Source organism: Mytilus trossulus, chromosome 4 (genome assembly GCF_036588685.1).
Source record: "Mytilus trossulus isolate FHL-02 chromosome 4, PNRI_Mtr1.1.1.hap1, whole genome shotgun sequence".
NCBI classification, from domain to species: domain Eukaryota; kingdom Metazoa; phylum Mollusca; class Bivalvia; order Mytilida; family Mytilidae; genus Mytilus; species Mytilus trossulus.
In genome coordinates this window covers 4,714,342-4,775,289 of record NC_086376.1, presented here as the reverse complement: position 1 = coordinate 4,775,289, position 60,948 = coordinate 4,714,342, and the positions used below count along the sequence as shown (strand labels likewise).

Genomic DNA, 60,948 nt, shown 5'->3' with positions numbered 1-60,948 from the left:
TTGATAAAACAATCGTTATGATGTCTCTTATCGTTTAATGTTTTGGTCCAATTCCATATCATTGACAATGGGAAATTTTGTTCTATGCATATTTCAAGTGCATATTGTAATTTACTGTGCTGCACAGCGTCAATCCAAGGAAACCAAATGTTTAAGATATTCTCTGCATTTTACCTTATCTTCTGCACCATGACCACTTTCTCAACTTGTTTCTACTTCTGTGTTGTTGTTACTTTTTACCTCGACATATAAGACCTATAAGACTGTAAAGTTAACCGCTGTATTGTGACAATGGAAGTATATGTGTATGTTCAAGACTGATTAATTAATTCAGGTCGTGGCGGCAAGTTTATTTTACCGATGAAGGAAGCTGGAGTGCCCGGTGAGTACCGTCACGCTTCGTCGGGAAAACTGACAATCAAAGACAAATTAGATTGGAGTAGAACGCACTTGTCATTTGTGCGACCGGAACATGACCTTAAAACAACAGTATTGACAAGCTAGTTATACAGACGTCAAACTAGTTAGACAATTAGGCTACCGCGACCCCTGTTAGGAACTGAGGACCAAAAATACTTATTAACGAATCTGTTATTTTAAGTAAACTTTCGTGGAAGATTATGTTTCAAATATGAAAAATCATGATGCACCTAATAACATTTCTCTCAAAAATTTATAGTTTTAATATCGAACAAGTTTCAAACCTCCGGACCTTCTAGGCCTGCATGGCTTCAATTTTGGATTCATTACATCATTAGTTTTTTTGAGATAAAAACCATGCTAATTCATTCTGCATGTAAACAGCTGATGTTTTTTTTGTTGCTTATATACCATCAAAATCAATGCTTTTTTATTATGGATATAACTTTAGGCAATTATTTCAGTTTTTGTTCAAAACCTTAATTTAAATTTATATCTTATATTATCCCATATGTGACCCGCCCACATTTTATTATAAAAGATGAAATAACATCAAAGAAACTGTTAAATGCAGTTCAAATGTCCTAAAACTGCAAACATTCATTCAACTCTGATTTGACAATCCCGTTTCGAACGTATAAATATAAATTGATATATATATAAAAAAAAAAGCATTGTTATCAAATAAGGCAGAAAAAAGTCCATATGGTATTTTAGTTCTTTAATTGAAAAGGAGACTTAATCTCAATGTAAATGGAATAAATAAGGAACATAAAGATACGTAACAACGATCACAGATTCTCAAACGAACGTACTGACATCTGACAACAATCACAGTTTCTCATAGAACTTAGTGACACATAATTACAAATGTAGTTTCTCAAACGAAAATGCTGACACATGAGAACAATCACAGTTTCTTTACAAAAAAACAACGCAATGACACATAATAACGATCACAGTTACTCCATAGAACGGACTGAAACATAATAACGGTATCAGTTTCTCAAAAGAACGTGCTGTGTAAAAATCATAACAATCACAGTTACTTCGAAGAACGTAGTGACAAATCATCATTTTGGTTACGTCAAACAAGGTAGTGGCACATTATAACTATCACAGCTATCCCAAAGACCGTTGTAACAAATGATCGTTCAGTTACTCCATAGAACGTTGTAACAAATCATAACGATCACATTTACTTCGAAGAACGTAGTGACAAATCATAACGATCACAGTTACTTCGACGAACGTAGTGGCACATCATAACATCACAGTTACTTCGAAGAACGTAGCGTTTATTGATACCGATCACAGTTATTTCAAAGAGCGTAGTGACAAATGATCGTTCAGTTACTTTAGAGAACAAAACGATTAATCATAACGATCACAGTTGTCTCTATCGAATATACTGACACATAATAACGATCACAGATACTCTTTTCTCAAGCTCATTGTTTCAGGGTTCGGTCTCATTGTCTGGATCAAGCGTTAGTCTGAACATCGCATTCACAACCATGTTCTGTAAAATATACAACACTTATGTCTTGACGGACACCAAACTGAAACTCGATTTTATAAATAGCCATTCATATTGAACATAGATATTATCACAGACTAGGATTCGCACCCGCATTCATTCATTTACGAAATATGCCATTAATTCTAATATAAAGCATGTTTCATCCAAACTCTTTGTAGCTGTCAAGTTTATATTTCTCTGTTGTGACAATCATTTTGGGAAATATTGTATAACCGCCATAGATTTTTGCTGAAAATATAAACAGCACGTGTAAATAATTTGTATGCAATAGAACGACAAAAATAATACAATTTGATAAATTAAGAGAAGAACAAATAACGATATAAAAAAGAATCTTCAATGATTAAATATACATAAATTCGACATCAACTGACTTGTTTCGGTGTTGATGTTAAAATTTTAGAAGCTTGCTTCCTTTAAAAAAAGATGCAGTTTCTTTGCTCGATATATTGACTGATTTATCTGGTTTGCATTTAACAGTGTTTTAAACCTACAATATTGTAAATTTAATGTAGCTACATACATCTAATACAAAAGATGACGTCGAAAACACTTAATTTTCCAGAAGATGTAGTCTACCACGAAGAATATACAACTCTTGCGTAGGGGAAAGAGTGAATATGTTTTACTATAAAAACAATACAAATAAACTTTTCCTGTTACAGATCAAGAATCTCCTATGGAAGAAACTTATTTTCCCGCGCTTTTTAAGAGTCAAACACAGCATTAGATACAAAAAAAAAACCATATCTGTCAAATAAATACCGTCACTCACATTTAAATTGTTTAAAGTGTGAACCTTTATTTCTGTGATGACCTTTTCTTCTTCTCTGTTTTCGCCTTCGTCGTAAAATTCGTTTTAAATGTCGTTTACACCCTTTACAGCCGTGTCGTTTTTCTGAAAGTAGAATTATTTGTTTAGCAAAGTTTTTGTTAGCTGATGATTTTCACCCAAACGTTAATTGAAGTTGCAGTGCTTTAAGGAAAACTGTGAACTGCTAAGATGATCTTCATCGTGAATACAACAATTAGGAGATGTGGTATGATTGCCAACGAATGAAAAAAACACGATACCAAATGCACAGGCATGTACATGTACAACTATAGATAACCGTACAGCCTTCAACAATAATCAACGCCAGTACCACACATTCAGAAAAAAAGGCCCCCAGATGACAAATGAAAAATAAGAAAACAAGAAAACTAACAGCCTAATTCAAGTAAAAATGAGTGAAAAAAAAAAAAAAAAAAAAAAATATGTTACACAGCAACAAACGAACATCCGAATATGTATGTTAAAGACAACGACAGCAATTTGCAATGCCACTGTTGAAATTGTTTTGAAGTGATTTCTAACATGGTGGAGAATTGCTTTACTTTTAGAACCTGATCTGACTAGTTTAGTTTTTTTCATTAATTCTCTTGCACAGTACATTTCTAATTTTTAAACCTGCAAGATGTATAGGGCGGGAAAGACATTTCGCGCTTATGTTTGATCAAATGTTTAGTCAAAACAAAGCAATAACTTTAGTACAGCACATAAACTAGCTTGCATGCATGTAAGACTGAACAGAATCGGGGCTTTTTATAGCTGACTATGCGGTATGGGCTTAGCTCATTGTGGAAGGACGTACGGTGACCTATAGTTGTCTGTGTCATTTTGGTCTTTTGTGGATAGTTATCTCATTGGCAATCATACCACATCTTCTTTTTTTATATTGGAATACTTATAAACAATCTAAAATAACTTGAAAGATCAGAAATATATCATAACGTTGCACCTGCAGAAATATAAAATCCGAGATAAATTAACGAAAGGAAAAAAAAAAAAGGAAAAAAGGAGATAACCACTAAATGATGATTAAGGGTCAAAATTCGTTAAACAACGTTGAATGTTTTGGATATGTCTGAAGATTACATAATATTGAATTGGTTTATAACAATTGTTTATATTGATGCAATTGTTTGTGGCGATGAAGTTTGTTTTGTTTTATTTATGATCGTTGGTTAATAAGATAATTATATCATATGTAAAAGTAGTTCAATTTGAATGTTTATTTGTCTTTGGTAAAATCACGTTGGTGAACTTGACTTCCTGCATGGACAGGAACAACGTTAGTACTTTTAAAAGGGTGTGCTTTCTCTCAAATACTTGGTATTCATCAATACTAGAAATAATTGTTTCTAAAGGAAATGACAAAAATATATATACAATTTAGTAAGTATATATATACTGAGGTCGTGATGGGTGGTATGTATACTTATAACTTGGCATTAATTTATTTAAAATCCAATTATATCAATGTGAACTCTTGTCTTTAAGTGTTAGAAAATAAACATTAAATGTGTTTGTATTACTACACACACGTACACCACTTGACATAATAATCATGTTTCTCTCTACTTTATGTGTATGATATTCTTACATGCTTGCAGTTATGGTGTATTTATTCTTCAGATAACTTTTCTTATGTGTTCTAACTTTTCTTTTTCTCGTCTGTTCTGTATATCATCAAAGTTATTATTTGTTATCCTTAGCGTACATTTCGTTTGAGACTCTTCTGATTCACTCGAACGAAAAAAAATTGCAAAACACTAAATCTGAACTATTTGCTCTTATTATAAATTGTTTCCAGTCAGTTTGTATTACTCATAATTATGGGGTTGTCAACACGGTAAATGTTGTATTTTTTCCCATTCTAAATCTCAAAATGAGATTATTGGGCTATACATGACAGTTTTTGAAAGAGGAATCATTGAATTTCAAGTAAAGAATGTAACTTTCAAATTGGCTACGGTTCGATCAAACTAATATATGGATTTTGTATCCCGTATAGCTGTATCTTGGTCCATCCCGCACTCCCCATTACGGAATATGACAGCTATAAATAAAAAAAAAACATGAGACACTGTATTAGTTTTTGTGAAACTCATGCAAACGAAGTCGTATTAAATTATAAGCCTGTTACCTTTACTCGTGTAAACCCATAGTAAGAACAAGTTAGACTTACTATGACAACGACCACTGTATTTAGTTTGTATAAGTACTCTCATTTCACACGACTTTCTCCTCATAGTACAGTAATTTTTATATGATATTCCGTCCGTACCACATACGGGCACTACAGATAATGGTGAACACTGGGGTCTACAGTTTGTACATATAGGTTGTTTGGTTACTGGATTAACTAGACACTCCATGAAATATGGACATCTTATAGAAGGACATGTTGCATTTGCTGAAAAAGAACAACATTTGTACTGTTATGAAATGAAATAAGTTTCATATGGAAAACAATATTATGTATATTTATTTAACTGGAACAAATATTTAATTTAGTGTATTCGTTTCTAAGTAAATAAAGTGTATTTGTTAAAACAGGAACAGATATTCGATGGCGTTGTTAATGACACAGTTTGCAGGGGATCATCTGAATAGACTTGTTTGGCTTTTCATTCGTTACTTTTTTTACAACATATATTAGGTCAATGAATGATGTTCTCGTTTGAGTTAACAATTTTCTTGTTTGGGCCTTTTACAGTTTTATATACGGTATTGGTTTTAATCATTGTTGAAGTCGTATGATGACTCATGGCTGATAATGAAATACTCGTACACATTCGTCATTAGGTCTCTGTTGAATAATTGTCTTCTTGGCCACCATACCACATCTTTTTATGTTTTATTATAGCATTGTATCAACACAGACGCACGCAGAACCAATATATTAAATAGTCCACGCTGAATGCAATCAACAAATAAAGCACTGATCACAATTAGAATACACCAGGGAAGAGTTGAGAATATGGTTACAGAATGAAATACTGAGGAATCATTATTACAATTAATCTTTATGGAAATGATGTCCCCTTGCAAAACCTCGTCTGACTGTTAAGCGACCAATCAAGAACGACACATACTAGTTATAATTATTGCATTCATTTCGTACAGGGTTCTGGTATCCAAAGTTCCAAGACAGCGAGGATATTATGTCGTTTTATAGTGAGTTGAGACACAAACACATCGTATCGGTCGACCAATGCTAGAAGATGCACATTAAACTTATTTAGTGCCGATTTTAGTCGTTCTTCTCAACTCTGTGGGACTTTTCAAATATAAGGAGCACAGACATGTTAATTAAGTCCGTATACAGTGTGAACATACATGAGAGTTAACGTACATGTATCAACTGAGACGTGTATACACCATATGGTGGAAAAGTATGCATGTTATTCAGTTTGAAATGCGAATTTTACAATTGGAAAGTTGAAATGATCACGATTGTCATATGTTCTAGTTAAAAAGTCGTCCATCTGTGTCTGTCGTATTCTTTACAACATGTTTTTTTTTTATACATAGAAGAGTGACGACAGACACAAAAGAGACATTCAGACTCACAAGTCGCTACGAACATATATTGACAACACCATGGCAAAAAAAGAAACAACCCAAAATCCCCAACTATTTGCCAAACACAACGTAGATAACTAAATAATTAGCAACGCAAACCTTAAAAAAAACAGGTGATCTCATGTGCACCGGAATTATAAGCAGATCCTGCTGATATTATGAATGCATTCACTGAAATGAGTTACGGAAATTCTCTTCACGCTGTGCCAAAGTAAAAGAGATTTGATATAACCAGACACGGGACTAATACGATTATGTCCGAGCGTTAGTAGCGGACTTCTAGACCGAACAATATATATATATAACTATTACCTTTGCATGGACCTGGATATGCTATTTGTATTGGATTTCCAGTTCTACAGAACTCCGCCCGTAGATGACAGCCATTATCATATGTCTGTTTGTCATTACCACATACGGGTTCTTTGTGTGCTAATGAGCAATCAATGCTGCATATAATACAGTGAGGCAGACCATTCTGATCTTCAACACAAAAACGTCCTGACGGACATTTGACGAATTTACACGAATCTAAAATGAAAATCCAGAATAAAGATTGGAGGTATACATTTTGCGGAATATCTGTCTTTTTCAAAGAGTTAATTACGTACAATGAATTTCTGTATAAGTTATTTTGTTTTACAATATGTACAATGACAATTTTGAGAGAAACAATAATGAGTCTAGAAGAAAAAAGCCATTGCGAGCATTACAACTGAATATATACGTTATATGGTGAACTTTTTTCTGTATGTGTACTTTACTATTAAACGTTTGTGTGATTTGATTTGATAAGATATTTAGATGTTCGGATCCATCTACATGTATTTGCAATATGTGATATTTTTTTTCGTTAAGTGTTTTATAACAGTCTTTTCGTTACACATACGTAATTAAGCCGATGAGTGTCTAGTTTTTTGTGTCTCTTTTGTTTGCTATTTATCGTCGGTTAATATTCCATATCTCATTCAATCAGAATAACGCGAGCGGGAGAGTCGAACTAGGATAGGTACGGGAATGAATTATAATGGGTTAAAACTCATTTGTATTCATAGCCAACACAAAAGTGATATGACGGATTGGGGCATTTAATATGTTTCAAATCCAACCGGAATCGACAAATGTACTTCTAATCATTGGATATGCATACAAGGTACCCTAACTAGTGTCGGCATTGCTGCAATATGCAAATTCAGCATGCCTGTTTAAAGTGACCTTCACCTACCTTTGCACTTTCCATAATAATCAACTTTAATATCTGTATTATATCGACAGTTGTGTCTTAAAAGATGACAGCGACTTTTGTATTTTGTCATATCAGTCCCACATACGGGTCCTTTACTTCTTTCAATACTACTACATTTTGGTTTGCATACACATTTTGGAATTCCTTTCTTCATCCGACACTTCTTCTCTTTTGGACATATCACGTCTTTACAGCTGTCTAGGAAAATACATATTTGTCAAAGTCTCTTTTTAAAAATAACATAATATACAAAAATAATCACTTGCCAGTGCGTTCCCGTTTTCAGAGGTGTTTGGTTCATAAACATTCATCACTGCATGTAATATTTATATTCACCATTGATTTTGGTTGTTTTGTATTATTGAATCATGTCGGAACAAATCAACTTTAATTCAAATTTAATCAAAATACGAGGGACAGTGATTTTTCAAGTATCGATGAATCAAAAGAACATTAATATATCTACAAAACAACGAAGACCAACTTCAAGGTAGATTCAAAAAGAATTGTATGGTCTTGGAACAAATATTCGAGTTGAGGTATGTATTTGTATCAATTGTTGTAGCGTATTAATACATCCGGTCCAGTCTAAATAAACTCATTACAGATACCGGGACTAAATTTAGTGTATACGCCAGACGCGCGTTTCGTCTACAAAAGACTCATCAGTGACGCTCGAATCCAAAAAAGCTAAAAAGGCCAAATTAGGTTTAACCTACATGTACGCGCCCTCGCTCTCCAGACGACTATATTTCTATATATAGTCTTAAAAGTTCAAAAGATATATAACTAAGAAAAAGTGAACATATGATACTGATTATAGAAAAGAATATTTATTAGATTCAGAACATGGTCGAGTGTAGTTAATGCATCTTCTATGCAGATGGCCAAAGCAAGAAAACACAATTTAATTACAATATTTATGTTCTTTTACATGTGCGGAGATGTTACAGTGTCTGAGATTCACGTGTCTTCCAGTTAAGATATTATTACTGCAGAAATAAAAACGTCTATTAGCTAAACTAATATTTTTGAGGGTTTTTAATCAATGACATATTTGCGAAATATTCACCAACTCCTTTTGTCTCCTTTTGTTATAGTGTAATTTTTGTCCATTTATTTTGTTATGGCGCAGTGTATATCCCTTTTGTTGTAAAGCAAGTGATTTGTTTAAAACTTTTGGTCATTTCTCATTTCTTTACTATATAAAAATAAGAAGCTGTGGTATAACTGACAATGAGACAACACGGCCTTCAACAATGAGCAAAACCCATACCGCATAGCAAGTTACAAGAGGCCAAAAAATGACAAATAATAAAACTATTCAACCGAGAAAACTAACGGCATGATTTATGTATAAAACAATGAACGGAATACCAACATTATGATATACAGATACGAAAATCACTGAATTACAGGCTCCTGACTTTCTTAAATTTCTTGATTCATGAAATACTCAAATTTATTACTTTACACGACTGCTTCTCATAGGAAATATAAAAGTATACATGGCACTGCAATTAAAACATTATAAAATAAATCTATTTTGGAATCAGCTTATTTATAAATCAATATTTTGTTTATTGATGGATTGTTGGAAGATTAACGTCCATCAAATATTTGAATAACGCTGACGCTGCTTGGATAAAAACACTCATTACACACTACTATTGTATATACTTTTTAGACGAAACTTTGTACTCACTATGACATTTCCTACATACTGGTGCCCCTTTTGTTGATAGATACTCCCAGAAAAAGATAAGACCTGAGGAGGGAGCAGATTGTGGTGACCACCCAACACTAGGTTCGGTTTGAAAAGAACAGCACTGTTCCTTTGTAACGTTGATCATTAACATCTTTCTACAATTACCCGTTTTAGATATTGACTGCCAACATATTCCTCCTGAAAAAAAGAAAAGCAATATTTTTTTCTCGAAAACATTAAACTGCAATTAATCGTTTTTTATTGACTTCCATTATGATGAATAAAGACATACATTATCAGAAAATTTCGTGTTTTTATAAAGAAATTTGCCACTTTACAAAACTATTTAAATCAAAACTTTGCAAAATTCTTCTGTTCCCACTTGCATTATGCATCTTCTATGTAGCAAAAAAATCAAAATCCTTTTTTGTGTAGACAGTGAGTGACACATTACGACAGATGTGTCTATTCATTTTATACCCCATTAAGTTGAAAAGTACATGGAAGGATGTTTCATTGAAGACCTGTTGGTGACCTTCTGCTGTTGTTTTTTTCTATGGTCGGGTTGTTGTCTCTTTGACACATTCCCCATTTCCATTTTCAATTTTATTCAGACAATTGTGTACCATGAAATAAGCCTTTTGACAGTATACAGTTTTTAGAGTCATTCATCCACTTGTTTACACAGCAACCATTTCTTAGGAAAACCATTTTGGTATATTTAGGACGTGAACAATTAACAATATTTTTTTATTTATTGTGTCTGTTTAGTTAACGAATCAATGTAAATATAACGGAATTTGATGAGACTGTTATCAAAGTGAGAGGGTTAGCGCTATAAAACCAGGTTTAACCCACCAGTTCCTACATTTGAAAATGCCTGTACCAAGTGTGATTTTACCTTTTTCAGTAGTTAGGTTCTGATGAGTTATTATTTCGAGATGAAAGGCAGAAAAATCAGACTACCACTGAAAAAAAGATGATGATGTTTTATAGAGACAGTACAACCAACATACCCTGTAAGAGTTGAACTTGTTTGTTAAAGCACCGATAGATTGAACTTGCCCTGCATTACATGTAACAGTATTCGTCCATACCTATTTTTAACACATTAAGTTGTCTCGCAGGCCTCCTTTTTTAAATGTGGTGTTCGCCCGGAGAACCGGTTTGGTCACAACAATAAATTTCAAGTTTACTTACAGTTTACACAGTAAGTATATGTTAAGTATATACATGTATATTCTCTTGTTTATGACTTTATTCATTATAGGTTGAAAAATACAGGCAAAGTTTAGATGTTTATGAAGTGTCTTATATTTTGACTTTAGTTGAACCTTAATGCCAATTCTGCCATACCAATAGAAAATAAGATCACAAATTCAAAATGTAATAAAATGACAATATAATTTTAAGTAAAGCAAATCAGTTCCCTGAAATAACCGATGCAAAGATGTGACAACAGTATAATATAACTGTCGCCTACTTAGTATTTTGTCAATAACCTTACTCAGTACTCAGCTAAAAATAAAATAAAGCCAGGTAAAGGAACAACCGGAGGCAGGAGTAGTGTTTGCTCTGTTATGAGCATGTTCAATTATGGTACCCTTTTAATCTAGAATTAAAATCAAACTTCTATAGTAAGTACAAATGTACATAAGCATGTCTGTCGAGATATTTTGTCGGTGAATATAATGAACAATTATTGATTTCGAAACCCTTGATCTATATAAGTCTTTAAATAACGATTTAGCTGTCATTGAAATTATATTCGCTTTTGAAAATATTCGTTTTATTAAAGGTAACCAGTAGAAAATATAAACTCTATAATAGTAGAGATCTAACGGAATGAAAATTCCAAGTACAGCAAGAGAAAATTGTTCAGTAAAATATAGAATGGAAATTAAAAATTCCGAAACTTATATTTTTTTGACATTTTCATCATGATGAATGTTTACATTGTGTATTAATTGTAAGAGATTCGATTAAGAAGAGCTTGCTACATATTTCGTAGGAAAGTTATGACAAAAAAAACTTTATTTCATTTAAATTTTCGTACAACTAATTGAAATAGAAAGAGAGAGTATTCCTATTTACTCCAACAGTAAGCCTGGTTTCAATGTCCATTCTAAGACTGGTGCATCAGCAAGCATTGAGCTAGGACCCCAGGCACCTCCAACACAGTATAGAAATACTAACCCCTAAATTTTACCCTTTTATTTCAAATTTAAAAATCGGTCATTACTCTAAAATATTGGTAAATATGATTGGAATAGACTTATTAATTCTGAAATATCATAGTAATCGAAAAGCAAGTAAATTGTTGCATTTCTGCAGCCTTATGTCAAAAGTGTTCCACCATTCTGAAATTCCCCTATTGTTTCACATTAAAACTAATTTTCTTAAAACATTGTCAAAAACTTATTCGAGGTCCGATTTTGGTGAAATTGTTAAGTTAATCTTTTTACAGTGAATTGACACGTCGTTTACGGTTACATATTGACATATTGAAATGAGGTGTACATTTTCTCTTTAAAGGCATATTAATTTTTTTCGTGCAGAACTTATATTTGTCCTATATGAATCCTGTTTAACTTAAAATGAATCCAACATGAAAGTGTTTAAAATTTGTTGTGTTTTAATACACTGATATACACAGACTATAATGTTCATGGTCTATATATGGTGCCTGTCATGCTATATATATTTATATATTCAGTATTGTCTTTGTCTCTAGTCGTCCATATAAAGATAAAAAGATGTGGCAGACAGTTATCAGTTCAAATAAAGTTGAAGTAAGTAATTAAAGGCAACCTTATGGTTCTCAGCAACGAGGAAAACCTTACCGTAAAGTCGGCTATAAAAGGCCACGAAATCTAAACTTCAAAACAATTCAATAGAGAAAACTAACGGCCTTATTTATAACAAAACAATTTTCGAAAAATAATAAGTATGGCAAACAGACATGAACGTTACCATAATTATGTATATTTCTTCCGTATTTTTTTATTTGTCCCAAGTCTTTAGATTCGTCATGGAAGTCCAAAGGAATGATTCACATTTCGATCAGGTATGTTTGATTTCTTTGGTTATAGATAAGCATCTATATCTTGTTTAGAATCTACTCATTTAATTAAATTTCGAAACACATGTGACGTAAATTAATAAGAATAAACCAAAAAATAGTAAATCGTGCAAGATCCACCGCTATCTTTAGATTATTTTATTTTGTCCGGAAATCTTTGAATGCACTAGCTTACAAATATATAACATCTTTTCGATCTATTTATGTTTTAATCTGAAAATTATTTTGATATTAAAAACTCATCTGTTGTTTGCGGTTAAACCGCGATTACACATAAAAAAAACCCAGAAGATTAGTAGTTAATGAAGGTATAGTGGGTGTCTTTCATTTCTGAATACTTTAATCTTTTTCGATAGTTTTCTCCTTTTCTTTAAATTTTTTTTTCATTTCTTCTCTATTCTCTCCAATTTTCCTCAATTCATATTTTTTTCACTCTATTTTCTCTATTTTTTTTTATTTTTTTTCCCATATTATTCTCCAATTCCGTAAAAGACCATCCAGACCCTCGCTAAGTCTAAATAGCCCGTATTATTGTCTCACTTAATCATAAATTATATCCCCCACACCCAATAAGATCAATGATAAACACGGATAAAGAGATGTATACTATGATAAGTCTTTTATTAATCGTTATTAATAACTTGGTCTCATAGACAATATCTTACCGAACTCAAATAACTTGCCGTATATCATCATGTATATAACTGCACTTTCTGTAGATATGATGTCATAAGATAATATTTCTCAAAATAATAAAACATACAATGTGATATAAACTTCAAATTTTTGTTTAGATAGATTAGAATAGAATGAGTAATTGATTTATTTTTAATTCTTAAATTTTTATTTAATTTTTCGTAGGAGGAGATATCCCGTCATTGACGTAATTATTAATGCGTAATATTTTTTTTCCAAAACCTTTGCCATTTTCATATATAATTAAACATTGAATTGGTTTGACTTTAAGTTCTAAATTGGATATTAAGATATTATTGTGTAAAATGAGAACGGTTCTTATCGGGGATCATATAAAGGCATTATCTGCATTACATGCAAAAAAAATGACTTCGTTCACGCTACCATCGGTGACCCCTGATTGTCAGTTTGACATCGCCAGACTTACTAAATACAATCTGTATTCATATCTGACGGTAATCATAAAATGATTAATAGCTGCACATTTTAATGCATTTGTTCGGTGCATCGACCTCTTGTCTAGAATATCTCGGGTGAGACAGTGAATACCCGTATTAATTTAAACACACGACTTCAAGTAGGTTAGGTGTGGGCCTGATACTAACTTACTGTAAAATATTTACATGCCACAGAGACTGGCACAGCCGGTGTTATTTTAACACTGTAATCACATTGCATCATACCCTTTTATGATAAATACCGGAAATTCGTAGGTGAATTTAAACAACAATTTTGTTGAATTTCATAACTTTGAGATGAGTAGATTTTGTGGTTGCTTCTTAAATTTTACAAAAATAAACAAAATTTGAGTTTAACAAAGACATTTAAAAACGGAAATTACGACATTTCAATTGTTCATGAGCAATGCAATTGTTATGGGCTATCATAACTGTTTAGCTGTTTGCGTCAAGAATAATTTCAGTAGATAGTCTTGCAGCTCTTTTTATAGGTCAATCCTAAATTCATTTTTCTGGTCACTTTATAGGTCAATCCTTAGAAAGCTTTGCTGGTCACTTATTTTTTTTTTCATTAAAGGTCAATTCTTGATGTAGAAGTTAGACCCAATTGTTTAGGAGCGTCCATTATCCAGTCCAAATGCTGCTCGATAATCCACGTCGCAGAACCTATATCTACAAGATTTATTGTTAATTTATTATCGTAGAGAATATATAAAACATTCCCACTTGACCTTTAGCAAACAACAATTACTTGCTTTATTGGTCCCCATGATGTCCATATAAAGAAGCACACAGTTGAATATTCTTAAAGTCAATTATGTTTTCGGGTTATTCAAAAAGGGAGCAAATTTTTGCTGCAACAAGAAATACGTTGGAGGCCTGGACAAACGGTTGTACATAAACTAAATTTACTAATAATTTTAGAGGTTAATTTTCGTATTCGAATCTTTGTGTTTTGCAAACATGCACAACGGTGGACTGACCTTTTCAGGAAGGACAGCGCTGGTAGAATTCTTTCATATGAGAAACTGGGTCAAATTTATAAAGTTTCCCCGGGTTCCAATTTGGGTTCGTTCTATGCTTGATCTTTATTTGTTTTTCTGAAAACAAATTCCCTTGCTGTATTTCTAAGAATGAGTGATACAGTGAATTTTGTAAATATAAACACTTTCTCAAGATTAAGTTATTAATAAAAAAATCATCATTCATTCAAAATCAAAACAAATTTCTCTTCATTATCTATATCTTATATTTTTTTCAGTTTCACCAGACAAATTAATATTCTCTCACTTAATGATAACTGTATGGTTCTTTGAAATGTGTAATGCGAAACACCTTTACAAGATAAAGGAATTAATAAAAAATAATCGGTAATTAAAAAGTAAATCAATTCATTATCCACTACAATTAAAAACAAATTTCTCTTATTTATCTCTGTCTTAATTTTTTGCAGGTTCATGCAGCAAGCTAGTTTATGGTTTCAAACCTATACCAATTGTATCCCCGTCTTTTGGGTGCACAAGAATGTCAGACGGTGGGAAAACGGGAGAGTAGAGAACACTTGAAAAGTAACTACTCTTCAGATGACGACAAAAAAAGACAGTAATAGTTTATTTTACTTCGGTAACCATTATGATCAATATATTTAAAAAAAAAAAAATTATATAGATTTTTAAGCGTTGATTTATATCGATCAATTTTTTATGGTAATTTTTCCGTGAAATTCTCTGGTCTATCTTTGTACACAGTTGTACATATACGGAGTATTGGTGTGAGTCACTGTGTTCTTGTGGCATATACAACTATTAATGCAAATCGAATATTTGATTGAAACAAGGATTTGTACAGTAAATTATTATACAAATCCTTGAGTGAGGTAGGCCAGTAAACAAACGAAAAGCAACTTATGAAAATTCCGACGCAAATCTCATATAACCTGCTTATCTCCTTTCGTTTTTACATGTAGATGACAATGATATAAACATATAATATAAAATCTACGTTTTATGTCCTCAATTCATTTCATTATTTCTATTTTATACAAAAACCTTCTCTTGTGCATGAGCTTGTACATGCGGAATACGTGGTAGACGTTTTTAAAAAGAGTCTCATCTTAAAGGTTGAATCGCTTTTCCAACTTTTTTTATAGTCGATTCTTATGCGTATGGATTCAAGACTGAAATAAAATGGTGGATGACCCCTTTCCTCTGTTTCATCTTTGAACTACATCAATGACTATTTTATTAGAAAGTGTCTTATTTATATCAAATATGATATTTATAAATTAATTAATATTCATTTTTGACAACGAACAAATGTGTAAAGCTGACATTTCCTATTGAAAAGATAAATTATTACTATAAATATATATCACAAAAACCTTGAGCGTGTACAATGTTAACGGGAAGTGTGTACTGTAAATTGTCAGGTCAGTCAAGCATTACCGCTAATGTCCTTTAAAAAGTTTGACTAACAATAGTTTTTTGTTTTTGTTTTGACATATATCTTACGTATTGAAATAGCTGCAAAGTACTTTATACTAAGATATGGAATACCTGATATTAAGTAAGCAGGGCAATTGTCTTTTTGTTACATATCAATTATAAAATATACACGATTTTACAAGTAAATACGTCGAAAAAGCAATTGTAATCTTAAAGATTGATAAATATTCAGTTACAAATATTACAATCGTATTCAGTTAAGAATTGAATTAAAACAACTCAAGTTAGGGCAAAAGAGAATAAATTCAATAATAGTCTGTCCAATTAAGATATGGTGTATTTTTCAAAGTTAAGATTTAAATACATCATCAAGGAATTGAATGTATTTTTTTTCCATTAATTTATACGAAACGAAAGCAAGTGACCATCACATTTTGCATGAAGCGTTTCTTGCTTAAATATGATTGTCACCTGCCTGGTTTATAACTGTATATAGCAGTCTCTCATAGTTCTTTTAAGAATGACACATGCATTCTAAATTTTTATATTGTGTACTTGATATCATATTGTGTTTGTACTTGTATGTATGTGGTGGTACTTTAATAAATTATTGCCGAATCTTGAATCTTCATTACGTATAAGTTTTTAAAAAAATACAACATTCAATTAGGATATTTACAAACTTTCGAAATAACAAACATTTAAATATGCTTTTCATATTTTCAATCTGAAAGTAAAACTTCAAACACGAAGTTCGACATAAATTGTACAGCGGGATGAAATATACCGTTCGACGTGAAATCGATTAATATGTCTAGAAGATGAAATTGACATACGAAAGATGTCGATTTCAATGTGGATAGCTCGTTAAACATTTCAACGATTATCGCACATGCATGTAGATCTATATGATATATCATCGGATACTAATTTTTATCACATATTTTGTACTGATATGTACGTTTGTGCATGGCAAATAATAGGCGGAAGTCAAGGTTGGTTATCAGCCCTCGAAATCCATATCAAGCCCCCGAGTTTAACTTCCGGTAACCTGTCAATCAAAGACTATTTGTAAACAAGTTGGTGAAAAATATGTGATAAATAGATTATTACATGTCATTTTTCATATGGTCCGTGGTATCAGCCCACGACCCATATCAAGCCCTCTGGCTTGATATGGGAGTCTAGGGCTGATACCAGGGCCATATGAAAAATGCCATGTAATATGGCCCTGGTATCAGCCCTAGACTCCCATATCAAGCCAGAGGGCTTTAGCCCGAGGGCTTGATATGGGTCGTGGGCTGATACCAGGGACCATATGAAAAATGGCATGTAATAATCTATTTATCACATATTTTTAAGCAAGAGAAAACAAATTGCTTACATCAAATTATGTTTGATATTTCATCCAAAATCATAAAGATTTTTAACGAAAATAAAATAAAAAATGTATCACTGTGAGTTAAAAAAAGTTCGTATCACAGTAGGTAAACAACGTTTTGTGAAAAGTTTCAGAAATAGTTAACAATAAATATATTAATTCTAAGAATTGCAAATATTAAACGACTTTCCTACTGTTTTCTTCTACAGCAGATTCGTAACTTTCTAAATTTCTTTTCATCATGTTCATTGTGTTCAACTTGTTTACAAATAGTCTTTGATTGACAGTTTACCGGAAGTTAAACTCGGGGGCTTGATATGGATTTCGAGGGCTGATATCGATATCGGCCCTGAGGGCTGATAACCAACTTTGACTTCCGGCTATTATTGGCCATGCAAAAACTTACATATCAGTACAAAATATGTGATAATCTATAAGTAATCAATTATTGATATGTCGAGATATATTAAAAAAAACATATGCATTTTAAAAAAACCATAAGCGTTTGCATGATGTTCACAAAAGTGGGGATGAACGAGGACGGCGAACGCGCGCGAAGCTCATATAGTTCTGTAATCATATGGCATGGTCCTCTTTTATACAAAATGGAATGTTTTTATACGAATTTATAGCATATGAGGGAATACAAATATTCGTCTTACAGACAAGAAAAATCAGCATTTGGATGAATTGCACACCTTGACTGTCAAAATAGTTAATTAAAGAATTGACAATACATTTACTGAAATTACCTTGGCACACGGAATACCCCCCCCCCCGTTTTGTTTTAATGTAGATTTTTTTTAAATTTTTAATGAAATGGACATCCCATGCTTGTAAATAATGTCAGGTACTGTAGCTTGTCAAGATTGATTTCCAAATAAGTATTAAACAAAACATATTTTTTTGAACCTGTAAAAATCAGTGAATTATTTTATTTAATATCATTGTGCAATTTCGTTCACATAAAATAAAACGTCTCCTTTCGGTAAAGGTAATGAGGTTGAACGATAAGAAATGCTTAAACGAATGTCGTAACTGTTACACAGACAAATTGAACGTCTAATGAATTTTTTTTAAATGTATTAAGATCAATAGCGTCTCATAAACAATGATTTACTCAGACAATAATTACATAGTTAAACAAATGACATCTGTTTTCTTCATGTGAGGTTAATTTGCCACCTTACCGTGAAAACAACATTTGTATAAAAAAAGGAAATATTTTAATCGTACAAAAAATGCTTACTTCAAGCTGTTTTCGTATTTAATTTATTGTCTTTTTTCACACATAAACAAATCTGTACAAGTATGTCGAAGTTTATATATTTCAGTTTTTATATAGACGATATTTACATCACATTTTAGAAAAAACAAATTTTTGTTCAATAAGATAAAATACAACTATATACAAATGACATTATTTCCTACATACAACGCTTTTTTGTTTTGTTTTTATTTTCGCATATTCTCTTTGACAGTAAAGCAGCTTATGACCACAAAATGCGGATGGCAATCAAAATCTATTCCACAATAATTCTTAAAACAAATAAAAAAATCACCAAAACAACCATTTTAACAGAAGAATGCTACTTTACTTTTTTCTTGTATTCAAACAGTGCATGTTGGTCAATAAAATCAGCTTATGCAAATTCTATCTCTCAAATCAAATACTTAATAAACACAGGAATGGAATCCTTTCAATATGTCTGTATTACAAGTCAACAGACGAACACCAGTATCTGTTTTTCTGAGATACTATATCGTTCAATATTAAATTACCCAAAATATGATTTAAAGAGAACCTCTAGATTATTTTTCATCACACAAAACAACCCCAAAAACAGAAAATAAAACAGATATTAAAAATCTGACCTCTTTAGTTCAAAGCAACTGCTATACTTAAGCTTCTATGTATTTATATTTGTAAACTGCGTTACTTTTCCTGATGTTGACAATAAGTTCTGTTTTTTTGTGAATCGCCACTCTTTCTTGCGTACTTATTATGTGTTTATCCCTGTGTTGATTGATGTTTTTTCATGGTAATCTAATAGAGCTCAAGGATATTACTATTTACTTAATTAACATGTCTACGATGGTTTTTCGTCGGAATATCTGAACCTTTTCGACATTTTCGGTTTCGGTTTTATAGTTTTGTATAGTCGTACATGTACCATACGTTCACATTATGTTGAAAGCGATTCTCTGATTCAAAAGAAAAGGTGTTATAAAGTTCATGTTTGACTGTCTTGAATTTTATCATATTTGACAAAAATCTTATTTGCATCAGATTGGCAAGCTTTTCTAAGAGTTTGACATAATTTAAATTTTAGCAGAAGTATGGTATGATGTTCCGAATTCCTAATTGTTTGGTCTTTCAATTTTCTTATCGTCTTTAACCATCTTGAAATATTTCTTACTGAACGTTCAGCAAACCAACAATCATTTAATTTTCTTTTCTTTATCTCGAACGAACCTGTAAAAATGACTTTTTTTTAGACAAATGTCGTGTGGACAAAATTGTTAGCTATTTGCTGTATCTTTTATTTTTATTTGCATTGCACTAGATAAAACGCATTTACCAAATAGATACTTAAGCTCCTTTGGACATGATAAAGATCTTCACCGTTAAATCAAAACGTTTTCAATTGTCGGTCCCAGACTTTTGATAGTTATTGTCATAAAATGCGTCTTTAAATGACATTATTCTGTTAGGAAATCGCAACTGATAAACTCATTCTCTTGTCTGATCATAAAACGGTTATCGATATTGAAGTGGTTAACTTTTTTCTGAATGACGGGAAAACAATTACGCAAAGTAGACAAACTATTTTAACAAACAATTGCTTTTGAACGCTTAACCCGTCCTTCATCCTAGACGCCAAGGTCAGGTTACCACGTGACTTAGGGTGCAAATGCATGCTGGGATCGATGGACATCAATAAACACTTAAATCTACTTGAGACAGAAACTTTTGAAAAACAATTACAATTCTTCTATTGTAATTAAATAACAGTTGAATAAACAGACGTCTGCTTGGAAAATAAGATCGAAAGTGTGTCTTTGAATAGCAATTTATTTATCTGTGAATGCATGAATCCGTCTCGAGAAGTAATTGGTCTGCAAAACAAATTTCCAACATCAGCACTTTAAGCATGCATTTAATGGGTTTTTATGGAATTAATGACGTTAAGCTACAGACAATGTACACTCACAGGTCTGAAGAAAGTTTAAAAAGACGGTTATTCATTCAATAAAGCTATAAATATATTATATAAGCTTAATTCTCTAGTAAACAGCTTATGCAATGGGTATAAGAGCTCGAGCTAATGACATTAAAGTTGTTGACTTTTGGTGCATTTTTGCTTGAATTGAATTTGTTTTATTCAAAGTCTACAGTACGTGACGCTCACCGCATTCAGAATAAATAAAATACGTGATGAACTACAAACTTATATTTGAAAGACAAAAATTCATGGAGTTGCAAATGCAAGTCACTAAACATTAGCTTGAAATAATCACAAATAAAAACATTTTCTTATATGATCTTGTGCAAAGAATTTCGCATGATTCCTTTCTTGCTACTGATTAGCAGGTTTAGACGCGTATACATTATAATGGGTTATGATATCCCGTTTGGTATATATACTAGCAAAATTGGTATATAAATCTACTGTCCAAAACAAAAATATATTCACGGGAGAAGACTACAGACAGGAAATGATTGTATAAAACAGCTTGTGGTTAGCAACTTTTTCAATACCATGTGTTTCTTCATGAGTCTGATCTGTTGAAAGATTCTGTATTTCCAGAGGGAAAAATCTAGTAACGTATTTGTCTTCGTAACCAACGCTAACTAAAGTTTGTTATAATGTTCTCATCAAATGTATACCATTTAGGGGGTTTAATACCTTAAATAGATTAACACAACACATTTTAGTAATTGATTCCAACCTCTGTTTAGAGCAGTTTTTTTTAAACCAGTGGCTAAGGAACATGTTAATTATTGTCTTGCATGTATTTAAGTGATATAAATATACATACAATTGATTGTTTCTGAGACATCGCGGAACTTATTCATATTTTGTGTTTAAAGTACTATAAATGAGAAATAGATACTAATTTTTAGATAACATAGAAAAACAACACATCATATGCAAAATGTTTTCACTTTTTTAATCGATGCATAACTAACCGAAGTTTATGTTTAAAGCAACCGTTAATTTGATACCCTGAGGTACAAAAGAATCCCGATGATGATAGGGAATTATAATTAAATATGGCTACTTTTGGTCTTCTTCCGACCGATAGAAGAACCCTTTAGTTTAAATATATTTATTTATAGTGGATTGAGAAATAAGTTATTGAAACTTATATTAAAATCCCTTTCCACTTTGCGGGTGCCAGTTCTGCTTTGTAGAGGCATTAGCCTGCTCTTTTTCGAAATCTAACAGGGTGTCTTTTACGTGCAAGAGATATGGATCTCTCTTAACACGGGTCGGCCATTTATCGTCCCCTTCCGACGGACTTTCATCATTGTCAAAGTTAGTCGTCCGTATTCGTTTGGCTGTGCGGGATGTAAAAGTACAGAGCCACGTCCGGTCAAAATGGAGACGGTAAATCTGATTCCTCGTGTAAAGATAGTGCCACGCACTATGTACGTTAATACTCCTTGCAACAATTCTTTAAGGTTTATGTGGGTGGCCTGTTGGAAGGTAAAATTACAACCCCTATCCATTACACACTCGTTTGCTAGTGGCAGTCAACATTTCCCATACTTTTATCACGGTCGGTTTCTATTACAGAACTTTTTATTGTATTTATGTTAATTTGTTCTGGTCCTAAACATACAAGAAATATTTGCCATTGTACTTTAGGCAATCAATCTGTACAAAATGCATATCTACAGACTGAGAGAATATTACTGACTTCTTTGATGGATTTCTCAATATTCAACAGCCTGTTAGACATGTAAAGTAGGAACAAAAAATATCAAAGAGAGGTGCACGCTTTACGGGATTACAACGTGGTACACCATTACATTTATGTTTTGGCTAAGAGTCATACAGATTCGCCCACAAACAATACAAATGTTAATTGCACTTTGAGATTAACATTCAAAAGCTCTTTGGCGTGCGCTGCAATCAATAAAGGGCGGAAGAAAACATGGGATACATGTAATAACTACTTGGCAGGTTTCTCTCAAGGTGACATATTTCTAAGTGCAATTATACTAACAAATGGGACAATAAAGTTCACTGAACACACTACTGCGGATATGATTTATGATTTTAAAACGGTGAAATAAAAGAAAAACAAAAGAATTCGAATTTATATATAATTTATGAAAAATTGGATGTTCCCACAAAGACTGCTGCTAACCAAACGATCTGTCAAAAAGGAATACTAGTATTTACTGCCACTATAAACTAAAATTAAACTCGTAATTCCGATTGTCGTATATTCTCGAATGACCACCAAAACAAATGAATAACCTTTTATAGAGAGATTTTCATTAACTATTCTTATTCTTAAAGGTAACCGGACAATTTCAGAAACACGAACAGCCTACCAATTACTTGTTATCTGTATATCATACAAGTTTCATCTAACCTCTCTCTAAACCAAACTGAGTAAAGTCCAACCTCGAACAACACCATAACAAAGGAATAACCTCTACGGTTGTCACATGTGGAGTAGAACCCTTCTGAAGAACCCAAGATCACTTCCAGGTTTGGACAGGGTTCTTGTGTTTTGAGTATTTTGTTTTGTATGTTGTGTTTTGTGTACTTTGATCTTTCGTCCCTCTTTTGATAGTTGTGTGCCTGCTGGTATTTTTCTTTTTAGCCATGACGTTCTCAGTTTATTTTCGATTTATGACTTTGAATGTCACTTTGGGCGGCTTCTTTCGTCTCTCCTCCGGTCACTGCATCAATTCAATTCAATTAATTAAATATACTAAAACAGGTATAAAAATGAACAAAGATAGGTGTGAGACAAATGTAAATATGAAAGCTGCCCTCAAGCAGTGTTGCCCTCAGATTGATTTGACTGCTTAAATAATTCTTAGAAAGTTCCTTTGGTTGAATAAAAAGCCCTATTGACGTATAAAAATTTATAGAGTGTTATTTTAATTTTTGCAACAACTCTTTTGTATGGTCCGTAGATGGTCTGTTGCAATTCAAACTTTCTGTCATTTCCAATATACTCACTTTTTGGGAGAAACAATACAAATAACCAACCTTTTTTTTCTAATCAGCCCACATGGTTTCACCTTCCGACAGATTTAATAGTTATTTGTTCTCGTTCTAAACATGGCAATGGATGAAATACTAGTAACTGGACGTTCAGCAAATAAAATTAAAATAAAACATTTCCGAATTTTGGGCCAAATTATGTCTCAATCGCATTCTGTCCTCAGCCATTTTGAAATCACCATAGACAAAATAATGTAATTTTTCATTAAACGTCTGCAACCGTATGAGTTAAAAATTAATAAAGGAAAAGCAATGATTTATAAGCAGTTAAGTTACAAAATCCTTCCTATAACATTTTACTGCATTGTACGAACAAAAGGACTCAAACGGTGATTCGTAAAGAAACATTGATTGATCGTTAGTGCTTCACGCCATTTTTATCACTTTTGGCTTTTTTTGTCGAAGGAGGACGCCGGTTATCAAAGTAAACAACAAATGCAATGAGAAGGAACTGCTAAAGGGGCTTAAAGTGATATCAGAACCTAATTTTGGAATACCACAGGAAAAAGAGTTGCATGTTGCAAGTGATCTTAAGGTGCCGAAAGCTTGGCAATATTTTTAAACGAGGCATCGAATAAAACATATCCATTCTGTCCGGAAGTTGTTGATTACTTTTACGTCACGCACAAAAAAACGGGTGCACCAATCTGTCAAGAGTACTGCCGTTCGGAAGAAGACCTAATAGGACCATACATATACACCCCCCCCCCCCCCCAAATGACCGTTGTGAAACTTATTGTATTAAGCAATCCGCAACCATTCAGACATTAATACTAAACTGCCAAATGCTAATCTCGTCGACTCAAAAACTTTATGAAATATTTAGTTTGATTGCACATGGTATTAAATTTGATCTATCAAAATCTATGAAATTGACGTATGTAAATCCTTATTTCAACGATTAAAAGATAGATTGAAATCTAATTATTCGTTAATCATTTTTATATTAAAATGTGCAGGATTGGTATTGAAGTACACGTTCTTGTCTGTTTATGCAAATAGTATAAATTAGACCTCCGTGCAATAAATAACGCAAAAAATAAAGGTCGTCTTAAAAACAAAATGTTTGACTCATTTTTAAAGAAATTAACATTATACAGTTAGACTCATTGAATGGACAATACCACATTAACAATGGTTCTTTCCCCTAATAATATCATGCAAAAGAGTTAGAAAAACTAAATTATAAACATGACAAACAGTAAAATTCCTTTCAGTTTCGACACTTTGTTAGATTACTAGTGTATAACATTCACTTTTTTATTGATAAAAAAAACTGATTGACAAATTCTCAATTATTTCCTCCTATAAGCTGGTGTTTTCTGGTGTTTTGTAACCTGTCATATTTTTATTTCGTACTTCCTAGATATCAACATAAAACAAGGAATAATACGTTTACTAATGACATCATTGTCTAAGTTTTTTCTCGATAACAGTGGATTTGTTTAAAACCAAGTTAGGTTCAAATTGATAAATTGGTCATAATATTTGCATCCTTTCAACCGTTTGTTCACAAGAACAACTTCAATCTTGTAATTGCATTGTGAAACTGTTTACACTGTCACAAAGATTATATACTCCCGTATCTTTGTCAAGGGTAACCAATAACTGTTTAATGGTCGCTGGATGTTGATGCGACTATCGCACATGTGCACGAGAGGTTTAGCGCTATACAACCAGGTCCAATCCACCATGTTCTACATAAGAAAATGTCTGAACAAGTCAGGAATAAGACAGTTGTTATCCATTTGTTTGATGTGTTTGGGTTTTTGATTTTGCCATTTGATTAGAGACTTTTCGTTTTGAATTTTCCTCGGAGTTCAGTATTTTTATGATTTTACTTTTTACGACCTAAATTCAGATTTTAGGTACTGTTTGAAAACTTCCAAGACATGTCTTAATAATGAACTTATAAATGTTCTCATGCATAAGTTTTACAAGGAGGGGTGTTCGGATGTTCCCGAATTTGATTTAATTTAAAACTTAGGCAAGCTTTAAAAACCACAGAATTCTCGGAAAAAAAGAACTGACCGAATTAGTATAATTATATTATTTTGTTTGTTAAGATTCCATTATTTAAGCTAATAAAGAAACTGACACACCTCGTGATAAACATGATTATATGAATGTAAGCGTTTCACTTTTATTGCTAGAATATGCATTACCATGACTCCATATACGCGATTTCTTTTTAGATTTAAATTAAAATTCTAGCAATTAAGGTGCGTTTGATAAGAACTCACAAGTTGTGTATTTAAATTAAAATGTCTTGGATCTTTTAAAACTAACCATTCATCTCTACTTCCGCAATGTAAAAAACAACCATGTTTACTTTTTTTCACAAAACAAGAAACGACGCATAAAAACAACGAATATAATGCTCCAGATGATTCTGTTGAGTGCCAGTTATTATCTTGCTCGTAGAACCTATATGCACTGCAGCTAAAACATTAACTTGGTTATTTCGTCATTGTAAAGGTGTAATGACAAGGTTTGTTTTTACAACCAAGCAAGCATTGTATTAAAGAGTTTACCATGCATACACAGTACGACTTTTATTGAATTTCTCCAAGAACATAGGGTTTTTTATTGATTTTTTATCCACGGCTCAATATTAAAGTTATTTCATATTTTCTTCATTAAAGCAGTTGCACCCTCTCTCCAGTGCTGATTTGTTCGGGTTAAACTAAAATCAAGACTGTTTTGTTTTACATGAAATCATGCATGAAATCAATACATGTCTAATGAGAGAAGTTACTTTATTTATAGTTTGAGGAAGTGCTTTTTATTAAAGGGGGTTTTGATTTGTGGTTGAATCAGTCTGATATATAATACAAATTTATATCAAATCTGCACTCAGTCAGTCAATTAATTGTATGATAAATAGTAAAGAATATCACGTAACCTTCAATAATTAGTACAGTGTGAAACAAAATGAATGACTGCTATTTGCCTAATGTCCAGCTGTCATATAATAAATATTCAAGACAGAAAAAAAATTTAATACAACTTTCAGAAAGACTCTTTAACTAGGTCGTCTGGGAAGAAGGACGGGGAATTTAAACTGTCAAAGGAAATAGGTGGCTTTGCTCATTTACGAAGGCCGTACGGTGACCTATAGTTAATGTCTGTGTCATGTGGTCTCTTGTTGAGTGTTGTTTCATTGGCAATGATACCACATCTTTTTTTCCTATGTAGGTTACATGGAGACTAATGAGTTATCTATGGACCTTGTTAAGCAACTTGAAGTCTTAGTTCGTGCATAAGGAGTGTATAGGACCAACGTGTGGCAGCAAAAAAAAAAGTCCGATAGCGTTGGACTTTCGTACGAATCATAAATGCTACTTCCACATTGTTATTCAAAGTAAATAGTAAATACGGATCGTATTTTACAACGTAAAATAAAGCTACACTATTTTACCTACGAAACATTAACTTCTTTAAGGCTTGGGAGAGCTTATCAAAACTTAATGTGACATACAGTATACCCTTTCATAGCTGACTATGCGGTATGGGATTTACTCATTGATAAGGGCCGTACGACGACCTATTGTGGTTAATTTCTGTAATGTTGATCTTTAATGGAGAGTGGTCTCACGGCAGGCAATCATTCCACATCATGTTTTAAATTATGCAAGAACAAGGAATCCGAGGTTTCATGTGGGGAATATGCTCCTTAATTTAAAATGATCTCAAAATAGCAAGCAAGTTTCAATCTAGCAATATCTGTATGTTCATGTTCATGCAGCTGCCGGTTTGCCGGTCCCCTCCTGTTTCAATTATATAATTGTGTTACAATTCTTTTACATATCCAATACAAAACAAACAATTCACGGAATAAACGTTATCTCAGTGTGTCGTTTTGTTCTAATGGACCGGGTCACCCAGTCGTTTAATTCTAGGGGACCGGGTCACCAGTCGTTTAATTCTAGGGGACAGGGTCATCCAGTGGCATTTCCTGATTTCACTCGAAAACTGACAAGAAACTTCCAAACCCTAGGCCGTCTTAAATACATATACTAAACGACTTTCAGAAATCTGAACCAGTCAACTATAATAGTATACCTAGACATTCTTACCCTATAGCCTGGTACAGGTAAACTGGGACCTAATTTTCATGTCATAAATTGTTGTGGACTATTCCTTACATTATAGATTCAAATATTGAATTACTAATTGATTTTTCTGCATATATAAACATTAAAGTAAACTTTTGATTAATGATGCATGTGATTAATAGTACTAAATTTTGGAAATAGTTTTACGATATGGTCTGGTTGTCCCTGTACAAATCAAAATACAATCAAACAGGATTTCCTTCTTACTACTGAAATACGCTACCGTTTAACTACCTATATCCGCAATAGATATATGTTAAAACTCCAAATATGTAGCTTTCGGTTTTTTTTTAAAGTAAATCAGCCTTTTTCTAGTATAAATCAATCTGAAATATTTTATTTCAAATTTGAAAAAAAGAGTTCTATTAAACGATTTTTAAAATTGCCTTTTACGTATTAATTTCAGAGAAGTTTCAATCAGATTTTGATATTCAAAAGTCAATATTTATATATGATATATATATATATATATAATGTCTTACCTTCAACAATGGGCTGAAGAATAAATATCCATATCCAAATGAAATCCGATATTTTTTCTCTCATTTCTTCATTCATTCATATTAAAAGTTTACTCAATTTTTCACATGTAAGAAAAACCATATTGCAACTAAATACAAGTTACAAGATATTTATGTTATTTGTTAAATCACATGACGGGGCGGGGTGAAGGGGTGGGGCATCGCACCTGTACTCAAGGAAGTGTTACATCTATGATCAACATTTGCATAAGTAACTCTGTGAACCGTTGTATCGATTGCGCCATTAATTAGTCAACTATTCTTCACGTCATGCATACTGTCGATCGAAATTCTACATCTACTCGAGTTTATAGAATATGATAGATTTAAATTGAACTTAGATAAATCAATTTAGAAAACCAAAAAGACAAACAGAATTACTTTCAGTAAATGTCTCATTAGTTTTTTTTTTCAAAGGAAAAAATTACTTACTCTGATATATATATTTGATCTTAATCAACAATCCGTTATTCAGCGAAGAATTACAGTTTGTAGTTCTAGCCCGTAATAAGGTAAGAACCAAATGTAACAACGTAAGCTCGGTTTTAAACAAAGTAAGAACAAATATTTAACAACATATTAAATAGTTACGTGCATTTGTAGATTTATACTATTTTATCCCATAAAGTTTGTGTTTTTAGAAAGTATAGAACAACTAATGTTTCTAAAGCAAATTAACTTTATACATTCTTTCTAACAATGCAAAGCTGTTAAATCAACCTAGGAAAGTGCACGGTCTAATCGGGACAACCCTAAAGATGAAATTTCAATTTTACAATATTCAACCGTTCTGATAAAAAGGTCACAGTGATCTTTAACACATATACATTTTGTCAAACTGCATAGACCATACGGCAAACGACTGGACACCAAAACAAAATATACAGAAAGGTGTTCGTGCAGCTTGTCTGTATTCAAGCCTTACTGTATTCAATAACAATTCATTATGAAAATAAACCCATCGAAAGGTTTTTTAATGGTTGTTTATTTCACCAAATTTTAGTACATAAAGAAAAGAATAAGTTTAAATATAATTGTGATTTATTTTTGAAACAATTTCTTAAGAAAGCACTAAACAATTAATACAAAACTTTAGCGAGCGTTAAAGAATATGACAATTTATTACAATCATCGTATATGCACAGATAAGACCGGTTGCAATACATAACTAATTTCATCATTTCATCTATTTAAAAATTAAAAAAAAAATTGAATATCCCAATATTATTTTTCAAGGAATAGAACTTATATAGTAGAACTTATTTTATTATGCTTCTTACATTGTTTACCACATTTTATATGTGTAAGTCCTTCATTAAAGGTAAAATACGATTGCAGACGTAAACTAAATTTTTTACAATGTTACCGGCAGATTTATCGATTGTATAGTCGCGTACAGTGTTTACTACAAATTGTGACCTACAAACGTATTTACTACAATATATATCATGGATTGGAGAGTTGCCAATCATTGAATAACAATAACACGTCGAATAGACTAAACAGTTACAAATAGCATACGTGTGAAAATAACCAGCCCGACATAAAACATTCACCAATTATGTAACGGTATACAATGAACGCTTTATGTTCAAGTCGAACAATTATTATTTTTCGTGGTGCATATTTATAATATAAAATTTCAATACAGTGTAAAAAGTCATTGGCGATAGAGATTTTCTCAAATATCAAAAGAATTTAATAATTATCGCTACAGATGCGTACGAACTTGTACTGTAGAGGGAAAATACGGATTGTATGAGAAGATTCTATTATTACAGGGGAGAAACATAAACGTTGTCAAAGTAAATATAGAAGTAAAACTTAAAGCATGGGGATGCATAGAACTTCCTTTCATTATAAAAGTACAGCTGTTTTTTCTCCTAAATTCTTGATTACATAATGTCGGTCTAGTTATGCTTTTATCAATACAGTTAAGATAAAAAGAAAAAAAAGATAAAAAAATCTATTTCATCTAGCAAATTGATTCTTTTATTCGCAAGGTTTTTTTTACTTTTCTTTCTGACGACTTTCCGCCAATACTGTCTGCATGTGTTAAGTCTGAGAGTTTCTTGAAGTGTAAGTGGTTTTTTTCTTCTAACACCATTACAATATATCATTATTCAGTTATTAGAAAAGTCATATCTCACAGAACAAAGATTCAGAAAGTGGGAACAAGACCGTCGACCTGAAACTGTTGACTTATGGACGATTTTAGAAATTAAGCATTATTACTTATTAAATGGAGGAAACACAAGATGATCTTAGAGCTAAAGACGAACTACGCCCGATTGATGTAACGGTTTTAGAATTAAAAGCATTATTACTAAAGTCTTATGAAATTGAGGGAAGCACACGAAGATCTTCGAGCTTAAGACAAACTACGCCCGATAGAATTTGTTTTCTCCCCTGCAAAGGTTAAATATTTTTGTTATAATAGCTGATTATTTGTTCTATATCCTTAGACTGTTATAGGTATGTAGCATCGTAAACCAAAGTGGAATGGTATAGACCCTTTTGCGAAATACGCTGATAACTAGAAAACAAGGACTATTGAAGCTGAAGGACGCCTTCGGATTCGGGAATTTCTCGCTACATTGAAGACCTATTGGTGACCTTCTGCTGTTGTTTTTTCTATGGTCGGGTTGTTGTTTCTTTGACACATTCCCCATTTCCATACTCAATTCTACTATTGCTATTTTAGCGTATGAACTATATAGAAATAAGTAGATATGGTATGATTGCGAATGAGATAAAAATCCGCTGAAATACAAATGATTTGTATGAATGTAAGCAAGTATAAGTCACTATGTCACTAGTTTACTTTTATCAAGTGTTTTTGTATTGAGGCTGACGTCTCCATCTGTCACTGTAGTAGAAGTTCCAAACAAACTTTCAGTACTAATTGTATACAACTAGTTTTAACCGATCAAAAATGAGACACATTTGGATACTGAAAAACTAAATTAGCCACACAAACCAATAGACCTGACCAATCACACTCACTGATAGTTCAGTATGAAAAACTAGAGGCTCTTTAAGAGCCTGTGTCGCTCACCTTGGTCTATGTGCATATTAAACAAATTAAACAGTAGATGCATTACACAATTGTGTTTTGGTAATGGTGATGTGTTTGTAGATCCTCATTTACTGAAATTTTTGCTACTTAAAATTTTCTCTTTCTACAATAACTTTGGCCCTTTCGTTACAAAGGAAAATGTTTTGTAAAAATTTTCAAAAATTTACCAAATTAATGAAACTTGTTAAAAATTGACTATAAAGGTCAATAACTCCTTAAGGGGTCAACTGACCATTTAGGGCATTTGACTTATTTGATCTTACTTTGCTAAACATTGCTGTTTACAGCTTATCTCTATCTATGATCATAGTATTCAAAATAATAACCAAAAAATTTCTTTCAAAATTACCAATTGGGGGACAGCAACCCAACAACGAGTTGTCCAATTCATCTGAAATTTCAGGGCAGATATATATTAACTTGATAAACAATTTAACTACTTGTGAGATTTGCTTTAAATGCTTTGGTTTCAAAGTTATTAGTCAAAATCTAAATTTCACCCCTATGCAACAACAGGTTCTCCTATTCATCTGAAAATTTCAGGGCAGACAGAATTATTTTACCCATGTCAAATTTGCTTTTATTGCTTTGTTTCAGAGATATAAACCAAAATCTACATTGTATCCCTATGTTCTATTTTTAGCCATTTCGGCCATCTTGGTTGGGTGGCCGGGTCTAGATACCCCAATGATGATTGTGGCCAAGTTTGGTTATATTTGACCCAGTAGTTTCAGAGGAGATGATTTTTGTAAAAGTTAAGAGACGACGACGACGCAGGACGCCGGACGCAAAGTGATGAGAAAAGCTCACTTGGCCCATTGGGCCAGGTGAGCTAAAAATACAATGGACTACTAGTATTCTACCTTAAACATGTTTAGTGTCAAATGATGATTGAATTTTTGTATAATATTTTTATTTTTATTTGCTTTCAGTCGATTTTGTACAAGCAGTGGAGATATTTGATATAACGTGAAGCCACAAACTGTTGGGCGCAATGGCGAGGTAATTGATGCTAGTATAATAGTGTCCCGTATACTCACCAGTGACGCTCGAATAAAAAAGTTAAAACAAACAAATTATGTACATGTTTGTACGAAGCTAAAGAGCAGTGAGGACCAAAAATTCATTAAAGTTTTGCCAAATATAGTTTAGGTATATTGCATGGCACAAGGTCAGGTTTTTTCCCTGACTGTTTGCGACGTCTTTAACTAGATCCATTGGATGTTGTATGTGTACTGACTGATAATTTAGTCTTAGATGCATGATTTTTTTTATTAGTTGTAAGTGGCTTTGGACTAACTGTCAGTAACTGCGAGTACTTTCATATCAGTACAGTAAACTTTGTGTCTTTTTGTTGTTGGGATATACCCGGCCACGGCCACTCTGTGTTTTTGTTAGATGTATTTTATTTGAATCCATCTGATTACATAAGACTTTTTCAACTTATTTTTATAGTTCGTTCTTTTGTTGTACTGTAACACCACTATCCCAGGTTAGGGGTAGGGTTGGGATCTCACTAACATATTTAAACCCGTCACATGCTTTATGTATGTGCCTCCCCCAAGTCAGGATCCTGTATTTCAGAGGTTGTCGTTTGTTGATGTAATACATATTTGTTTTTGTTCATTTTGTTATACATAATTTAGGCCGTTAGTTTTCTCGTTTGAATGGTTTTTCTTTTGTCATTTTTTTTTATAGCTGACTATGCGGTATGGTCTTTGCTCATTGTTGTAGGCCGTACGGTGACCTATAGTTGTTAATTTCTGTGTCGTTTGGTCTCTTGTGGAGAGTTGTCTCATTTGCAATCAACCCATGCACATCTCCTTTTTTAAAGGTAAGCTATAATACATTCCTAATGTATTTCGACTCATTTCAAAGTTTTGAAAACAATTTACTTATAATTATGACCATATCAATGAAAATCCATGTCAATAAAAGTGTTGACTATTCGCCATAATCGATACTGAAGACAGAGAACCAGACTGTGATTGGGTACCACACTACTTCAACCCGGAACTTAACCCATGTTTATTTTGTTTTTTTACAGTAACGTTTGTTAGTTACGTTGACAGATTGGTTAAATATTCGTATATACCATGACTTTTTATTATACTTCACGTTAAAATGCCATATGTTGATTGGCTAGGACGAGGGTGTCAATTTACTCTATCACATGGCTGAGCGGGTGACAATTTTTTTGAATGTTACCCTCTCGTCTAGACCAATCAGAAATCGATAATTCAAAGAACAATGAATTGAATTTAGAGCAAGGAACTAAATACAATGCTTAAGTTCTACGTTTTGGCTTAGATTTTATTACCGACTGTTAAAAAATATAAAATAAAACATCTTGCTTGGCTTTTGTTGTTTTTTTCTAATGCCCGTAACGTTGTTATGAACGTGACGTCATAGATACTTTTAAATTAAAATAATTCTGTAAAAGCCAATAATGATAGGACATTCAGTATAATAAAATAAATAACACATAGCTGAGAGGGTGATAGACAGATTGGAACCCCTCGAAAAGGCATTGTCAACCTTGGCTTCGCCGCGGTTGACAATGTTTTCTTGGGGTACCAATCTGCTCTATCACCCTCTCAGCTATGTGTTATTTATATAATGTTATATATCGTTAATTCAATTTAATAACACCAAATACATCTTGGTTTTGCGTCATTAAAGTTTGTCAATATATTATTGGTCAGTCTATATGTAACAAAATATTATCCTCGTGCCTAGTGCATTAAAAACTATATCTATATTTTGCCTTCATTATTAATAATAAACTAGATATTAATATATCAGTTACCAGGATATATATCAAGTGCATAACGTTTGGACATAGTGAGTTAATATTGGAACAGATTCATTTAGATATAGGAAGATGTGGTGTGAGTACCAATGAGACAACTCTCCATCCAAATTACAATTTATAAAAGTAAACCATTATAAGTCAATGCACGGCCTTCATTTGTATGTTTTAGAGTTTAGTGTGGCGTCCATTTTGCTCAGCTAGTATACATTATTGTTTAGATGCCAGCTGAAGTTCACCTCCGTATATTGGGTTTTCTTACTACGTTGAAGACCCGTTGGTGGCATTGACCTGTTTTCTGCTCTATGGTCGCGTTGTTGTCCTTTGAGATGTTTCCGTTTCTATTATAATTTCGGTATTTACTTTGAGATGATGTTCCATATATCATCCATCATCATCATTTGAGTTTTACCTAAAAAAAACACAGCTGTCTGATACTGGTAGTTATGATATAGTTTTTTTGGATATAATATATAATTACCTACAGTGCCTTAGCCTTTTGCACCTTTTTACGATCTTTATTATACTGTACCCCAATGTTTGACATTTTTTAACTATTATGTCTGATTGTTATATGCCCCCACATCGTTTACTACATAATTGAATTTGATGCGACTGTTATACAAGTGAGAGGTTTAGCTAGCTATAAAACCAGGTTTAATCCACAATTTTTTAACTAGTAAAATGTCTGTATCAAGTCAGGAGTATGAAAGTTGCTTCCCATTCGTTTGGTGTGTTTGAGCTTTTGATTTTGCCATTTGCTTAGGAATTTAACGTTCAGAAATTTCCACGGAGTTATTTATTTTTACCTTTTTTTTATAAAGTAAATAGATCCAAACCATGACGGATTGTTTTTTACTCTTGTAGGAATTTCTCCAATTTAGTAATGAAAAGAATGAACACAATGATCACGATAGAATTTACAAAGTTAAAATGAAGAGAAAATCTCCTTTTTTAGAAAGATTGTCCAAGTGTCATACATGTAAGCCTGGTGTTGTAGGATGAAATTTAAAAAAAGAAATGAAAAAAAAGCTTATAACATCTTTAAATTTCTGAAGTATACAATAACTTACTTAATAAATGTCGATTGTTTTTTTTTTTTTTTTTTTTATATATATATTTGGAATCAGTGACGGTATTACCCTTTAAAGCGTTCTTGATAATTATTATAAGGAAAAGAAAAAAAAAAATTATTGATGAAGTATTATTAATGATATTAATTTCTTTCCGCTTTGCTGGTGCTAGTGCTGTCTTGTAGTGGCATTAGCCTGCTGTCTTTTTGTCAAAATCTACAAGGGTGTCTTTTACGTGCAAGAGATTTTCCTCTCTTTTAACACGGGTCAGCCATAATTTATCGCCCCCTTCCGACAGACTTTCATCGTTTCTCAAGATAATATGGTACCTTGTAAGCTTTGGAAATTACAACGTTTATTTTATTCAGATCTTCTATTGCCTTGTTTTTTTGCAGATGACAAATTCAGACTCATTCAAGCCTCTAGTGTTTTTACATCCAATTTCTACTTTCGGTATTGGTACCTGACATGTTGACGGACATTGGAATCATCAACCATAATCCTTTAAATACATAAAGAATGTCACATGTCGTAAACTGGCAATTTGCACAACTGAAAAATTGAATATTGCTGATAAAGGATTGATTGCAAGTTTAGATTTCATTCTCCTCATCACGAAGTTAACGTTTAAAAAAACAATACTTGTAGGTTTTTTTAAGTTGACATCGATAATAGGATGTCAATTATTTCTCCACCTACACTTCAGACAGGGTTAAGCACCTTTTAGTTTAAACATTCATATTCACTTCCGCTTCTTAAGACACGCCTATCTGAGATTAATGGAAAATATCTCCGTGCTCTTCACATGTACATCTGTACTGAAAATTATCATTAAACATTACTGATAACTATGATGAGCTAGGATATATGATAAATTACGATGGTAATAATTTTGATCAAAAAGCCATTATTTATAGCTTAACCAGACTACAAACAAATGTTTTAGAAGTGATGATATCACATTTTCTAATTGAACCTCCTCTTCATCTGACGGTTAGAACATTATTTTAAACGATGAGTGTTTGCTATTTCCTTTCTTTAATAGTCACTTATTGAGATTTTATGTGCTAGTTACACGATCAAAATTTGTTGCTTTTAATTTTCCGTATTGTTTCTTCTCGACTTTAAAAGTTTAATGGCTCAATGTTTTAGTCTCCTTGACCTTAACCTTGACGAACCGCAAGAACATGTTTTGTAAATGATACATTTCTTTTCAGAACTTGATAAAATACAGGAGACCATTTCCTACATCAAAGGTACAATTGATTTAATTTTAGAGAAACAATGTATTTATAATAAACAGTTCTGTGATCATGAAGTTAAGTTAACATACCGTACATAAATATCAACTAAAGCTTTTTAAAATAACGCTCCAGAAGATTTCAGCTTAATACCATTATCAACAATTGCTCCAAACAACAAGAGATGATTTTTGACCTTTAATTCTTCAATTTTTATATCGCATTGTTTTCTACTTTGTTAAAGTACAACTCGCAACTCCTTTTATTCACAGTTAATTTTAGTTACAAAGTAAAAAATACACACAAAAAGGCAACACCAACACAGAAGTAGCAGAAGGCTAAAAATAGCAATAAAATACGAATTTCAAAAGACTAACAGACCACATAACATAACCAGAAGACTGTAGATTGTAAATTCATGACATATTATTAAGTTCGTCAACTGGTATTTCCAGTTGTCGATGTTGGGATCTTTTGTAGCATTTTTGAAATACTTTTTTTTTGGTGTGGATATAATATTGATATGGAGCCAATGTATACGCTCGATATTCTGAAGAGATTCAACATTATCAATCTTCCTCTTCTGTACAGCATTTTCCTTTATTTATTTCGTCTTCTGGATGTTTTGATTCGACCGCTACTAATGAATCGTCACTATTGTAAAGACGAGGCGCGCATGTTTCGTGTTAAGTTGTAGCCTGAGATCCTGGCTAATCTTGTCAGTATAGCCAGGCGTGTATCAATATACTGCCTGTTAATGATTGGTTAATACTAATTTTACGACGCGCAGCTAGATTGGGCCGGATCCCAGGCTAGTTAAGTTGTAGGTTAAATTGTACTTTAAACCAAGCAATTATATCCCATGGGATTCAGACTATCCAACATTTGTCTATATCCAAATTGTTTTGAATTCTTATGATGAGTCAACATTATTTCAAAGATAAAAAGTTTTTCATCTGGAAAGAACATTAGTTTCTAAACTTAATCAAATGAATTAAGCTATATAAACACTTATACAAACGAAACCGGTATATGATTGCCAATGAGACAACTCTCCAGACGTTGTGGTATGATTGCCAATGAGACAACTCTCCAGAAGTTGTGGTATGATTGCCAATGAGACAACTCTCCAGAAGAGAATAAATGACACTTACGCTGCTTAACCAATGCTGAAGGGAGTTTATTACTAGTATTACATATTTGATTTAATCAGGCAAAACATAGCCTATATGGAAGTTTTCATCAAACTGTAAATACAGGATCAAAACTGTATCGTATGCCGTTACATACACAGCCACGCCTGAGCGATCGACTTGGAGAGAGTGGTACTCTGCATAATAAATACAGTTAAAAGAAAATAAGAAAGTATCGTATATAGGAATTTTAGTTCTGCACTACCTGAGTAAGACAAATGTATCTTGATAAACCAACTGATATAATTTACCAAAACGTAAAAAATTATATAAAAAGTACTTTAAGTGCTCCTAAAAGCCTGCATCGTTCATGATAATATAACTTCCAACGAATCTGACTTTGAAGGGTGGCTTTCACTTGATTGGTAAGGATCCAAATTAAAGTTCAAAACGGAATTTCCTTTTAGATGAAGTCAGTTAATATTTGTGACTATTGTATCAATACTTGCTGTTTGATTGACGATACTTTGTCAAGTTTGTGTAGTTTTCCAATAGTAAATTACGTACATTAATGTTTCGTGTATTTGTTAATTTTAGCGATCAGATGTTTAAAAACTAATCAATTCTGTAAAAAAAAGTCTTTTACGGGCGTAAAATTTAAAGGAGATGAAAGTATGAGTCATGAGGGTTTTAAAAGTATTGTGAATATATTCAAAAACAATTAAAAAAAGTTCCCAATTAGAATCCAACAATACCCGCGACCGCATCTTTCCTTCTTATCAAAACAGTTATGTTACATTGTACAATGTATTGCTTTAATTAGGTCTCAAACATATATAATTATTCTTTTGGATTTGCGATTTTGGTTCCTATTTTAACAGCCTTTGTTCGGAACATATAAAAGTTGAACACAGTCTTCCTACACCACATAGCCCTAGTATATGACAAGAAAGCGGGGATTGGTTTAAACTATTTCGCATCAAACTTTGCAGGCGGAAATCCAATTTGACGTATACTTCCTTACAAGTAATCTTTCTCAACATCATAAAACTGTAATTAGAAAGTAATTGTCACTGCAATAACAAGTAATTTTAAATGATTTAAAATACATTTGACGACTCAAATATGGTTCGGTCTAAAAATACATCCCATTTTTTTTTATAGGGAATGGGAACCCCGGCAGAGATATACCCTATATCCGGCATCGGGGGTGGAATTCCAAGTCTAATTGTATCTTTTATTAAAGTACACATTTTTGAACGAAGCAAAACTTTTCCAAGATAATGAGATTTGACTAAAGGACATAAATAAAAAAAAACAAAAAAAACAACAAATACACGAACTATGATTTTGTTCGCACACACCTTCTACTAAACATTCGTGCCAGGCATTGAATTCGGTTAATTTTTATGATTGATTTTATTGTATTTAAATTAGTTATTGCTGTCTGTCTTAAGCAAATCTAAACCGACCGAGTTTTATCATTTCAATGAGAAGACAGTTCCTCATTTTCCTATATAACCTTTTACGTCGTTTAAGCAGAGTGCACTTGACAAATTTGACAGAAAACTAATTTTGAACTGGAAACAGTATAGATATGTCAACTATCTTTACTTTTATTAATCCTTTGAAAAACAAATGTCTGCATATTTGCACTCGATAGTTTATCCAAGACTGGAGATCTAACGATGATATAATATAGAAACTCCACTTCATCTATATTCATCACAAAATTGATTCTCACAATTCGTCAATATATACCTACTAACTGAACTTTTATTTTAAAAGAATATTTCTCCACCTGTTACATAGATTCATCAAAATCAGGTGTGGATAAGTACATCTAGATCATATCAAACGTATCATCCCAAAACAGTCAAGATTTATATATAAAATCAAGGACGTACGTCAGAATCTTATAATTTAAAAAGTTTCGGCTTAGAGTCTATTGGTACGTCGTGTCATATGCCAGTTTTCATTTATTGATCGGTCGGTCGGTCTCTCTTAAACACGTGAGTTATGATTATTTCTTTGATAATTTCTACCTCTTTATTCATTTTTCTATCCTAGCCATAACAAAAAAATATAACGAAATGATAATTTTCTGCAACGTTAAAATGGAATGCCCCATCAACCTTTTTAAATAAAAATTGTTATTCATCATAACACCAATCGCTATAGGAAACGCTTCTAAAATATGAAATGAAAAAAGTTTAATAAAAAGTTAAAAAAAAACAAAACGCTGTGGTATCATTATCCTTGCAGTAAGTTGTATTCGTATGTCAAATTCTATATTATTAATATATGTTTTGATGATGTAAATTAATGAAAATAACTAAATTAACGTTCCATGACCTCAAATCAAATTCAGACAGTTTGTAGCCATTGACATTTGTCATTTATGGCAATATAAAAAAACAAACTTTATTTAGTTAAAAATTTTAATTAAAAGTTAAATTGGCAAAACGACGGGTGCCACTAGTGGTAGCTATACAATTTACTGGAGCACGTGTTGTCAAGTTTTTGGTGCGCGTGGTTTGGTTCTTTTGTCTTTTTGTATTGTAACATGGATTAGTCGTCTTCGTTTTTCGCAATAGCGTTGTCATGTATAAATTCGCAGCCGTAGTTGGTCTGTTGCATTCTGTAATGCATATGAGCACTCTAATTTATCGTCTTTAATCAAGGTCGAGCCCAAATTTCAGGATCTAACTATTGAATTTTTTATTATTATTTTTTTCTCATGCATGTAAAATTTGCAACTGGACGTCAACCAAACATTTTTATATACAAACTTAATTTTTCATGCAGCTTTTATGTAAAAGAATAAAAGCTTCACTTACATCCAGTGTGGTTAACATCCCGTTAAAAAGATTGCAAACAAAAGATGCAACCCCTTTTGAAGACATTACCATCGTTTACACCCAAATAAATTCGATCGAAGTTATAAGACAGAAATTGCATTGATTTCATGTGCTGCAAAGGTGTTAATAGTTGAAATCAATTCGCTTCCTATATGATTAGTCACCAGATGAAAAATGCAATAGGAATAAACGCATGAACACAACTCTTATTTTGCTACTTCATTAAAGTGGGTATGCAAATAATAATAGATGGAAATATATCGAAATGATTTAACACAATGTTCAAAGGTTCCACGACTTCGTCGTCAATTCCCAAATGAAAAGGGAAGCCTCCATATCCAGTAATTATTAAGTTCGTGACAGCGCAACAAGAGGTACACCAGTCAACTTCGTATTATAATCTTAATCAATATGAAATCAAAAGCAACAAAGATGTCAACAAAGAAAAAAACGTATAGACAAAGCACATTATCAAAAATGAATTTAAAAAATACAAAAAATTACAAAAGGACAATAACGGGATTTATAAGTACAGAGCGTCAAATAGATATCACCAAAAATTGACTAAACCGTAAAAGTAGTAATTTACAAATACAAAAAAAGAACACTATAGCACGATATTAAAAGGATAATAGCATTAGTACCTAGAATCTAAATTTCTTAAACATCGTGGATTATTTTAAAAGTTGATTTGATACAGAATATTTATCAACAAGGTTTTGGTATCTTCCGATGAACTGAAAATGGACGAGAAGTTATTTGATACACCCTTTGTGCAATAACTTACTGCTCAGACACTGGTGACGTTTTACAAAGGTTGTGAAGCAGCTGCAAGCTCTAAAATACTGAATTAGTTGGATTATGTATAATATTATCCATTATACAGGTGAAGTTTTTATATTGCTGCTAAGGTGGGACAATTGATATTTTCAAAATTTAAAATCATCTCGTTTTAGTAGATTCTGGAACTGAGATGACCGCTTATGTCAATTGATAGGTATAAGTCTAAAAATGATGCAGAGGAATCGGTCTCTGAAGTTTCTTCGATATCTAATTCTGAAAGATCTACCGTATAGCGGGTTATTTCCGCGGGGTGTAAATTTTCGCTTATTGTCTGTTGTTTCTTTTATTTCTAGTCATGAGGGATATATTAATTGGAACCCAATCAGAAAAAATTGGATTGTTAATAGGAAGAACAACTTCAGAATATCTGAGTATGACATTAAATTATCTGGCTTCTTTGATCTTGTTTTTGACAAGTGTGTGAAGAAATCCCGACAAATATTATATGAACATAACAAGAGGTCATCGCACAGTCCATTCCCAACATACTCTTTATCTCGGTCAATCAACTGTTGACTAAAAGAAACACAAATGGTATGCAGTATCCATCTATAACACAAAATGCACAGCAAAAGCAAAGGAACAGCAAAGGAACAGCGCATTTATTGCTATTCCTCATCTCAATATGAGGACTTCAAATCAGGACAAATATAACTCTCACGCCGATATTTGTTTAGAAACATCAAATTGTTTCACTTTGATTGATAAATGTCCAGTAATTGATGTATAAAGGATTATAAAAATAAATTATTTTGTTAAGTTCTGGTAGTTCCGGAACATACAAATTCAACATACTCTGAAACAAAAGGACATCCGACTTAACTTCACAATTTAGATCTGATGCGACAGCTCATTTAAATTTTCCGCATAGTTAATAAATTAGTCCCCTTTCACCAACCCAACTGTACTGGTCCGGTTGACTTACGAAAAAAGACCAGATGCTATTTTATCGTATTGGTATAAATATGTCTACCTTTAGGGTTACATATTTCTTAGTATAGTTTGTTTAGTCTGGCGTATACTAAATGTAGTCCTGGTATCTATGATGATTTTATTTACAACCACTGGGTCGATGCCACTGCTGGTGGAGATGTATTTCCCCGAGTATATCACAAGCCCAGTAGTCAGCACTTTTTGTGCTGACATGAATTGTCGTTGATATTAACTGTTTACAAATTTTTGAATTTTTTCAAATACTAAGGCTTTTCTACCTCAGGCATAGATTACATTAGCTGTATTTGGCAAAACTTGTAGGAATTTTGGTCCTAAATGCTCTTCAACTTCGTTCTTTATTTGGCCTTTTTAACTTTTTTGGATTCGAACGTCGCTGATGAGTTTTTGGTAGACGAAACGCGCGTCTGGCGTATACTATATTTTGTCCTGGTATCTATGATGAGTTTATTTACAACCACTGGGTCGATGCCACTGCTTGTGGAGATTTATTTCCCCGAGGGTATCTCCAGCCTAGTAGTCAGCACTTTTTGTGCTGACATGAATTGTCATTGATATTGTTATATTAATAAATTTACTGTTTACAAATTTTTGATTTTTTTTGAAATACTAATAGATATGAAAGATGTGGTGTGAGTGCCAATGAGACAACTCTCCATCCAAATAACAATTTAAAAAGTAAATCATTATAGGTTAAAGTACGACCTTCAACACGGAGCCTTGGCTCACACCGAACAACAAGCTATAAAGGGCCCCAAAATTACTAGTGTAAAACCTTTTAAACGGGAAAACCAACGGTCTAATCTATATAAACAAAACGAGAAACGAGAAACACGTATATATTACATAAACAAACGACAACTACTGTACATCAGATTCCTGACTTATGACAGGTGCAAACATTTGCAGCGGGATTAAACGTTTTAATGGATCCAAACCTTCTCCCTTTTTCTGAAACAATAGCATAACATCACAACATAGAAAAACATACGATAAAATATCAATTGGCAGACTTAACTCAATCAAAAAACGTATGATTACTAAGGCTTTTCTACCTCAGGCATAGATTACCTTAGCTGTATTTGGCAAAACTTTTACCAATTTTGGTCCTCATTGCTTTTCAACTTCGTACTTTATTTGGCCTTTTTAACTTTTTTGGATTCGAGCGTCACTGATGAGTCTTTTGTAGACGTATCGCGCGTCTGGCGTATACTAAATTTAGTCCTGGTATCTATGATGAGTTTATTTGGTATCGGATATCCCAAACTGCGCATATAACTGTAATTTTATATTTTTTGTTATACTTTTTGGGGTGACAAATTGGTGCACTCAAAAGCTAAAACAACACCCGATTTATATCATTTACAAAATTATAGAAGGTAATATACGATTGCACATACATTTACATGACGGTTAAGCGATGCAATTGCTAGATACGTTCTTCAGGAATGTTACTGATGTTTTCAATTTGTTTGATGTGTATGACTTTCGAACAGCGGTATACTACTGTTGCCTTTGTTTGAACTTTTGAGTTTGCCATTTGTAATGGGACTTTCCGTTTTGAATTTCCTTGGAGTTTTTTATTTTTCTTCTAAGTTTTTTTTAAATCTGGCAATACGAGTTATGTTTTACTCGTAATTCGTTATTATTTTAAATAAACCAGGAGAAATTCCATTTAAACATTAATATTGTTTGAGTAAATCAAGCTAGGAGATGGATAACATAGCAAATACTTTTAATATTTATACGAATCACAGTATTAAAACTATTATATAAAATCTAATGTCATATTTGTTTTGGTGTGTACTTTGAATGAAATATTCTTAAGACACTTCAATTCGTTAGTTCTGCTTACAATTCTGTAACATTTGGGCATTTTTCATCACTCTTAACAAGAAGGATATTTTATCTTCAAACGTTCGATATCCCTTTAATCTTTTCCAGTCAACTGTGAGTATCCACAAATGGGAACATGAACCTTCCACAATAAGTCTCTGTTTTTTCTGTATTTGCTTTCGTTTCTTGTAAACATGATACTAATTTTATTTAAATATAGGACACTTTTATAAATTTAAGTAGGTGAAGATAAATGTATTCACCGTATCGCTTACAAAAGCACTTTTTTGTACACTTGTCCTTTTTGACTTTATAATATAAATTATAACTGATGTTCTTATCAATTATTAATACTCTTTTTCTTCTCTCTCCCTCTCAGTGGTCAACATATCTTAAAAGTTGTTTGACCTATTCCCAGTTTCTTTTGTCTTTTCTGTCTTGACCTATTCCCAGTTTCTTTTGTCTTTTCTGTCTTGACCTATTCCCAGTTTCTTTTGTCTTTTCTGTCTTGACCTATTCCCAGTTTCTTTTGTCTTTTCTGTCTTGACCTATTCCCAGTTTCTTTTGTCTTTTCTGTCATCTATTCTTGAAAATAAGTTATAAACTACGACAGTAACGAATCCCGGACTACTGAATTGATGAAACCATGCACGGGAGACTAATAATCCACTATCAGTGGTACCGACCTATTGGTTTTGTTTTCCAATACTAAAAGATTAACATAACATTTCGTCTATATCTAAAATAGAGATGTATTAAACAAGTTCAATCACTAGTCTTTTTCACATTTTTTCCCATTATATGAAGACTTGTCCAATGAACCACAACAAACGTGCACATAATTCCAATGCAGAAACAAACCAGAAATATTTCAGTTTTGTTTGAAAAAATAATAATTTGATTACATGTATGTTTCATAATAACTCTTGCTTGTGATTGGCTGACAACAATATTCAAGCACCCAACTGTCATCTTTTATTTCTGTATAAAGCACAACAGATATGCTTGCACGTGCTATCCATGACAGTAGTAAAATAATGCATCGAAAAACAAACAAAAATCTTGACAAAACACTTAATTTCATATACTTGTAAAATAAAAATAAATAATAAGTATTGAATGCTTCTTGTTTGTAAGATTATCAAAGCGTTTATACTGCAACTACCTGTATTTTTCCCTAAATATAGTAACACAGCTATATGTTATGCAATGTCAATTTCATCATGGAACACTTTCTTTATAATCAGGGGTTCATTAAGGGATGGAAATAAGTTTGACATTTGTCTTGCGATTAAAAAACCTATTAATGTATTAATTTAAAGTAATAAGAAACCTCAAATTAAAAAAATATAATGCAGAATTTTTTATAACTTAATGGATAGTTTTCATTATCAAACTTATGTACATATACTTTTTTCTGAAGAAAATTCTTTAATTTGTTCATATTTAGAAGACATTTACTTTATTTTAATTGTTTACTTCAAGGAAGCAATTCCCGAAATATTTTCCGTTTGCAAAGTGACCTCAGTGTGACCCATCTCGTAAAAATCCGGTGATCGCAATACGCATGGATGTCCTTAAAATAAACTATTATCTGATTGTACATGTAAAACACGTACTCAATGTCTATGCTTTTTTGTTGCTTGTTGACAAAAAGATGACAATCGTTAAACTTCGGCTTCAAAACACGAACTTAATTACCTTGCCATATTGTCACAACAACACTGACCGATTGAAAAAAAAAATTGTCGATTATACGAAATTTATGCGAAAAAAACCCGATAAAATCGTGCACAGAAGACTATTAAGTGTATGATGTTTGTATGCATTGGTTCAAGATTTGGAGTAACATCGTTTTTCACCGGTCAACCGCTCATTATGACTTAAAGTTGCAGTATAAAACAATATTAGTTCAATGTCATAAAAATATAAACTTTTTTGTACTCGGCACAAAACTGGGAAAGAGCTCGGTAGAACATCGCCATTCCCCAGTTTCTCAGCTTCATACAAAAAAGTTTATATTTTTCTGACATTGACCTAATATTGTATATTTATTGCGCGCACATTTTTAATATGGTGCGAATTTGTGAATGCTTAAATAAATTAGCAGTCAGATTTATGCATGTCTCGCCAAAAAACCGAGACGCATTGATTGAGCAACAAAAGTATAATGATAACATTAATCAATAAATCTTTTCAGCCGAGATGAAAGACTTGAATAAAACTACATAAACAAATTGAATTAATACATGGTATAAAGTTAGATTTATGTAATATAAAGAATAGAGTTATGTTTGACAATTTTCCAGTTTATACCAGGTTTAGTTGACACAGTTTTAGTTTTGTAGTCGATAGTTCATACCAAATATAGTATACAACTTCTCGATAAAGTACACATTAAGAGAAATTATGAATACAACACCGTGACAAGGGTAAAAAAGAAACCAACACTGTTAAAAACTTTTACATCCGAACCTCGCCGGCACAAGCCTACTTGCACCATGAACGCGCTGAAGAACAAAATACTAAGTAAACAAATGGATGGTCATGTATAAAGGCAACAGTAGTATACCGCTGTTCAAAACTCATAAATCGATGAACAAAAAACAAAATGTAATGTAAATAAAATAGATACACAATTTTAGTACCGATTATATACAACTGAAAGTCATCTCGTAGTTGTGCAAACGCAAGAGATTATTACGCGTGTTGTTTTCAATATTTTGCCCTTGCTCTGGCGACAACAACAACGGAATCCATTATTATTTTAAAGTTGTGGCTTCAATAGTTATATTGTGGCTCTTTAAATTTGGGACCATAATAATTAAATTTGCTTAACAAGTATAACGACCAGAGGGTTTGTAGAAACATGGAGAGTGGGATCACATCACAGGATTTTTAAAGTATTCTACGAGTTCAAGTAAAGCCTGTTTTTTTTTTTATAGTTATCTATTTTAGGTTCAATGCTTTTAGTGTACATAAAGGAACATATTGATGTTAAAAAATAAAGAGGAATTTAAGATGGTATTTCTTTGTGATGAAGAACGGTGTTGATATTGATAGCATCGATCGAGTCATTGTATCAAAAACAAGAAATGTTGTTTCAATTAAAATTCCAAACGTTTATACTTTGTACTTTGAATAATATATTATATGCCCAGAACACTTGAAATTAAAGAAACAACAGACACGGCTTCCTCTGCCTCATTTTTATACCTATACCTCGAATTTGACATACAAGTTCTTCTCAGTACAAAAATCTATGATAAACGAGAAAAAATTTAATTTTGAAATTATTAAAGTGTCCCACTTTTGAAGCTATTAAACCAAGAGTTCCAAATGGTGAAGTTGAAATCATCTCTTCGTAAATTTTACGATCGCCATCACGAGTTGGTTGACCGTTATGGAATAACCGTTTCGCAAATGATATCAGATATGTTCCTTACGTCGTAACTACAATCCCCTTCCCTTTCATGAATGTGACCTACCGAATTAGACTATTTACCGGATTTGTAATCACAAAAGCAACACGACGGGTGCCACATGTGGAGCAGGATCTGCTTATTTTTTCCGAAGCACCAGAGATCACCCCTAGTTTTTGGTGGGGTTCGTGTTGTTTATTCTTTAGTTTTCTATGTTGTGTCATGTGTACTATTGTTTTTCTGTTTGTCTTTTTCATTTTTAGCCATGGCGTTGTCAGTTTGTTTTAGATTTATGAGTTTGACTGTCCCTTTGTGTCTTTCGTCCCTCTTTTGATGCAATACACCAACTTCAACTCGATTTATGTTTTATATTTTCGAACCTATTCGGCGTTCAAGAGCTTGCAGCTGATACTCAGGAATTTTAAAAAGTCACCAGTATCTGAGCAGAAAGTTGATGAACCAGGTGTATGTAAAAAAACATGTTGTCCTCTTTCTCAATAAATTTATCGGAAGGTAACAAGAAATTGTAGATAAATATTCCGTATCAACTCATAAATAATACACAATGGTCTTAAAGTATAGATTATGTGTACTAGCGTTGTGTATCAACTTATTAAGTGTTATAGTATTCTTTTATTTATTTTTATGAATTTAATTTTACTGTTTGTCCTCTTTGTGATATTCATTTGACGTTGCTCTGTACTTATTAATTCTGTCATTGTGCTATCGTAAATGTTTGTAGTTTTTTTTTTTTCATTGTTGCTTATGTGTTATATGCCTTTTTGCGGTTCTTTCTAACATAATAGTGATAAAGATTATAACACACTGTTGACTGCTGTATCTCAATTTTTTGACACTATTACCTATTATGTCTGTTTGTTTTGTTCACACATCGTTGTCAATATAAAAGATTTAATGCAACTGTCATACAAGTGAGAGGTTTAGCTAACTATTAAACAGGTTTATTCTATCATTTTCTACCTCAGAAAATGACTCTACCAAATCAGGAATATGACTGTTTTTATGCATTCGTTTGAAGTGTTTAATTTTTTGATTTTGCCTATTGATAAGGGATTTTGCGTTTTGAATTTTCCAGGAAGTTCGGTATTTTTGTTATCTTACTTTTTGAAACGACTCTATAATTTCACATTGAATTTAAAAATTAAAATTATAAGTTCTATTCCTCAACGCTCTCCAACTTCACACTTTATTTGGCCGTTTTATCTTTCTTTTATTTAATCGAAATAAGTGTTTTTGTAGACGAAACGCACATCTGTAGCAAATAAAAAATATCAGTCTTGGTATCTATGATGAGTTTATTAACTCTATAGCGTTTATAATTGACTTTATTCCTTATCTGTGTAAATATCATTTTTATAGTTTCTGTGCCTTCCGCTAAAATGTACAAGCGGGCAGCTTACATGTCATTTTTCTAGTTTAAGTGACGATAACTTTAATTCGTTGTATCCGTTTAGTATAATAAATGTTTCAAAAATCATGAAATCTTTGTGTTTTTAGGTGTTTCTCGTATATTTTGATTATTTCAGAATGCATTAGAAACTTGAAACAAATGATTAAACAGCGTTTTATCGATCATTGATATCATTAATCGCTATATCCGCTTAGTATAATAAATATTCCATTTTTTTTTTTTAAATTTTTTTTTAAATATTGAAAAATACATCTCGTATTTTTAATTTTTTTTAAATGAGGGGGTAAGCTTGAAAAATATTAAACATCGTTTCATCGGCTATTGACTTCTAAAATTTCAATTTGAACGGACATGACAGATTCTTGGTCGTTGACTTTACGACAGGTGATTTAAATCATTCATGACACAGCTCATTCCAATGATGTCTGACACTTGGTGATAGTACTAATAGGTTACTTTTACAACAATGTTCTGTGAAAATAGCCTTAAAATTAACGATTGAAAACTTGTAACTTCGTAACTGTAATACATTCTACTGATTATATATGTTACATGTATACCTTGGATCACACAATGTTTAACGTGTTTAATAGGGTGTGAATATTTATGAAAAAGGTTACAAAGGTTATGAAATGAAATAATTAAAAGTACACAGATCTGGACTCATGAAATAAATTCGAATTTATAGCTTTTTTTATTTTCAAATTATTGATGTATTATTACAGAAAATTGATTTAAATACACAGATCTCACCTCATAAAATAAATTACGTTCTTGTTTTTTTCTATCTTCAATTTATTGATGCATGATTACAGAAAATTGGTTTATGCGTATTTAATTAACAGAAATGCAACAGTATAATCATTTCCTAGTTACACTAAGAGGTGGAGATAGGATTTTTTAAAGGGGTAGAGCGTAATTTTCGAAAAATATTTTTGAAGATAATTTTATGATAAAAAATATTTTTTTATTATCAGGAAGAAGTGGGTTGGCCTTCTCAGTTCCAAGAATTATCCACTTAAATTATAGTTTTTTCGGAAGATTCTTCATTATATCTGTAAAAATTAAGAACTGGAACTGAAAACACGTCGCTCTTTAATTAACCTGTTAATCTGAGTATCAGTAAACAGTAACCGTTTTCGGGGAAGGTTAGGTTTTCACTGCATATGAAATACACCTTCACAAAAGAACTCGTGCACTTTTGCGTGTTTTCGGATTTGAAAGCTATTGACCGATGATATTGTATAGTCTGTTTCGTATCTTTCCTTTTACAAAAACATATATGTTATGAAACTAATTTACACATTAATTAATATATATAATGTTTACATGTTGAGAAATCTTTACACATGATTCGAATACACAACATGCAGTTTTACACCATACCGCGTTGAAAGTTTAATGTAAATATTGGATGTATTAGTACGTTAGATAAGAGCTATTTGTTAATTTTGACTTTTTATTACATAAAGGTCGTTTTCACTAGGTGCAAATTACAGGGACCACCGTGTAAATGTAAAGAAACCTGATTATATCGATGACAAAACTCTTTTGATATTAAGAAATACAGCATATTAGCTGTGAAATAAGTATCGCATATCTTGCTTGGAAGATGATGTGTTTATGCTTTTGCACTCCTCCGTAAATATGTTTTGATATGACATACTACGTATTAAACAATTAACAGCTTTTGGTCGATTAAGACTTCCTCGAGTTAAGAAATAAACAGCCCAAATTTAGCATGTTATTGTTTTATGTTTTTTATTAACCCAAATCAGATTATTTTAGATATATAAATATACAACATGTTTTCCCGAAAAAGACCATCCACAAAAAGATAAAAATCTTGCCAATTAATATACGATGTAAGTATACGTAAGCATTTCAACCAGCCATTCTCAATTTTAATCTGCTTATGAGAAACTTAACTGTAATAAAAAAAAAATGTAAAACTTAAATTTCAAATTAATGTGGAGTTATGAACCTTTTGTTTTCATTTTGGACGTCATTGATTAAGCAATGAATAAAATTGAGAATGGAAATGGGGAATGTGTCAAAGGGACAACAACCCGACCAAATAAAAAAACAACAGCAGAAGGTCACCAACAGGTCTTCAATGTAGCGAGAAATTCCCGCACCCGGAGGCGTCCTTCAGCTGGCCCCTAAACAAATATATACTAGTTCAGTGATAATGAACGCCATACTAATTTCCAAATTGTACACAAGAAACTAAAATTAAAACAATACAAGACTAAAAAAGGTCAGAGGCTCCTGACTTGGGACAGGCGCAAAAATGCGGCGGGGTTAAACATGTTTGTGAGATCTCAACCCTCCCCCTATACCTCTAACCAATGTAGAAAAGTAAACGCATAACAATACGCACATTAAAATTCAGTTCAAGAGAAGTCCGAGTCTGATGTCAGAAGATATAACCAAAGAAAATAAACAAAATGACAATAATACATAAATAACAACAGACTACTATCAGTTAACTGACATGCCAGCTCCAGTCTTTTACGTACCCCGTTGAGTTCCCGTTGGTTTTCTTTTCTCTCTTTCGTTTGAAGTGTTTGGGCTTTTGATTTTGCCATTTGATTAGGGTCTTTCCGTTTAAAATTTTCCTCGGAGTTCGATATTTTTGTAATATTACTTTTTCCTATTAATTCTACACTTACTAGTATAATAAGTTTCTCGTGTCAACGTAGAAATGGATTGTGAGCCGTGTAGGACCAAGGAAAATGTGTTACTTTCTATTTGAAATAATGCAGAGTGTACAATAGTGTTGAGTAAAAAAACATATCGCTCAGGATGAACCATAGTCCATGTTATCTCCATAAAATGGCTGAACCCATAGTTTATAATGGTGTGTAACCCTAATTGTGAAGATATAAACGATTATTATAAGTTATTAATACCGGCGTCACAAATCAACGTATAGCTCAAACGTACGCCGGGCGTATAAAAAAAAATCATGTACGCTGCCAATACGCTAGTTATTTTGAATGCATTCAACCCGTCAATCATGACGTGAGCACAACGAGCTTGTATTTGGCGTACGAGAAGCAAACCTAAGCGTTTATCGGGCGTTCAAGAAACGTATGTTGACGTATGCCTGGCGTTTGTCTAACGTAGATGGTAAAAACATTTAAAAATTATACAGGGCGGTAGATTCACGGAGAGAGTTCAAAGTTTTTCGGAGCGTATCAAACTCAAAATTACTCGCGTTGTTGTGCTTAACATACCCCAACTCGTATTCAACGTATCAGATACATGTGATATGAAGCCAGTGTCTGGAAGATCCGATTACACGCGCATTAAAAGCTTAGTATCTATGATTAGTTTACTTGCAAAAATAAAGTACAAAACAAGAATACCAAACTACAAATGGTCATCACTGCCAAGGTGAAAACCAGATATGAAGTCATTTTATTTATCAGTACTGGAGATATGTATTCAGTTTTGGAATTCTATGGATTAATATACAAGTGAGACGTTCATATACCAAGTCAATTCGTTGGATGTGTTTGAGCTTTTGATTTTGTCATTTGATTAGGGACTTTCCGTTGTTAATTTTCTTCGGAATTCATTATTTTTATGATTTTACGTTTTAGAAAACTATGAGTACAGGTTTAACTGTTTCTACATAAGTTAATACCTTTTCTAAGTCGGGTTGTCCATTCATTTGTGTGGGCTTTTGATTTTGCCATCTGTTAAAGGACTTTTCGTTTTGAATTTCCTTGGAATTCGGTATTTTTGTTATTTTACGTTTAATTCAACATTTTAAATAAAATCCACGTATAGGCAAACTGAAAATATTTGTTTGACATATCCGGAAAGTATCTGCACGTTATACCTCATCACTTTCAAGCTGGTGACCTGATATGACGTCATCATGTTTAGTATTTTCGAGAAAATTAGGGACAACAAGAGTTGATTAACGAACAGACGGACACAGTTAATACAATTCTTTTCTCATTCTAAAGATTAGAGTTGATCGAATTTGATATGGTTTGGTACATCAGCAGAAATAAATAAATCATTTTAAATAAACTCATCATACATATTATGACTAAAATTTGTATATACGCCAGACGCGCGTTTGGTCTACAAAAGAATCATCAGTGACGCTCGAATCAAAAAATGTTAAATAGGCCAAATAAAGTACGAAGTACAAGAGCATTGAGAAAGGAAGCAGACCATTCCAGGTTTATTGTCATTAAACACGATAACATTGTTTATCATTAGACAGAATCAGATAATAAATAATTCTTGTTTATTATCATGTTTGCTTAACTTTTACTTGGTATGCACTTTATTATAGAAATTAAGTTATTTATCTCTATTTTAACTTTAAATAATTCGAGCGTCACTGATGAGTCTTTTGTAGACTAAACGCGCGTCTGGTGTACACAATTTTAATCCTGGTATCTATGATGAATTTTATGCTATGAACTTAATGACCTTTCACAAACTTGTCCTTTTTTGAATCATCACTACTGGTGAATAGCAAGACCTCTTTACAATGTTGCATATTACGTCACATAAAAATAAAACGTCAATGTAACTCACATTCTGTATTATTATGTTCTAATTTTAATATCAATTTAGATGCAGTTTCATGCAACCTATAACAAATCCTATTTATTATGATAGTTTCAAAAATTATTGCTAAAATTACATCATATTCGTCATTGACTTTTAACAATAAGCTTTTCTATTTATTTTTAGTGCGTCTGATTTTATTATTTATAGATATTTAACAAATTTGAGACATGTGTGATCAATTCGAAAGTATTTATTTTTCATGCATTGATTATGAAACAAATCAATTTTTTCTCCTCTTAATACTAGCTTGTTATTAAGTAATTATGATATATACGTTATAGTGTTTCAATTATATAAGAGTTAATTAGAATTTTTGTTCATGTATCCATGCATGTTTTAAAAGTGCATTTAATTTGAAAATGAAAGCAACCCAGACCCTAATTTCTGTCACCATCTGAACTGCTCCTGATCAAAATAAGACAGTTAACAACAAACTTACGGCAACTGTACCATTGTCCACATCTCGACTTTGTTGAAAGTTGAATACTAAAATTTATGATAAAAGGGATGATTTTTCATTTCCTATCGTTGATTATCCGTTTTTAGATGGTGACGTTCCCTTGTCACCATCTTACGGTGTTTATATATCTCAACTTGTACGCTTCGCTCGTGTATGTAACAATGTTTTAGATTTTAACCAGAGAAATTTATGTATTACTGAAAAATTATTACACCAGGGTTTTCGATATCACAAACTAGTCAAAACATTTACTAAATTTTATCATCGGTATAAAGACATCATTCGTAAATTTAGCTCAACATGCAGACTGCTTATACGTTCAGGTATTTCACATCCAATTTGTTATGGAAATACTCTTTATAAAGCACAAAGGTGCCAGTATTCACCTCAGAAACTTACAAAACCTTTGAATAGACTTATTAAGAAGGGATATAATTACGATACTGTTGTCAAGTCATTAAAGATTGCATATTTTGGCGTTAATATTGAGTCACTGATAAGGTCTTTGCGTCGGAACTAAACACATTTATTCTAAAAACAGTTGTTGGCATGACACGGGTTATGTTCTTCTCATATATGTTATGATGGTATGATACTAAACCCCTAACGGGAAGGATTGTGCCTGATGTTCATATGATGAAATCATAATCTTTCAGACAGTTTAATTGAAGTCTGGAGCTTGCATGTCAGTTAACTGCTAGTAGTCTGTTGTTATTTATGTATTATTGTCATTTTGTTTATTTTCTTTGGTTACATCTTCTGACATCAGACTCGGACTTCTCTTGAACTGAATTTTAATGTGCGTATCGTTATGAGTTTACTTTTCTACATTGGTTAGATGTATAGGGGGATGGTTGAGATCTCACAATCATTTTTGCGCCTGTCCCAAGTCAGGAGCATCTGGCATTTGTTAGTCTTGTATTATTTTGATTTTAGTTTCTTGTGTACAATTTGGAAATTAGTATGGCGTTCATTATCACTGAACAAGTATATATTTGTTTAGGGGCCAGCTGAAGGACGCCTCCGGGTGCGGGAATTTCTCGCTACATTGAAGACCTGTTGGTGACCTTCTGCTGTTATTTTTTTTGGTCGGGTTGATGTCTCTTTGACACATTCTCCATTACCATTCTCAATTTTATTTGTTCAGGAAAGATAGAATCTTTCAGCAAAGATGATTCAAAAACAAATAACTGGTACTGGGTGGGATAAAAAAAAGGTGATAAATTGCAATGTTTTGTACTAATAACAGATGTCAGATGTATAGATACTAAAATAACCGTTCCTTAAATCTGATGGATCTTTAACATCACGAAGTTTCTTACAGACTTATTAATTTACAGAATAATTATGATCTACATATAAAAACACATGAAGTACTGTCTGATCCTACTTTTTTTTACCATCAATAAGTCCTTTCAAGACTCCACACAATTTGGTTCAAAGAAATCATATAAAAACAAATTTAAAAATTGAACACGATTAAGTACTCCCAGACATAAAAGTGAAGAAGCAGACACTACTAACTTCCCGCTATAAACCTAAAATGGGACAATTAATCGTAAGTTTTGATGAAAACATATGAATTTCATGAGGGCTCCTAATATATTGTGGGTATTTATCTTCAACTCATTTAATATAGGCGGGAGTTAAAGTTTAAACGATATCAAATCAATCCCTGTATTCGTAGATAGTAGATGATTTTGTGTCCTGTTAAATTGATCCTTTTAAAATTGTTATACGATGATGACTGATGTACCCATATTTTGACTATTTTATTAATTGTGACTGTTTATTTAACGCATCATGTAAATGTAGCGGAATTTAATGAGACTTTTATTAAAGTGAGAGGGTTAGCGCTATAGAACCAGGTTTAATCCACCATTTTCTACATTTGAAAATGCCTGTACCAAGTCAGGAATATGACAGTTCTTGTCCATTCGTTTTTGATGCGTTTTGTTTTTTGATTTTGCCATGTGATTATGGACTTTCCAAATTGATTTTCCTCTGAGTTCAGTATTTTTGTGATTTTTCTTTTTTCATTAAACAAAATCTTTAGCCGGGCAAACTGTATCAGTGATAGACTAATCTAGCTATAAAACTAGGTTCAATCCACCAATTTTCTACATCAGAAAATGTATGTACCAAGTCCGGATTTATGACAGTTGTTATTCATTCATTTGGTGTGTTTGAGCTTTTAATTTTGTCATTTTGTTTGTATTTTCCACCGAGCTCGGTATTTTGTTATTTTACCTTTTTTTATATACAACTTCAAAATTGACGAAAAACGTAGTTAGATCCTTCACAATTATACACTACTTTTCAAATCAGGTCAACGCAGACCATGTGATTTCAGGTAAAAAAATAAACAATGTAAAATTAAATTGAACAGTACATGTTATTTTGACTTTGCACTAAATCATAATGTTCTAAGATTGGCAATGACTTTTCTATACCTAATAAGTAAGAAGAGTACTGATTGATTTTTAGTTTAGAAAAGTGTGGTTTATTCATTAGAATGTTAATTTGACTTTTAGTACGGTAAGATCGGTACTTTGATTTTTTTGTCTTTTTTGTTAATTATTTTTGTTATTGATCCGATATAAGACTAGCAGATAGATATACCAAGTGGGGACAAGTTAGGAATGCTGATGCAAGTGACTCGTACGCAAGTTAATTGGTTAGATACAAGATTCATTTTACATAAAGAGGTTGGGGTCTCTAGAAGAAGAACAATCTTGGGTTTTACACATTTATGTTTCATGCTACATTTGGGTATAAGAAATCATAATCCACGACATAACAGACACAATACATAGCGTTCATTGTGGGACTCGAGCCTCGACATAATTATATTTAGTTAAGTCAGTCCTTACACAGTCATTCTAAAATGAAATCATACCTTTAGAAAAGATAATGGTCATTTTATAGTAGGTGAAATGATTTAATATCGGGTTATATATAAATGAAAACAACTACAACACGTTCTAAATTTCCGAAGCGCTTTTGTGGATTGTCTTTCACCAGGAACGCTCAAAACTGAATTTGGGAAAACCAATGATGTATAAGAACCAAACCAGTTGAGCTATATGATCAACAGGAACTTAAAAAAAGTCTTATTCGTCTTAGATCGTCTTTACTTGAGTGATTCTAAACATTATGTTCTTCATAATTTCAAAAACTATAAACGGACAATCATGTCAGTATCGGTGTATTGACGAATAAGTTTACGATTAATGAATAGTTGTACATTAAGTTATTAGCGTCTCCATTTTGAAAAATGATTTGCTAGCATTGCCCATAAGTAAAGACTTCCAGTTAAACTGGTTTCAATGAACTTTCTTAGAGGTTTCCTGTTTACTTATGAGTAAAGTAATAAGAAAAATTTGAAACAACATTTTCCTTCTTAATTTGAATTTAGTTAAAAACAACTAGCTTTATGGCTGAGATAATAGATATGGATACACCTTACCATTCCAAATGGTTAAATTACGAAAGTGGCGGTAAATGTTATCGAAATATATAAAAGAGGAGACCCATGAACTCGTTAAAGTATGTGATTTGGTGTCGTCATGACTAACAAAGAAGACGAGTCAAGCATTCGTTTGTTTATTGTTTATCGTTCTGGCTGGGACGAGTCAGCAAAACGTTTTTTCAAGAAATTAGAGAAGTATTTGCATAAACTATAAAATATTTATTTGCTATTTCCAGTGCACAACTACCAATAGAACTTTATATGATACCATGTTTTGACTTTTTTACTTTGGGAAACTGAAAGCAGGCCACATATTATGTTCATTCAAAGCTGTAGACCCTTGAGTTATAGAAGGATGCATGGTATTATTTTTGTTACGTTATATTTGTTCGTGATCATATTTTACTTGGTATGATTAAAAGCCCTATGAATAATTTGCTGACTTAAGGGCTGTTTTTAAAGTGTAACCGGTAGTGGAGATATGTACATGTTATATTTGAATTTTCTATAATGATTGTTACGTGTTGAATATATGGATTTAATCTGTTATTTCATTAAGAATATTGTGATTTTTTTCAAGAAAGTCAGTGACTATGTTCCAGACCATATAAGTATTTGGACCGTACGCGTACGGTCCGGACCGTATACGTATACTCGTACGGTTCGACCATACGCGTACGATCGGACCGTATGAGTATACGCGTATGGTCCAGTGCGAGATGACCATACATGTTATTAGATCATATGGGTTAAATTTTAGAAAATTAACATTAATCACAATCTTTATTTTCAAATTTACTTATTAATATTGTTACAATTACACGGATAAAATGAACAAATGAACAATTGAAATTAAATATTTGTTTAATTGTATATCTCTATTCTAATTTTGGTACTCTCAACCGGCAATGTTACACTTGCTACCACAAGTAACATACTAATATTTTTGCAGTTCGTGTATGTTCCTTAGCAAAAATATTTCATTTTTTTGTAAAGTTGCTCAATATTCTAATACAATTTTCCTCCCACATTATATTTACTTCCGATATTTTCAATTTTAGTGATCATAATTCAATTATTTTACTGGGTGATCGACATGTTAAATACAAGAGATTAACAGATTCAATCAGCCTGATTTTTTTAAATCATTAAAATATATAGTGTTTTTTTTCAATTACAATTAAACTTTTTTATATCTATTTGAGAGTTAAGTTATATTGATCTGTTATATGGATCTAATTAACTTTGCCAACTTCTTAATATTGGTAAGACCGTCCGCGTACGGTCCGAACGTATGAGTATTTTGAAAAAGTACGCATACAGTCCAGACCGTACGCGTACGGTTCAAATACTCATACGGTCTGGAACAACTATATATTGTTTTCGATGCATTGATTAAATATTTGTCAATTTTTCACGTTGGCTGTAACAAAAAATGCATTAAAAATTTGGTTTTCAAAATGCATGTGTGATATAAAACTGGGACTCAAATTCTCCAAATGTTTTTCTCCGGATGTTTTTCGTAAAACAAGCTTCATTCTAAATTGGGGATTGATTTAGATCTGGTATTTAATTATTGGAACATTATTTAAAAGTATGTATTTGAATTTTATGTACAGATTACCAGTATTTATTTCGTCATAAAACGGTGAAATCCGTGACTGATATTTCCTGGATTCTGATTCATTACATGTAACTTGGTCATAATTGTTTATTTGCGGTCGGCTGAACGGATGTTTTTCGTAAAGCAAGCTTCATTCTAAATTGGGGATTGATTTAGATCTAGTATTTAATTATTGGAACATTATTTAAAAGTATGTATTTGAATTTTATGTACAGATTACCAGTATTTATTTCGTCATAAAACGGTGAAATCCGTGACTGATATTTCCTGGATTCTGATTCATTACATGTAGTTTGGTCATAATTGTTTATTTGCGGTTTTTGTTGTCTGATTTCAGCATTTCTTTAAATTTCAAGCTCTTCTCTTAAATTTTGTATTGTTTGTAAATCACTACATTCTGTCTGTGTTTCTTGATTATGCATCTCCGAACAAATTGCCATTCTTTTTTTTTGACTTTAAACAAGCTTTCAGTCTGTACAATGATTCTTAGATATATCCTGTGTGTTTTTAGTATAATTGTGTTGCATCGATCGGATTAGGCACGTGTGTTTCAACTGTATTGTATAGTTATTCTGATCTTTTGCTGTTACACCTCTATCGGTGCAGGTTCGGAGGGGGATGGTCTGGCGCCCAAAAATATGTTTAACTCTACTTCAATGGGTTGGTGCCAATCCTCAGTCAAGAGCCTGTAATGCTGGTATTGTCGTTTAATTGTTGCTGTACATCATATCCATTTGTTTTTCGTTTATTGCTTTGATAATTAGTCAGGTCATGGGTTTTGTTTGTATCCTTGTTTCTGCATGTCATCCGGGTCCTTTATAGGTTCTGATAATTGTGGATGACCGTACGATTACATATACATGTAGCTGCTAATATCTATGTCATTTGGTCTCGGGTGGTTAGTTTTCTCATTTGAAGTCGGGTCAAATCTTCTTATTCTATATTTATTTTATTTAATGAAAAGTTTAGCTATTTAGATTTTTAAGAATGTGTTTCTCTGTAAGTTTTTATAAAATAGGACGGCAAAAAAGAAATATTATTTTATTCTCTAAGTTGTTTTTTCGGTTTATTCTCCAGTGAATGTAGTAAAGTTACAATGTTAGCCTTGGCAGGTGTTTTTAGATATAGGTATCTTTGGAAAATTATAAATCTTTTAATTGGTTAAAAGGTGGAGATTGTACTACGTTTGAGATGATTTAATATACAAACGTATACCTTTAGCATTTGAATGCGTAAACTGCATTGATTTTAATAGAAAAATCCGGAAACTATTAGAAGCTGTTTAATAATCAGACACAATTTGCTATTTTGTTTCAACGTTAAACAATGAACAATTGTCTTTTCCTTATCATCCGTGCATGGTTACCGTCTAAGATAATTTCATCTCTTCATTTTCAATTTCTTGTTTTGTTCACATTTATTTTTAACAGTAAAGTGCATCATAGGACACGATATATGAAGCCCGACTTTGCCTACACAGTATCATTCATAACAAATTTCATCTTAATTTTTAATGAGTCCACCATAAAAAAAAACACACCTGCATTGCCTCACCTTAAGTTCAAATATTGGCATAAACGTAACCAAAAATAGTTTGAGAAATCGACAATAATAGCCCCGTATAATTGTGACGTATTTATGAATATTATTAAACCTGTTTTAAATTATAGTGATTTCGTCGACAATCTCCATAAATCCTTCGCAAAAAGGCAAAAATAAGAATTTATTGACAAATATGTTAGATAAATGACCAATTTAGGTATTAAATTGTCCCAATGATTTGTGCGAAGTGATATATTCCATCCGCCGCTTTCCCTTT

General features: G+C 32.2%; 1 protein-coding gene across 2 annotated transcripts; it reads right to left on the bottom strand.

Moving 5' to 3' along the window:
• Positions 1 to 1,132: 1,132 nt before the first annotated feature.
• Positions 1,133 to 28,480, bottom strand: LOC134714526 (follistatin-like). Of its 2 annotated transcripts, XM_063575830.1 has the most exons (7): positions 28,247 to 28,480; positions 9,326 to 9,526; positions 7,600 to 7,818; positions 6,687 to 6,905; positions 4,975 to 5,202; positions 2,739 to 2,861; positions 1,133 to 2,191 (listed from the first exon to the last, which is right to left on the bottom strand). In XM_063575830.1, the coding sequence occupies exons 1-7, from the start codon at positions 28,320 to 28,322 to the stop codon at positions 2,103 to 2,105; spliced, it is 1,155 nt and encodes a 384-aa protein (XP_063431900.1). In that variant the 5' UTR covers positions 28,323 to 28,480; the 3' UTR covers positions 1,133 to 2,102. The 2 variants fall into 2 exon arrangements, with proteins under 2 accessions (XP_063431900.1, XP_063431901.1); XM_063575831.1 differs by lacking the exon at positions 28,247 to 28,480 and having other exon boundaries at positions 7,600 to 7,814; positions 9,326 to 9,438.
• Positions 28,481 to 60,948: the final 32,468 nt, after the last annotated feature.

Excerpts from the sequence above, each read along its gene's own strand:
- LOC134714526 (XM_063575830.1), bottom strand. The coding sequence starts at position 28,322 with ATGAATGAAGAAATGAGAGAAAAAATATCGGATTTCATTTGGATATGG. Across the intron at positions 7,819-9,325 it reads AGTATGTAGGAAATGTCATA|ACAGCTGTAAAGACGTGATA; the intron begins GTGAGTACAAAG and ends GTATTTTCCTAG. Across the intron at positions 5,203-6,686 it reads ATATCCAGGTCCATGCAAAG|CAAATGCAACATGTCCTTCT; the intron begins GTAATAGTTATA and ends GTTCTTTTTCAG.